The following is a 68,753-nucleotide window of genomic DNA, read 5'->3' as shown; positions in this document are numbered from 1 at the left end:
TGGGGGCTAGTGGTGTAGAGAAACAAACAAATTCAGTAAAGTTCGTCTATTTTTTCTTAAACTAAAAGCTCTAATTATCCAAAAATATTACATATTGTCCCCGACGAACCTTTTTTCCAGATTTCATCCTAACATCTGACTAACCAAGTCAACTCCTCTGACTACAGACAAGCTTACCTCTTTATACTTTGTTCCAAAGATTTTCAATTGAAAAAGTTTGTTCACATATATATCAGGTGCGAGTGCCTTGAGGGTGGCGAGGCCGAAGCGGCAGGAGACTGTGGAGAATACATGGAGGATGATAACAGAAGGGTGCCACATGCCACTCACGAGACACCAAAACCATCACAAGAAGCTTGACCCGCCAAAGTCTGATACATTTAAGAACCGTGCCAAGTTTGACCCATCAAGTTACAGGATCCGAAGAGAACCTTCCCTCAGCCGGGACGAGTTGAACTGTCGAGTCGAGGCGTTTATTAAAAAGTGTAACCAAGATATGAGGCTGCAAAGACAACAATCCTTGCAGCAGTACATGGAGATGATACGTCGTGGCGCTTAGAATTATACACCTTTTGGATTGATTATTTATTGTGAATAAATATATATTAGGGATTAATTTGTGGCAAACCGAATTATTTGCCACTTTCTTTACTTATTCCTCCTACATCAAATTTCCCCTCCCACTCCCCGTTAGCATACACGATAATGATGTATCCAATATTAGGCTTCAACTTCTAATTTAATCCGCCTTTATAAATTGAAGCTAAATATAAGTAAATTAACTCAAGCCCAATTAGTCTAACCGATTAGTCTTTAACTGTTTTTAAAACAAAGAACTATATTAAAATCAAAATCTTTAAAAAGAATTCTTTAAATATAATATAGCATTATTTTAAAAAAATATAGAAAATAAATAAATAAAATACTTATAAAAATAATAGAAAAAATATCTGTTTATACACAAATGTGTTCAATCAGTACTGATACATTAAGCAACGAGGTGTCTATCTAGTAATTCGGGCAATCCAAAATATGTCATTACCAATATACTAAGTATTTTGACTTATATCATTATCAATCGATATTTACTAAGTAAATTATCTGGCTTAACTGCAATTATATAGCAGATAAACTATTCTGAGCAATTCATTTGCTATAAATTCGCTCTATAAATTATTGGTAAGGGGAAAAAATCGTATAATTATTGTTTATCTGAGCAATTCATTTGCTATAAATTCGCTCTATAAATTGTTGGTAAGGGGAAAAAAATCGTATAATTATTGCTAAACGTTCATATGTTCCACCAACTCGAACAATTGCTGAGTTACATATTTCTTTCATTGATAGTATGTATAAGTTACATTTTGAAAAAAGATCATTCTCAAAATTGAAATTGAAATTGAAATTAGACGAACTCATTATGTGTTTTTACCATTAGAAGTTATTAAGATAAAGTTTTAACAAAAAAAGTTCCCAAACGCTTAACAAGTATAACCAGATCGATCGATCGATCTGACAAGTAATATATGGTTTTATTTCTAAAAAACTGAGATATGATGCGATTGTTTGTCACATGTTTTACTATTTATTATAAGATTTATTGAGATATTGGACACGACATTATCAAATATACATATATTGTAGCAGCTTATTCTTGAAGAAGAATTAAAACGTAATTATTAATTGAACCTCAAAAGCGTAACACAAATGCATATATTTTCACGCCAGAAACCACACAACAAACCACTATTGCTTCGTTTTCTCACTTGATAATTCCTATACAAAAGAAGTCCAACCAAACTGACGTAATAATCTTCTCCATGTGTATAAATTAATCGATACAACAAATCTGTCATTCCGACAAGAAGACATCGTTAATTAGGAGAAAATAATGTGGCTAATCCCTGATCGACTTTAATGATTATTTTGTCATAGCTCATTAGAGTTTCCTCATTGCACTTGTATGTTCCTTTCCCTCTGGCTAAAACCTCCCCGTCTACATCTATTATCCCGGCCTTGTCTGGGTTATCGGTTCGTGGCCCAGGTTGCAAAACGAAAGCCTTCACCTGCGGTTGTTGAAATTTAAAGAGTTTAGAATTACATAACGAAGTAAGTTATCTTTCAAACCATGTATATATTTGTGAAAATAAGCGAACAAGTGCTTTGGCCATCGATTCATGATTCGAGGGTCCAATATCTGTAAGTATTAGTCCTCGTTTCGAAATAATATTTTTAGGCTAAATATTGATTGACATAAAAAAAAAAATGAATGACGCAAAACAACATTCTAACAGAAAAAACTTTTACCCTTGATAAACAATCAACATACCATCTTAAACAATCTCACCAAGTGATTAATAACCAAATATTTTATACATGAGTAAAAATTTTGTCCTGGGGTTGAAATTCGACACATTTCAAATACGACAGTCGCTGCCATGATGACTATATATTCGTTATATGTCGGAATTAAGGTTGAACATAACAGATGTGTCATATGACATGCACGTAGGCATTGAATCAGTCTAGTACATCATATAGTACTAAGTTATTTAGAATGTATGCTCTGGTTTTAAAAGGGTGCACCTTGAGGTAAGATACAAACGGGGATTTGACATGGCCTCCGGAGTTCAATTCAGTCATTGACTTTAGCAAAGCAAATTTTGGTATGTCCTTTATCATGATCAAGTCCAAATAACCATCAGAAAACTGCAAACCATTATGAGGAAAACCGTGAAAACTGGAGGTTAGTAACATTGAATTATTCAATGAACAACTATATACTAGTAGTAGGGTACATTGACTCAATTCTCCCATTATCATGCAGAACGGAACAAACCTCAGCATTTGGGGCTGCCATTGCATCTTCACCTCCCCACGGTACGTTATGGAGCCATATTGAAACAAAAGGACCGTCAACCTTCTGCCAATTTAAACTTTTAACATCGAGTTCAGGACCATGATAGCCGTAATCAGATTTCATTTCAGCCTCACCGTCTACAATGATTTGATTTTCAAGATCCAACGGTTCTCCATAAGATTCATATCCAGGTGCTGGCACAAATATTACGCTGCCATTATACTTCCTAAGACCAAATATCCGTTGAACTGCCTGAACATTAAGAAAGTTAGCTGTTTGTTACATGCTATATAAGAATGAGAGCGAATCTGTAAACAAGAATAAAGGTGGAAAGATCAATGTTTCACGATAATTATGTTATTGTTGTCGATATCTAATTTCTTTGCATTCATACATCAAAACAATCTATTATGGCAATTCACACAACAATTTTTTCATTAAAAATAATGACTCTGCTCCTTCAAGGCAAAGCTTTTGAACCGATATTGGTGCACGACATTATATGGATACAGGATACGAAAATTTCAAAATTTTGGAAACATGGATTAATATGTATACTGGTATATTAATAAACACATAAGAAGTACACACAAATGCTATGTTGATGAATACCCATAAAGATGACATTTAACATATAAATAATTAAAATAAGCAAACCCATTAAAATTTTGTGTTTATTATAAAAACCAATCCAGTAATCCCAAGCAATAATTCGCCTTTATTAGTAACTTCAACTTATTATTTTTGTTTCTTAAAATTTTCATTATTTATAAAAAAAAATTATTAACAATTGTGAAAAGACCCGTACCAAAAGCTTAAAACATTATAAAATATAAGTATCATTTAGAAATTGCCAGACAGCCCTTGATGCATGTCCCCATACCCTCTGTGAGTCTGTTTCAGGTACCGTATCCAAATTTTTTTAAAGAGTTTTTTTTTTAAGATGTTCCCAGCGATATCCACATTGTATCTGTATTATAACCATATCCTACAAGTATCCGATACCATACGTGACAATTGTCTGAGTGTCCAAGAAACATAGCTTGTAATCCATGATTTATGTCAAATATGCTAGCATGTAGCTCGAGCAAACTCTACTACACTGTCTAACAGTCCCAGACTATACAGGTTAATAACTGAAAAAATTAACATAATTATTAGTTGCATAGAATTTCTAAACTCACGTAGACATCTAGCCGAGCACTTCCCATCCACCTATATTTCTCGGATTCGATATCAATGTCAGCCACAAGACCTGCATTGAAACTGCAAAAATAAGTAACTATATTCTATATATCAATACATAAACCGACTACTCACGTAGAAACATAATAAGATCACATACCCCATGCAAGCATCAACACGCTAAAAAATTTGGTGTTCCCTTGGGATAAAGTAGCTACATCCAATGACCGCTTATGACCTGCAATTTCAAGGCCACAAATTTGTTATCTAAACTAAAAATCAAGGGCTGTCAATATTTCAAGAAAAACAGACCAAGAAAAAATAAATAAATAAATAGGACTTCACATACCTCGAATGACAGCAAGTGTAGCATTAGAAGCTGCACAAGGTTCACCATTCGAATCTAGGAGTGATTTTGCCATGCCGTTTCCAGTTCCTAAATTCAACAACAAGCGTAGTTCGAGAAGGGTAAGAACAAAAATATTTACAATGTACAAAGGATATAAAGGAAAAACAAAAGCTGAGTTACTCTTTAAGTTGCTATCTTTCCTTTTCTGAAAATTAAGGAACGACTACATGAGAAAATATTCCTATTCATCAAGTTCAAAGATAGGATTGACCACCAACAATCCAAATTACCATACATCGCAGGATGTAAAAGCCCACAATTAAGCACCACATAGTTGAGTTAAGAAGTAACACATGGTGTAACGAATCAGCATCTCAGTCATACTCCAAACACAGCAGAAATAACAGTAATCCATGATCAAGAAATTTTTTTTTGAAATATTGCTTGGTAAAATCTTGAGATTCTTGTTCATTTTAAATATATATAGACTTTTCAAATATATGAATAATGGTTCATTCAAAGAGATGATTTTTACATTTTATATTTCCTAAAAAGTACAATGGCGTGAAAAGCTGACATACACGTGAAGAGATTACATAAGACGGCAGGGACTATGCAGTCCAGGTGCAGCACAGCACAGCCCTTGGATCCATGTGGGCCCCACATCTGATCCAAGAGCTGTTGCCCCACGTAGCATTAACTGGGTGAAAAAGGAAAGCTCTGACAAAATAATTGGGATGTCCTTTACTGATCCTGTAAATTCATGTCATGACAGCTCACACACGAGAAAACAGGTTCATAACATCACTATATTCTTATGCTGACAATAAGTATGCACTTGGAACAGTAAATAAAGATCGTGAATCAAGTACATTGTCAGAACTAATAATTAAATTTCAAGAAGTAAAATGAAAAGATAGCCAAACCTGCGGGAACCACTCCAATAGGCATTTTTATTGCATTTTCCCAGTCCTCCCTGTGAAGCAATCCGTTTATTACCTACTAAAAGCATAGTTAGGAGTTCATCATACTCAAAATCATAGAAGAGCATGTAATAAAAGTTACCGATAAAAAATAATAATAAAAGAACATGTACAAAATTTTCATATATTACAGCATTCAACAATCTAAGCAGTAAGCATAAAATCATACTGCAGTTCGAAAGTCCCAATAATAAACCGACCTCCACCAAGATTCCGTCTCCGCTAACACAAACAATTCCATCGTACTTTGAAAGATCCAACGACTGAACAACTTCCTTCGCGTGAAGTTGACGTTCAGTTTCTGAACAATTATGAAGTGAGAAAAAATCAATATGCATCAATAACAGTTTCCTTGAAAATCGAAAGACCACTAAGAAGGACAAAAATTCAGAACATTAAAAGGAAAAAAGGCACCACTGACCTTGCACCATATAGTGGACATTAGCATCGTCAAGAAAAGGCTTCACGTCATTCAAGAAAATCTTTGAAGCCGATTTCTTCCCTCCGTACGGATTCACCAATATGAATAACCTCTTTGGCCTACCTAAACTCACATACAAATCACCGAATTAAAAATAAAGGTAATCGGACTGCTATGATACAAGGATCGTGATAATAACAATGAGTGAGAACAAGCAGGATGACATTAAACTTTATATGAAGTAAAATTGCACCCAAGTTAAAAATTTCAACTCACTGGGGATATGTTTCGAAGCTCAATAGCAGAATAATTGGGTGAGCACTCGAAATGATAAAAAAAAATTACCCAGAGAATCGAGATATTCTTGGAACTTTTGCGTCCAAATGCGAAGAGCATCATCTGACAAGAGCCCGAAAGTGAAATTCTTCCTGATGAGTCTCGATGCGCCGCCGAAGCAGCAGATTCCCGCCTTGTTGGACACAACAGTTCTAATTTTGATTTCCAATCCCTCAACAGAAAACCCGAGGACTTCCCTATCAAAGTCCACCCGTTTGTCCGCCCAACATAATTGCCCGCTAGTCGAGAAAATAGCCTCCGTCACGGCGTCCTGAGCTCGAACCCGGTCGGACAACACGGGCTCCACAATTTCCATCTGATCAACGTGATTGTGCCCCTTTAATTTGGTCCAGCTCATACGAAATTTCGATCGATCCGGCCAGTGTAAGCCGGATTTGTCACAAAAATGGTGGCTCCCGATCAACTCAGTTCTTCGTGGACTTATGTTTTCAGGCTAATCGGAGATCTTCGCGCAAAACTCTCCGCACATGAGTGGTATAATTATACTGCGCTTTATGTTAAACAAAATAGGATTGTATTTAAAATTTATTTTATTTTATATAATTAATACATAAATAAATAAGATTCAATTGTTAATAATAAAATATATAATCGAAATCTAATTATTTCAAATGTATTCAATCAAACACAACTTAAATGAATTTCATAAAATAGATGATTTCATGGGTCAATTTTGCGATATCAATATTTTATTTAGGTTATTTATAAAAAATTATTAATTTTTCTGTCAAAATTATTACTTTTTATTTATAAATCGTTTCACGAATAAAAATCTGTAATATCGTCTCATAATATATCTACTCCAATAAACATTGTGCACTTAAAGTTGACTTTAACGTATTTCAAATTCATTTATTTCAAATATATATATATATATATATATATATATATATATATATATATATATATATATATAAATATAATATTTTATTTCAATCAATAAAACTAAAAGATTTTATTTTTTCATTAACTTATCAGCTAATCTTTCGATACAGCATTTTTTTATAAACATAGGAATTGCCTCCGTTATCACAAAGTAGTAAGTTGGCGTATTGTTTCACCATATTCATTTGGGCAAAAACTTATGGGAGACGGTCTCACGGATCGCATTTGTGAGACGGATCTCTTATTTAGGTCACCTATGAAAAAGTATTACTTTTTATGCTAATAGTATTACTTTTTATTGTGAATATGGATAGGGTTGACCCATCTCACAGCTTATGATCCGTGAGACGGTCTCACATAAGACTCACTCATTTGTTTGTAAGTATTTACCAATAATATTCAAACTTCAATTTCAATTATCATATAAATTAGCAAGATATTAAAAAACTAATTTTTTTTCAAATATTTATTTAATTGACTACTTAATGTCGCAACTGCTATCATATAATCAATCATTTTTCAAACTTTGGGGCAGAGAATTTTTAAAATGTGGGTGTTTACGTGAGAATTAAATATAATTATTTTTAATATATTTTTTAAAAATAATAAACTTTAATCTTTATACTTTTTATTTTCTATGACTCGAGACAGACTATGTAAATTAATAAAAAAAATATTTAAAAACAATTTCGTCTCAAAATCCTCAACAATGAAAGTAACAGAAAAGTGTATTAAATTGAAAGAAAGATTAAATATATGTTAAATATAAAAAAAATTGTTTAAAAATTTAACATTTTGGAAGTGACCATCGTAAGAAATTTCCTAGGTTGATATGAATTATAACATAATCACGTCGGAAAAAGTCGTGTTAATACAGTAATTATAGTTGTCGAATACATGAACCGCATTGTTATTCATGTACATTTTTATGCAATTATCTATACTTCTATACTATCATATTAAGTGTGAGGGCCTTAGAATAACTACCTTTGAGGACACTAAATTATCTAATTCCATAATTACCTTTCTTACTCTAAAAATCCTTCTCAAATCACTCCATATTTTAAATATAAAAAAATCAAAACAAAATTTCCTTTTAAATCGAACAATTTTTCTAAATCAAAAATAAATTCATGTTATTATTTATTATTATTTAATTAAATTAAAAATAATAATAACATATGCAATGTATGTGCATTTTTTACTAGTATTATATTATATTTGACACCTCAATTACACCAAAATACAAAAATGTTATCGGACCAACCAACCGCGTAAAACACTGCAGCCGCCTACTTTAAATCTTCCCCCACAATCCTCCACTTTTCGGTTTCCTTCCCTCTTCCCCATCCAATCCTAGCCGTCGATACAGACTTCTGAAACTTGTAATCATCTTAGATGGACTGTAACATAAAGGACGGATCCCCACTGTGTGAAGTTATCACGGACTCGAACCGACCACAACGCCTGTGCCTCATCCCACCACTCTTACTCCGACACGTGTCCGATTACAACGGCTAGTGTTTCGTGTCTCCTATTTACAAGCCATTCTCTCGTTATCGTATCGTGTACCTCAGTTCTTCACGGAATTTGAAAAACAATTATCGCGTAATTTGATTTTTATTTAAAAGGGAAAATTTTTTGTTTTTATTTTTAAGCGGGAGCATACACATAGCAGAACTGATGTCTCTGTGAAGATTGTTGGAGGGGCGGTTCTTGTTTCCTTCTTCGGTACAGACGTTACATCAATCTCCATTTACTTCCTGCCTCTGATTAGGGGTTTTGTTTTCTTTTGTTTTGAGGTCTGTTCCACTGTAGACACGCATATACATACATCTCTTTCACTCCAAATCTGAAATTTGTTGCATTCCGAGAGTTTTGCTGTTGATTATCGGATCTGGAGTTTGAAGTTGGGGAAATGGCACTCGGGATAAATTCCGGTGCATATTTAAATGATGGGCATGTGATTGGGATGGTGAGAAGTACTTCATTTGGGAGAAAAAGGGTTGCTTTGACAAATAATGGTTTGGAGCTTGGGGATGGTGACGATCATTTTTTCTGCATCTCTTCAAAAAGACATTGTTATCAAGATTCATTTCTTCCGGTTGAGAACTCTGCCCTTGAATCCTTGCCTCAGGACATTCTGGTTAGCTCACTCATTCGAGAATTTTTTTGAATTTGTTCATTTCATGAATTTTTGTGCTGCTGATTATTAATGTTAAAGTGGATCACATTTGGATATTAATCTGTTCATTTCATGAATTTTGAATTTGTTCATTTCATGAATTTTGAATTTGTTCATTTCATGAATTTTTGAATTTGTACACTTTGAATATTAATCTGGCTCTGTTTGCATTTTCCTTTTGAGCTCGACATTTAATATGTGGATAAGAATTGCTTCCGTGATGCAGATTATAATTTTGTGTGGCGTGGAGCATGATGATTTGAAGAGGCTGTTTTTTGTGTCAAAAACAATAAGAGAAACGGTAGGGTTTGATTACGAAATATTGTCCATCAATCTCGAGTTCCTTCAGTATCTAAAGGTTTTTTCTCAGTTTTAATATTGGTTCGGCTCTTGATGTGTAACAGACTGTAATTGCAATGCAAACACATTTCGGCTACAGTACACCAATGAAGACGGTGGGGTTTCAGAAAGTTGATATTTGTGGTAATTTTGATGAGGGTGAAGCTCCTAATGCTCCGAAACAATCGAGGGCTCGGCACTCAATATTGAACGAGAAGAAACTTGCTGGTATCTCTGTTGCTTTGTTTTTTTCTAACGAAGAAGATGGTTGGTCAAGGAAAGATTCATTTGTGGAAATGATGGAGACCGAGGAAACATGAAAGGTTTTGAACTTGTATTGGCAGTTTTGCTTTGGCTTTGTATAAAATTATAGTCTTGAGTTGGATTGGAAGATCTGATATTCACATCAGATTGTTGTTGTTTGTTTGTAAATGATGAAACAATATGTTCAAGCAAGTTTTTCTTCAACCCTCTTCGTTGAAGATTGATTGGCATGTTTGTACATGTAGAGTAGAACTGTGGAAGCAAGATTAAGGTGAGATTTGTCAAGTTGGTTTCCGATTTCTAAAGGTCTTGGGATGTGCAATAAGTACACAGACATATACACTTCCTGTTTGTTGAATAATAATTTGATTTTCTCCATAGTTTCACTTGGTTGTTTTTGTCATGTAATATGTTCCTTTTTCAAATTCTCGAATCCATCTGTAGTTGAATGATTTAGCATGTCACCGTTTATGGGTTGTGTCGTGTTTCGAATTCTTATCGGGTTTACATTATTTCTAATTCTTCTTTCGCTGAAGGAAAACTTTTCCTGCACTTTGTCATCTTCTTCTGCAACATAGTCTTTCAGAATTCTAAGCCTCATTTTAGTTTCTTTTGTTCACAGCCTTGGAGTATCCAGTTTTTCAATTTTTCGTGTGTTGTCTGAGATGATTACCGGACTGATTGCTAACAGCGTAGCACGGTATTGCCCTAATTTGAGTTTTAGTCCATAATGTCTTAGGTGTAATAATTTATTCATGGGCCCGTAGAAAGAAATTAGAAGTTCAGTTTTATAAAAATGCAAACACTCACTGGATACAGGCTGATGCATGCAGATAATGTTATCACATGAACATAGCTGACAATGCCTTTTTATGTATATGGAAAGTGTTACTTCTATATGATGTGATTTCTGCGAAGATCCACACAGATGTGAGACCTCATCATGGAAGACGACAAGATGAGAATTGATACTTATAGAAGAATAACACTAAGTTAGTTGCGGGACGTCCTCTCTCATGAATACAAAAAACTTGAAAGCATGTACCAATATCAGACATTTCATTTGTTACTCTGTCAACTGCATGCTATGATAGACATGGCGTCACCCATCTATTTTTTGAGGAAATAAATTGACAAATTAATAATAAACACTCGGAAGCCTGTCATAAAGCTAGCCCAAGAAATATATGGACTTTGCTCAGTTCCTTTTCTCCCATAGGAATTGGAACTAAATAAACATTTTCTCCAGTAGGCCATTGATGAATTCATTAATTTAGCATGACAATTCATCATTTCATTATGGATAAAAGTCGAAATTAAGTTCGATTCTAAAAGTGTAAGTTATTATTTTTTTAAACTGGAATATATTTTTATCCCATAAGGCAAGAGGGTCAATGATCAACGACTCATTAGAACTCATTGTAACGTGCATATCGCATGTCGGTGGTGGAGTTCTGGTTTTAAAATTTCGGAAGATGTCTTTTTGGTAGCGATATAAGTTTGACAATTATGTAGACATAAATTAAGATATTTTAAAATATGGTATATTTGATTAGTGTGGATATCATAATATTTGCTAATTTTGTCAGTGCAAACTATACATTTTGGTTTTATATGGAAAAATGATAGTAATAAAATGGAATTGTTACAGTGTTTCATCGGCCAATTAGTAATGTTTCGACGCGCAATTCCAAAATGAAATTACCACTTCATGATGAGCTTTTTTCAAGGGAAAAAGGTTGGCCGATGAAACATTCTGTTTACTTACAGCCATTGGAAATTTATGAGAGGAGATAGTGACAATTTTTATTGGTTTGATATAATCAATAATATTTGCATTTTTTATGAGTTTGAATTCATTAACCAATGAATTGTTTACTATTTTTTTAAAAAAATGTTAAAATAATCAAAATTGAAAATTGAAATGTCGATTTTAAAAATTATTAATTTTTTTTGTTTCATTACACATTTCATAATTATTATAAATATTTTTTGCTATATTATAATTATATATACATAATACACACAAAATCCAACTTTACGTATTCACTTCAAATCTTATCGAATTGTATTAATTAATATCGGGAAAGAAATAAATTCAATATTATCTAGTCAACTATAACTGGAAAAAATATTTATCTTAATTTTGCATTAGTTGAAAATATATCGTTATTATATTAACTTCTTGTTGACTCAGACAGCTATTTTGTTTATATATATATATGTATATAATTTAATGTATTCTTACTGATTTAGATAAGCCTTTCTTTCTCACGTAAATTTTAATCAGAACGTTTCTCTATATATACTCTCTCCATGTAGCGAGCCGATACGTTTCTTTTTTCGATTTTCCATATTCACACACACTTTATAGAACTATCTCCTCTCTATTCTCTCCAATTCTCTCCCTTCTCTTCTCCTCTCCCGTGATACTTCAAACGCGGTAACTGAGTTCTGCAGAGATAGGGAAAATGGCCGGTGGGTTTATCCCAGGTGCCGGAAACGGGAAAGAATATCCCGGGAACCTTACTCCTTACGTCCTAGTGACGTGTGTGATTGCTGCCATGGGTGGTCTTATTTTCGGTTACGATATTGGAATCTCAGGTACTTTTTTTGGTTTTGTTATTCGTAATATTTATGGTATTCATCCTTTTTTTGGGTGCGACTAAGGTTTTGCTTGTTTAATCTACAGGTGGGGTAACCTCCATGGATCCATTCTTGGAGGAATTTTTCCCATCCGTGTACAGGAAGCAGAAGGCGGACAAATCAGTTAACCAATACTGTAAATTTGACAGCGTGCCGCTGACTCTGTTTACGTCTTCTCTATACTTGGCTGCGCTGTGTTCGTCGCTGGTGGCGTCTACGGTGACCAGGACACTGGGGAGGAAGCTGTCGATGCTGTTCGGCGGAGTTTTGTTCTGCGTAGGAGCTCTGATTAATGGGTTAGCTCTGGCCGTTTGGATGCTTATTGTTGGGCGTATTTTACTTGGTTTTGGCATCGGATTTGCTAATCAGGTAGAAATTTGTTTCATAATTTGACCTTATTTATTTATTCATTATTATTTTCGGACAGAGGTTAATCATAATTTGAATTTGTGGGTCAAGGTTAATGCGTAGAGTCTTTTAGATCTGATTTATATAATAATATACAAGATTATTAAAATAACTTTTCCAAATAATATATTATATTAGCCCAAACGTAACAATTTTTACGAGTAAAAAAAGTTTTCATCATCTATATGAATTTTAATACAAAAGGTATTGATCAATAATAACATCATAATGTCTAAAGATTCAAACTACAATAAAAATATATATTATGTAGCCAACAACTGCTAAACTATTTTTCAGTGGACGCTTTTTTTTGGGGGAATTAATTAATTTCATGATTCATATTTAATCTTCTTACAATGTTTCTTAGATATACATATTTGTCATATATACACCATAAAAATCGTAACGGAAGATTGCTTCCAATATTTTGTCTGTTGCAGTTATTGCTGTGCATTAAGTACAAGAAACCAGAGAGAAATTTACAATTTTTTTATTGGTTACAAAACTTGTCCTTATTACGTATTTATTTTATTTCTGTGCCAGCATTAAAAACGCCGAAGGCTGACAGTAAAGTTGATAAATTGACTTGAAAGTGACCTATACGAGGTTATCTCATATCTAACTCAATTTCCAATCATCGTAAAAGTAAAAGATTATCCAAAAATATATATATATATATATATATATATTAACTTTAATATATTTATTAATCAAGTGAATGTGAGACATTTAATATATAAATTTTGTTTAGTTTGAGAATTAGACATAACTTAACGCTGATTCAAAAAGAAGATTGATCCGATGATGCTTCCTAATATGCTAATGATTTCTCTTTAACGAATTTAATACGAAGTACGCCTGAACATAAAAACTTCACCTTTTTATTTATTTTAGAGACCATTGACACTCCTAATTCCCAAGTTTCTCCGTGATTACTACGCATTAAAAAATTTGATTTGATTTCCTTTTCTTGATGCAGTCTGTACCACTCTACCTATCCGAAATGGCTCCTTACAAATATCGAGGTGCACTCAACATTGGCTTTCAACTCTCCATCACAATCGGTATCCTCGCAGCCAATGTCCTAAACTATGGTTTTGCCAAGATCAAGGGCGGCTGGGGGTGGCGCCTGAGTCTCGGTGGTGCGATGGTCCCGGCTTTGATAATCACTGTCGGATCTTTAATCCTCCCGGAAACACCCAACTCCATGATTGAACGAGGCAGAACTGATGAGGCACGGTCCAAATTGCAACGGATCCGAGGGGTGGCAAGTATAGACGAAGAGTTTAATGATCTTGTCGCGGCCAGTGAAGCATCTCGAAAAGTCGAGCATCCGTGGAGAAATCTTCTGCAAAGGAAGTATAGGCCTCATTTGACAATGGCTGTAGCCATTCCCTTCTTTCAGCAGCTTACGGGGATCAACGTGATCATGTTTTACGCACCTGTCCTGTTCAAGACTATCGGGTTCGGGGGCGAGGCTTCGTTGATGTCTGCTGTGATCACTGGTGCGGTGAATGTTGCGGCGACTGTGGTGTCCTATTTATGGTGTGGATAGGTGGGGGAGAAGATTTCTGTTTCTCGAAGGTGGTATACAGATGCTTGTGTGTCAGGTAAATTAATATTCCATTCGACTTAAATCATCTAGTTTCTATATGACATTTAATAGATAACAGATGTAGTCATGTAACGTATGTAGTAACTCAAAGTCGCACCGAGTTTGTCTTTTTGTTATCAGATCGTGGTAGCAGCTTGCATAGGTGCGAAATTTGGGGTAGATGGTAATCCTGGTGAATTGCCCAAATGGTATGCCATCGTTGTGGTACTGTTCATCTGCATATATGTGGCGGGGTTTGCTTGGTCGTGGGGTCCCCTCGGATGGCTAGTGCCTAGCGAAATCTTCCCACTGGAAATCCGGTCAGCTGCACAGAGTATCAACGTTTCAGTCAACATGTTTTTCACCTTCGTGATTGCTCAAGTCTTCTTGATGATGTTGTGTCACTTGAAATTCGGGCTGTTCTTGTTCTTCGCATTCTTTGTGGTGGTGATGACGATTTTCATGTACTACTTCTTGCCGGAGACGAAGAACATTCCGATAGAGGAGATGTTGGCTGTGTGGAAGGAGCATCGGTTCTGGTCAAGGTTCATGAGTGACGTGGATTATCCTAATGGTTCGATTGAAATGAAGAAGGGGGACGCAAATTACAGAGCATAACTGAAAGCATGCCTTAATTGATTGTATTGAAAATCCAGCGTGGGGGTTATTACATTTACTATTTAGGATTGGAAACTTCAAATGTATTTGTTGATGTTTTATCATGTTGCTGGTTTGATTTTTATTGATAATTTCTTAAATCATATTAATTGTATTTTTTCTTTTAAATAAATTAATGCGGTTGTTCTTATCTTGTTTTGATAAACTTAGTCACGGCCTTGGAAATGAGACAAAAAGGGCGTGACCCTAATTTGTGGACGAACATGGATCACGCTTTTCTGTCTCTAATAATGTCGGGATACCAAAATATAGTCATTAAGGTCACGGAAACTATAATTTTGCAACAACCATGAATCAAATCACATGATTCCACACACTTTCATTGAATTGGAAAGACCTCAGGCTGAGTACTCAGGGCAGTGGTCCAATGGTTCTCATTTGTATTCCCATGCAAATGGCATGGGTTCGATCTCCTACCCCTTAGTTTAGGAATTCAAAAAAGAAAGACCTCAGGCTTCGAAATTTCGGATAGGATTGAGATGCTTGGCTGGCTCACTCTTGGAGAAAGCTTCTGTGATATTGTAAAAAAAAAAATATTTTACATCTTATATCAAAATTCCGGGGCGATTTGGTCTTGCGATCGTATTACATAGATCGATTAAATATGCTAATTTTGGCATTAAAAACATTCGGCATTTAGCATAATTGAAGTTAATATTTTGACGCTTTGTTTGCTATTTAAAATTCAAATGTTTATTTAGTCATACATACACAATCGTATGCATCTCATTTATCCGTTCCTCTTTTTTCCACTTATTACATTACTTGATTTTGACAAAAGTTCTATTTTTTATTCTATTCTCATCGACCTCCCTTCTTCCTTGAGGATGGCAGTACCTTGTCTTGTTTTCTTTCAGGACAAAAACTTATGTGAGACGATCTCACGAATCGTATTTTGTGAAGCGTGTCTCTTATTTGGGTCATCCATCAAAATATTACTTTTTATGCTAAGAGTGTTACTTTTTATTGTGAATATCGGTATGATTGACTCGTCTCACAAATAAAGATTCGTGAGATCGTCTTACAAGAGATATACTCTTCTTTCAGTTCATTTTTATGCGACTCAAGAGTGTCTCATAAATGTCTTATGGACACAACTCTGATTTCATCCCTTCTAAATCTCTTACAACTTAAAAAATAAAAATATATTATACAATAAACATCAATAAAGCCAAAGATTAATTGAAAACTTAAAAACAAAAAAAGTACTCAAATCAATAAATCTAAAAATAACTATGAGACGCCCGATTTATACTTAGAGCAAAAAAATAATATATACTTTGACATAAAATGTAACTTTTTAAAACGAGTTTGCTCGGATATAGAATTCATCTTATAAAATTGATGTGTGAGACGGTCTTATGAAAGTTTTTGTTATATAAATATTAATTATATAACAAATTTATAAATAAATAAACACGATAATTGTTTCCGGTATACTGGGATAATTTGGACCTATTTAAATTGGGCCTTAATGTGAAATTGTTAAAAAGTCCAAGCCCATTAAAAAATGAAGAGCGTAGTTATGATTTTATTCGTCCATCAATCAGCACAAATAATAATTGTTTTCTAAATTCCACGCTGCGTCTTTACTTATTTTAGTCCAAGAAGATATATGAATTTCAAAGTTACACATGAAACCACGCATCTTATTCAATGGAATAGCAGTCTAGAATCCAGACCAGAGGACAGAATACAAAGAAACTCAACTTGATAAAGCCTTCAAATGTGTATTATATAATAATTAGGCTTCTTATTTTTGCCAGAAAATTTGAGTTGCATGCGTTAATTGGTAGAGGCATCAACGCACAGCCATTGACCAACAAAGAGTGCAGTGCAATTGAGGTTAGGGTTGATGGCACTAAAAGCCGTTGCTGTCAAGTGGTTGCTTTCTGCTATTCCAAAGCATGTGTCTCCACTCTCCACTCCAACCACACTCTCACATGCAAGCTTTGAACTTGCCTCCATTTTAGCTGCAAATTTCAAGTAATATATATACGATTGGAATGAAGATATCAGTTATTTTGTGAGGAAAAAGAAGAACTCACCCCTAAGTATTGCTCTGCTTTCTGCGGTAGTGATGATCATGAGTAGAAGTGAGAAAAGCAAAGCAAATTTGAAGAGAATGGAAACCTTGTTGCTTGCTTGGGCCATTTTTTCTCTTCTTCCCCTTCGCTGTGATTACTTCAACTCTCAATCTAGTTCTGGATTATAGGTTGTATATATGGAGACCAACCAACCAACCATTATGTGTTGGTAACTCAGACGTCCACATGCATGGCCGGCATGCGACAATGATAATTGGAGATGGCGAAATACACAAGAAAATCTAAAAAATAATTAAACAACTTTCTTAATTAATTTACTGTACATTGTATTTAAATTTTTTTTACAAGCTTTAATCCTAAGATTTCCTAACTTTTTCACACTTGCTCTCGATAGCACTTGATTAAAATCAATGTGAATTTTTATTACTCGAGAAATGTATTAAATAGCATGATACTGTATGATTTATTATAAGAATGAAAATGAAAGCTTCCCGATAACTGATAACTCTCGCATCGGAGAGTACTAAAGCAAAAATGTATATGGGTTTTTAAAATTATGTATTTATATATATGTGTATTATGTGATTTTTACCTCGCAGCATGAAATTTTCAAGGACATCCATAAATATTTCGTGGAATTTTTTCTCATTACAACTGGAATTTTATAAAAATTACACCAATCTCGTCTCTACTAATTAAAGTAAAAAGAAATACATTATACATCGGCATTGTTTACAAATATGTAACATGGAAAAAATGTCAATAGTCGATGAAATGTCTAAGCTAACAGTCAGAAATCTCAAAACTCGACCAGTTTCTTTTCCTCCATCTCATTCTTATCATATCAGAATATATTTCTATTTGTAATGAACTGTTTATTTCACTTATGCTTAACTAATATCAATAATCTATTATCAACTAGGTTATAAGATCAGAAAATCTGATGTAAGAGTCTGTTTCTAATGAGAAAAATGATCGGGAAAATTATATTTTGGTCATGTGTAGTTTATACATTTTTCATTGATCATATTATTGGTCATTTCACGATCTTAGTCCACTAATTTACACTTCTTTTCCAATTTTAAGTCAATATTATACCACTGGATTGCTGACGTGGTTTCTTGGGGAGACATAATCATTTCCTAGCACAATCTCAACACTCCGACTAAAAAACAAGGTAAAATTGAAAAAAAAATGATAAAAAAATTATAATTTTTCATGCAACTATTACGAACTATCACGTTACGGCCCAAAGTCAGAAACAAAATTCATAATATATCTTTACCATTTTGTTCCATAAATTTTCAGTGCCAAAACATTATAAATCATAAGGATCAGTTTCTTCAAGATACAAATTTTAAGACAACTCTTTCGAACAATAGAACAAAAAAGGAAATATGTGGATCAACAAAAAGATCGATATAGAAAAGCAAACCAGGGACTAAATTAACAGTTGGACAGGTGGAATAGCATTAAATTATTGAAAAGAATTTGGTAACTGGATAAAAAGGAAAGAAATTGTTGCGTAGGATAAATTTGTGTGGTCAAAACATTATCTTGAATGATCAATTAACATCACTAGCTCCTACTAAGCTACTAGTTTTAATAATATTAATTTTTTAAAAAAGCTACTAGTATTAGTAATCTACAAGCCGCATTATTAATCTATTTCCACGCACTTCTGACATTCTATATACTTCCCATATATTAACTAAAAGTGTTATAAATAAAATATTAATATATATATATATATATATTTGGTTTAGCATCATTTTTGTACATACATAAGATCACAGAATTGAATATGACACCAGAGTCTGAATGATTTAGCCATGCACCTATTATTATATATAAATCAAATTCTGTAGTTGAAAACGAAATTCTGGAAAAAATATCAGAATAATTATATTGAAATAAATGAATTGGATGGAGTTTTCAGTTAAACTTTAATTAATTTGTTATGCTGAGAAGATAATATTCAACGTTGTCGGATCGGAGGTGTAGGCTTATTTGCTGAGTTGAGGAACTGTCCAAAGTAGAGGGGACACGTCGCCTATGGCAATGGACGGCACCGAATCCTTTTGACTTCCATTCATTTCCTCAACATTAAATTGCTTCCCCGCTCCCACCCTTTTTATTTGCCACATTTTTTTTCTACATATACGACTCCGTTCCCATATTCCCGAATTATTCACACATAGATCAATATGATCTTTCCACTTCTCTCCTATCTTTCAAGCTAAATCATATTTCCAGCTTTACCTTAATTTCTGCTATGGGAAGAGCTCCATGCTGTGACAAGAATGGGCTAAAAAAGGGACCGTGGTCACAAGAAGAAGATCAGAAACTCCTTGATTATATTCAGAAACATGGCTATGGAAACTGGAGAACTCTTCCAACTACTGCTGGTTAGCTTCTCGATCTCTAGCTATACCCTTTTTTGAATTATAATGGAAGAGGATTCTTGAATTAATTAATAGCTAGGGTTTTGTTGTATGTTTGTTGCAGGGCTGCAACGATGTGGAAAGAGCTGCCGCTTGAGGTGGACTAATTATCTCCGGCCTGACATTAAAAGAGGGAGATTTTCATTTGAAGAAGAAGAGACCATTATTCATTTGCACAGCATACTTGGCAACAAGTACGTAGCGACGTATATATTTTCGTGAACTAGTTATATATACCAAGTCGCGTAAATTTCACGAGTCCTGATATTTGCTTGTGTGGGAATCGTTAAACAGATGGTCTTTGATTGCTGCTCGACTTCCTGGAAGAACCGACAATGAAATCAAGAACTACTGGAACACGAACATAAGAAAAAGGCTGCTACGGATGGGAATTGACCCCGTGACACACAACCCACGTCTTCAACTTCTTGATCTCTCAACAATCATAAACTCATCTATGTGCAACAATTCACCAACCCAGATGAATTTTCCAAGGTTATCAGGGTTGCAACCTCGTTGTAACCCCGATTTGCTAAGATTCGCTTCTTCTCTTTTCTCTTCCCACTGCCATACCCAAGATATTCCGATGCAAAACCAGATGATCAGCCATATTCAAACTCCACCACCTTTAATGGAAACTTCAGTTGATCAAGATGTTGCTGTGTTTCCTGATTTATTTGTTGATACTAACCTTGATACCTCATTCTCCGTTCATGACTTTCAACAAAATCCAGCTGGATATGGAATGCCTTCTGCTTTGACAGGAGGGTATGTGCCGGTGCTCAACGATGAGTATTATGTATCTGGTGAACCCCCATTTGTAGACCCGATTCTCTCATCAGCGACTTCAAATTTTCAACCTCATCGCAGTAACAGTCTCGGGACGTTCCAGTTCATTTTGTCAAATATGTCACCTCTTTCGCCGAGCCCGACTCCATATTGAATTGGAATTCTACAAATGTTAACAGCTGTAGCAGCACAGAAGATGAAACAGAGAGTTATTACAATAGCATGTTGAAGTTTGAAATTCCAGATAGTTTCGATGTTAATGATTACATGTAATTTCATGATCAATAACTCAAATAAACGAATATATGTATTTTTGTATGAATCATCTTGTTTCATGTATAACAATGAATAAGCCAGCCTCTACTATTTCTCTACTGTTTCATACATTACCATTAATGATGCATGTTCTTTTTAGTGTTTTTTGCTTCATTATACAAAATATTAATTTTTACATGCATGTTAAATTTATTATGCCGTCTTATTTCTGCGGATTCGACTCACATCATCAAATCATTAACCGATATAACATATATACCAAAAAAGGAATATTAAATATAAATTTGGTACGTAGCAGCAGATTTTACTATTATAAGTTGTGACCTTATCTTTGCAAAAGGTTATTAAGGTTTAATTTCTTTGATCCTCCCCGAAAGAGAAACCTGTGGCAGCGCGCCACCGTGAGTTGGCGGGGTTTGAAAAAAGGCGACACGTGTATAAGCCAACTGTAACCCGACTGTCAACACACGGACTAATAATAAAAGTAACGATTTGCATGGTGGTAGAAGTGCCTAGGGTTTGACTTAAGACGAAGCACGTGGCAAATCTGCAGGTGGACATGGATACCATGTATATATATATATATATATATATATATATACACACACACATGTAAACTTTGATTTTTTTAAATAACTACGTGAGCATGGACAAAGTGACGTCTGCATATAGGATGTGCAGTTTATCACATGAAATGTCTGTAATTTAGTACAAAGTTTAAAGATTTCATGAATAAAATATGTCATATAAAACAGTTATATTTCTAATTTAGTCCAAACGTTTATGATATATATATATATATATATATATATATATATATATATATATATATATATATATATATATATATATATATATATATATATATACTAGAAGATATGTACGTGCGTTGCACGTGTGAGACTTACAACAACCATAATTTTTGAATTTCTCATGATATATTTTGAATTTATAAAGATCTATACATAAATCATGTCATTGAAAAATTAACCACAAGTTATACAAGTATTCATCGAAAGAAATTTGATAGGGCATAAAGCATGAAGATAATTGTAATATTTTTAAAACTTTTTATTTTTCGAGCAAAAAAAATGTTTAAAAAACATCAGTAAAATATTACAAATCATTTTAAGTAATTATAGATGTAAGAATAATTTGCTTCACATAAAAATGATTTGAATTCATTCTTATTCCTCATTTTCGTTCACTTTGATGTATATAAGAGTAATTATTACACATAAAATCAATTTAAGCTCATTTCAATTCTTTTGAAGTGTTCTCTCATGGCACCAAATAACTATTTGGGTTTGTCATGCATAAAGTTTAACGGTTTGGCCCATTGACACTCACGTTAGTGCAATTTTCAATGGTATATCACAATTATAAGACATAAAAGTCTTGTCTTAGGTAACAAATATAACATTTGACCTGAAGATTAAGAAAATATTAATCTTTCATTGTTATTTAGTTTTGTTGGGTTAAGCATGCACGATTGAGAGTAGTACAGAGATGGATGAAGTCTTAGGAAGTTCTTGTGCGTACTGCTGACATTGTGTCGCTTACTTTAAATTTCATTAAAGATATAATTTTTTTTTTAAAAAAAGTGACTATAAATCTTATTCCAAAATAAAATTTCAGCTTTCTTTAATTTATTGTAAAATTAATCAATACCTATTAAACGAAAATAAGGACATACATGTAAATTCACAAAATTTACGTTATTCATTGATGTTAATTTGCTCAAATTAAAAATAAAATTGTCGCAGAAACTAATATGAAGCTGTTTCGTGGGTCAATTTTGTGAAACATGTCTCCAATCCGACCTGAATCATGAAGAAAAATATTGATATATTATGATATATATCAATGAAACTGTCTCACAGAAGACCTGCTCGAAAATTGGAGAATTAAAAAATTTTGAAGAATAGTGTAAACTTCATCTTTTTTCGATTTATTTTAAAATGCATTAACATTATTTAATAAAAAAAATGTCGACTCATAAAAAAAAACAAATAAAGTGACATGTATTAATGAATATTATTTAATGAACATAAAAACATAGATGTAAATTCACAATTTAAAGTCATATATTTTCAGTCGTAGTAATAATAATAATAATAGTAGTTAGGAAAAAACATACGAAAAAAATATTTTTATTATTGTTATCATTTTGAATTTCATTAAAGATATAATTTTTTTTTAAAAATGGATTATTACTATTATTTAAAATTTTATTAAAGATATAATTTAAAAAAAAAAATAGAGTGCAAATGTCGTTCCAAAAAATATAAGATAAATTTAAATGTCACTCTAAAAAATGGTAGATAAAGTTCATTTTTCTTCAATTTATTTTAGAAGTCAGTAATAACTATGAAAATACAAACTAAAACATATATTTATTATTTTTATCATTTTGAAATTCATTATATATATAAGTGTTTTTAAAAAACGGATTGAAAATTTCATTCAAAAAAAAAAAATGGATGTAAAATTTTGTTTTTCTTCAATTTAGTTTAGATTTCATTAATTGATAAATGAAAACATAATAACCAAAGAAATTAAATATATAAAATTTTTTTAAAAAATAATGGAGTGAAAATTTCATCGCAAAAAATGGAGGTTAAATTTTATTTTTTTCAATTTATTTTAGAAGTCATTAATAACTATGAAAACAAACTAAAACATATATTTATTATTTTTATCATTTTGAAATTCATTATATATATAAGCTTTTTTGAAAAACGGATTTGAAATTCATTATATATATAAGTTTCATTAAAAAAAAATGGATGCATGAAAAACAAACTAAAACATATATTTATTATTTTTATCATTTTGAAATATATATAAGCTTTTTTAAAAAACGGATTTGAAATTCATTATATATATAATTTTTTAAAAAAAACGGATTGCAAATTTCATAAAAAAAAATGGATGCAAAATTTTGTTTTTCTTCAATTTAGTTTAGATTTCATTAATTGATAAATGAAAACAAAATAACCAAAGAGACTTAAACGGATTGCAAATTTCATAAAAAGAAATGGATGCAAAATTTTATTTAGTTTAGATTTCATTAATTGATAAATGAAAACAAAATAACCAAAGAGACATATGTATTAATAGGTATTATTTAATGAAGATGAGGACATAGATGTAAATTCACAATTCAATTCATATATTTATAATAGTATAGATATAGATATAGATATAGATAGATATAGATATAGATTTTATATATATATATATATATATATATATATATATATATATATATATATATATATATATATATATATATATATATGATGCATCAGATATGTCGTGAGTGTACAATTTTTCTGCTCGTAATTATTTTGTGATTCCGAGCAATTAATGAGGCTAGCTAGAGTCAAACTTTGTGATGAATGCCCCTGCACGTAGTTCAAATATTGCCATCTAAACCGATCCCGATTTCGTGAGAACATGGTAGCTAGCCTCAGAATCGTATGTATATATATATATATAGGCATTACTAACTAAGAACTAATACTAGCTACGTCTTTATAAATTAACATTCGTAAACATAATATTTCATTTCCAAAAAAATTAATTTTAATTATTAACTTGGTTACACGTGATATGATCAAATTAAACTATTTTGTTTAATTATTTTAAGACAAGTCGAATACTAAGAATTATAATATAACTAAAGAATTATAACATAAGTACTGGAATAGTAATAAAAGCTAAATTCCGACGCATTAAATCATAGTTTAAAATTCTAGAAATTAAAATCAAAATAGTAAACTTTCTCGTGAGACTCATCACACACATATAATGATAATTGATAACTTATTCTGATAATTGTTTTTCGAAACGTTTGGAAATACATAAAAAAATGATCATGTCAATTTTGTGATACATATACATATAAAATTTAATATTTTTTATTATAAATATGAACAAAATTAACTTATTTACGGTAAAGATTCTTAAGATCATTGTTAGTTGAATGTTTTGTGTAAACTGCCTGAAAAGTCAACGAGCAATTGATGTCAGCGGAGCGGCAACATCACGATCATTCGATAGAGGAAAAAAAGGAAAGAAATTTAAAACACATCATTTTCTGGGCTCGACCGACCATAGAAAACGCAGTTGAAGAGTTTGGAATAGTGATAAATGTTGTGATTTTCGTCTTAAAAGTGCGTCTCCGATTTTGTCAACTTCCCTTTGATTTTTCGATTGTATACATTGCGGTCGTTGGAAATTATTATAAATTAAATCATCTTGTTGCAGTTCATTACAGGGAAATTAAACAAATCATTAAATTTAAATTGTTCCAAAGAGCAAATTTTTCGCGTGATATATAATCTTATATCATTTAAAAAAAATACAAAAATAACAATCCTTATAATTTATATTGTATTATAATATGTATATAAATAATATGTGTGGAATAAACATACGTAGCGTCATTAATATCATCAAGAAATAACGATATCAGTTCAAATTTGTTAAAAATCTATAAAAATTTAATTTTAATATGACCTCTAAATCTTGTAGACCACAAAAACTTATCCACAATCATTCGATATTTACTAGTAATTTTATCCTCGTCCCTAAAAGGGCATTTTGATGTATCACAAGACAAAAGGTCAAACACAGCGCAAGTCACAAGACTAAAAATTGAACCCGAAATTCCGAACCCGTAAAGGTCAGGGATCCGACCCGATTAGGATTCACTACATTCGTCGTCGTCCTTTCTTATTATTTTTTTTTTATCATTCTTCGCCGCCCACGCTTAGGTTTTGCCAAAGAGAGGATTTTATCTTAGTCTCAAAACAAATCTCATTCTCACCAATTATTCTTCGGTTACTCTTTCCTTTTCGCTTATCATAATTTACCATCGTGAATTTAATCGGATGCGGTGTTGTTACTGATGGTGGCAAAATTGCATGTGAATGGTTTTGATCCGTATGGTTGAATCTGCCAAATCTCCATTTATTTTTGGAAAATGCTCGTCGGTGATACATCACGCCTCCTGCGCAAGTTAGCCTCGACCCTTTTCTGTCGAGCCCTGCCTTCGCCATGTCAAGGTCTCTGAAAGCTCTCTCTCTCTCTCTCTCTCTGTGTATTATATATATCGTTCCTTCTTCCGCAAGCATGTAATTCTGGAATTTCCTGGGCTAGTGTATTCTATATCATTAGTAAAATCAAGCGGTATTTGTACTATTTTAGGTAATAAGCTCGTGAATTTCTGCCAAGAGTAGCTTGGATTAGGGTTTTTTATGGTTAAATGAGATTTGATGTTATTAAATTATGGATACGAAGGAATCACAATTTAGGCCAGCCATAAAATATCTTCCATGAATTGTCAAATAAATAAATAAATTCAAGCGTGTGCATTATGTATTTTATGGAACTCATGAATGAACAATTGTATGTTACTTTGTCTTTATGGCATTAAATTGCCACCTAGGCTCATTTAAATTCACTGCGCTGTGTTCATTGTTAAGTGTGGAAATGCTAGAATTGTGTCCTAATCCTAATAGGGGACTCTAATTTGTGAGTGCTGATTTATACAAGTCTTAATTATGATGTTAAAACAAAAACAATATCGATTTCTCTCCCACTTGGACTTGGAAGATTTTTGTAGATAGTTCTTTTAACTTACTTGAGGTGCTGCAGATCATTGACACTGATCAGGAGAATTTCACAAGCTTTACGAAGAAATCAGACTAGTATTTGTTCAGAGGAGTCCAAATATGAAGCCGTCCTTAGATCTGGGCAATGTTTTACTCAGTGCAGATTTTACTCTCTTCATTTGTTCCCTAGCAGAAGGCATGCTTGGAATGCAACACGTGAGTTCGAAAATAGATCCTATAATGGATACATCAGGAGCTATTCAGAGATTCCAAAGGGCAATACTGTAGCCCGTCATGTCCAAGCTTCTTGGAAGAGGTTGGCCCAAAGGCCCATACAGCTTCGCGAAAGTCGTCTGACCATAAATCTGGTTGCTCAGGCTTTCAGTTTGGCTTTGAGCCGTTCTTATGTGGTTATTCCCAGTACTTTTGCTCTGATGTGTGGAACTCAGTTAGCATGGGCACAAGCGGTGCCAGACACAGATATGTTTCAGCCAAGGAATACATTGTACACGCGCGCAGAAAACAGCCATCTTTTCTTGACCAGACTGATCCTTTCTGCATTTGAAAACATTTACTTGTTGTTGAGAGCCTTATATTTGGCTGTTCTGTTCTCACCAAGCATTGTCATGGCTCCATTTGCAGATAGTTTTGGACCTCAGTATAGGAAATTGTGGCTGCAGGTTGTTCATCAAACTCTAGAAAGAGCAGGTCCGGCCTTTATAAAATGGGGCCAATGGGCGGCCACTCGGCCTGATCTGTTCCCTAGAGACTTGTGCATGGAATTGTCAAAACTTCATACAAAAGCGCCTGAACATAGCTTTGCATACACGAAAAAGACTATTGAAAAGGCTTTTGGTCGCAAAATTTCTGAAATTTTTGATGACTTTGAGGAGGAACCTGTGGCATCTGGGAGCATTGCTCAGGTGCATCGAGCCTCATTGCGGTCTCGATATCGTGGTCGTGAGATCAAACCATTACTAGTTGCGGTTAAGGTGAGACATCCAGGGGTTGGGGAGTCCATTAGAAGGGACTTTGAGATTATAAATGTCGTGGCAAAAATTTCGAACTTTATTCCTGCTATAAATTGGTTGCGACTGGATGAAAGTGTACAGCAATTTGCAGTTTTCATGATGTCTCAAGTTGATCTTGCACGTGAAGCAGCTCATTTGAACCGTTTCATATACAATTTTCGTAGATGGAAGGACGTTTCTTTCCCAAAGCCTGTATATCCTCTTGTGCATCCAGCTGTATTGGTGGAAACTTTTGAGCATGGAGAAAGTGTTTCCCATTTTGTCGATGAGCTCGGGGGTAATGAACGCACTAAGAGTGCTCTTGCCCATATTGGAACCCATGCACTGTTGAAGATGCTTCTGGTAACATAATGATTCTGTTTACTTTTATCCTGCTATCAACCCTATGCATTATAAGTTCACGTGTTATAACAAGTCTCAACTCCTCATTGTTGATTAAGCCAACGCAGAAACACACATTTTCTTTCATCACGATAATGCATGCCGTTTTCTGAGACTGGTCATATTCTGTAGAAATAGCTGAGTTGTAGATGCTTGTGTATAGAATGTTGTTCGTGAGTCATGGAATTCAGTGAAATAACTGTGATGGCAACTTTTTTCTAAAACTGCCAAAAATGTGATATCAATTTGTTTTATGCTGCTTTTTCAAATTACTCTACCAATTAAGTTAGTGACATGCAGCGCATCAGGTGTTGATTTAGTGTCTGCTTGATGCTTTACTACAGTATGGTTTGGGAACTTAGTGACCGAGCATAAAAAAGATGTTACTTCCATTAATGTTATTGGAATACATGATCGATTTGACATGTTAGATTTTGTTTATCTTTAACGGGAGAGTAATAGTACCAAGAATTCTCTGAGAAAAGAGTCGAACTGTTACTGTGTGTGGTTAACTAGGGATGACTATTCTGAGATATATTCTTAACCTTGTCAGGTCGACAACTTTGTTCATGCTGACATGCATCCTGGAAACATCCTTGTCCGAGCAGCACAGAGCAGACCTTCCCGTAAAAAACTCTTCAAAACCAAGCCTCATGTAATATTCCTTGATGTTGGCATGACTGCTGAGCTCTCCAAGAATGATCGTGTAAATTTATTAGAATTCTTTAAAGCTGTTGCTCGGAGAGATGGCCGAACTGCAGCAGAGTGCACACTTCGATTATCAAAGAAACAAAACTGCCCGAAGCCAGAGGCCTTTATTCAGGTGAATTAAGAACTCGTTGGCATTTCCATTCATTCAGATGAATCTCACACAATGATGATGTTAGGCATGGCTCTTTTAAAGTTGCAATTCTGTATTAGGTGTTCGCATTACTCTTCATTGTAATACTTCTCTGTACATGACAATGAAATTTAGATTCTGTTAAAAAGATTATTTTTTCCGCTTAAACAGGTGGTGAAAGAATCGTTTGATTTCTGGGGTACTCCAGAAGGAGATTTGGTCCATCCCGCAGAATGCATGCAGATTTTACTCGAGCAAGTTCGTCGTCATAAAGTAAACATTGATGGCAATGTTTGCACTGTTATGGTCACACTTTTGGTCCTTGAGGTAGTTTCTTGGTTCATTCTGAAAGATTTCTATACTTAACACGCCTTTCTGTTTTGCTTGGTCTTCTTTCAAACTTGTGTTTGAGCTCGGTTCTTGAATGCAGCATAATAGCGTATGTACTTATTTTGGCGGTTTTACGTATAGGGTTGGCAGCGGAAGCTCGATCCAGTTTATGACGTGATGCATACACTGCAAACGTTGCTTCTGAAAGCTGATTGGGCAAAGTCCCTTTCTTATACAATTGAAGGGCTAATGGCCCCTTGAATAAACTCTTTTAACAGCTGTTGACGCCGTAACAATTTTTGATAGTGTAGAATAATACTCTCATATTTGGCCTGTGGCAATTTTGCGAGGGTGAATATAAATTATCTTTATTTATATAATTTGAGGTCTTTTTCTGAGGCTTCCCACGCCCAAAAGACATTTGACGTAACTCATTTATTTAAATATCATGTTTCACAACCGTGATCTATGTTTTTTTTTGTTATGAGCGGGGTTTGTTTTAATTGAGTTTTGAATCCGAGATATCATTGTACACCTGGAATTTGGTGCAGATAAGCCATCTGCTGTGTTCTATGGTTTCTGAATATGCATTAATTACGAGGGGAATGGTTTGCTCGTTCTCACTTTTCATGCTTTCTAAAAAAAAAAACGAAAATATTTCACTCACTTTCGTTTGTAGAATATATATTTTGTCGTCGCTGACTTGCTGTTATATTTCAAGTTCAAAATAGGAGATATGTTTTGCAATGAAATTTATAATTTATTCTGCAATTAATACGTACTGATAAAAATTTCATGCCGAAGTTAAGTTTATGCTTGTAAATGATTTACTACCAATGGGATATTTTTGATAAATTAATCGTAAGGCTTATTGCCATTACAATCATTTCTCCAATAAATCTGTAGATACAATTTTATAGTCCTTAAAAGTTCAGAATAAAAAGGGAGTACTTTAGAGTTTAGACGTTTAGAAGAAAAATAAGTGTTGACTTTTTTTGAAGAACTAGAATAGAGACAGAGTTTTAACAAATGACAACTTTTTGAATCCTGTTGATTTGAGTTAGAACATTATAAATCATTTGTGATCTAGTCATAATTTCGAGATAATCTTGGTTCAGAGATGCCATTTGTGGTGTTGCTTACAAATTAATGACAATATTGGCTGGATCTCAAACAAATCTCACTTATGTGGTGTATACATAAAAAAATTTGCCTCAATCGCTCCTCTCGTCTTTGGGTTCTAACCCCAACTCCTGCATCTGATGTTCGATCGAGACAAGGCCTGTCTCTGCAAGAAATCTGCGGAAAAATATAAGACAAACTTGGTAAGAAACGTATAAAAATGACCATGATCCTGCATTTCATATATCCCGCACAAAAAAAAAATATTATTTTGTATGTTTAGACAATGCTTATTCGTAGGAAATCTTCATCAACTAGCTTTGGGCATCATCATATCAACAACGTAAGCTACCAACAAGAGCAGAGCAAGACTCCCGGTTTTGCTGTTACATCACATATTACATGTGATTGAATCTGAGGTGAACTTGTGACCATAAACATGCAAATGCATAAGTTTCTTCAAGGACATTAATTTGCAAACCGAATACACGAGGTTCCAGATGAAACATCAACGGGAGAACTACAGCAAATTTGAGACGGATAAAGGTTCTCTCATAAGCTTAAAAACACAGCACAAAACTAAAAAAATAATAAATTCAGCCTTGCACAAAAAATTTAAAAAATGGCCCAGAAATAGAAGGAAAGAAAATGATTCATACAACAGATTGCCAGAAAACATGAAATGGAGATACCTGGTAAGGAGCAAGAAAAGGGTTCCCGCAATCAGAACAAGAAAAGTCACATGGAAAATTAGCATAGAGTCCCTGGACGAGAACGCCAATCCCAGCATCGCAGACAGACACAGACCCAACATCAAGAATGCGATTTTTACTGTATTCCAAGTGGGACCCTGAAATCATAGCAGCAAAAAGATTGAAACTTTGAAGGATATATTTGATCAATTCCGAATCTTTATTACCGTGAAATTGGAATCTTGATTAAAAAGGGATGGGAAAATTTATACGGACGTTGACTCCTGGAGCCAAAGCTCCGAGCATAACTGCTTTAGCAGGGGAAATATCTTCTGTGTTCGAGTGTCTAGCCTCCATTTGGAGATGTCAGATCGTGGAACAGATCTGTATTACAGGTATTGTGCAATTGCGTGCGTGTCTCTGTGTGTGGGTGTGAGAGCGAGACAGTGTGAGGGGGGCGACTGGGCCGCAAGAAAATAACATAGGCCTACGGGCCTGCAATTGTCCGTCAAAAATAATTGGCAAAACTGGTTGTAATACTCGATCTTGTTCATTAGAAATCTCCCTATTTACTCAACAGAAAAAAAAAAATGATACATAAATATATAACAAAATTTATTTATTTTATCCGAGATTCGTCGATGGCAGAAAAAGTACTGATTAAATTAAAACGAACCTACGGTGGGAAATGATGAAAGAAAATAACATTTACAATGGGTTATGTTAAATAACAGTTTCTGAAATGTTCCTTAGCAATAGGACATTCTTACCAGGTCAACAATAGTTTAAAACTTTAATTTCAAATATCTACAAATATACTCTATGGATATAAACATTATAGTAATCATTATCTTAGTAATATATCTGGCATGCACATGACAAATATAGCGTAATAAAAAGTTGTATAAACACGTCCCTATAACACACCAAGAGAGTTGCTTCCGACACATTGACACATTGAAAAAGGAATGAAGCCTACATATTTTGAGGTGGAGGCCAACCACATCCAAGAGTGGCCAATGAATTTGGAGCAACATAGCATGTACCCCCGACTTATATTCAGTTTCCAACAAAAGTATGACCCCTTAGCTGCAATTCTGATTGCAGCAGACACTCTCTCTCCTTAAGATACTGCAAAAGTGGCGGCTGTTCTTGTCTAATCTCCATGCCAACACCACATAAATAAGGAACTGGTCTTTGGTAACCTGTAAAAAAAGTTTCCCTTGGCTGTTTTTGATCTGCTGACCCATACACAGGAGATGTATTTGGATGTAATTGGGGGCTCCCCAGATAAACCATTGGATTTGGAACCAAATGGTTTCCCCGCTGATCACATAGATCAAGCCTGCAAACTTGGTTTGTTTGAAAATTCTCGAAGGCGGGGCGAGCATTGTAAACAAGTGGTGATATGTGATTGGAGGTATTCTCCACATTCTGACTGTTTCTGTAGTGATAAAGCCACTCTGAAGAACTCATTCCAAGAACTGGTGGGTAACCATCGACCAGAACTGAGACTCTGGGAGGAGTAGACCCGATTGGTGAACGATTTGAAACACCTTTCGTGTATGGTGCCGCACCAAGAATCCCATCTGATCCGTTCTTGTACTCAGGTGAGATTAATGGATTCCTTTTCAACCAAACGGTGTTTTCTGGCAACAAAGGGGCAGAAGGTAAAGGTGCAACATAAGGAGGTGAATCGTAGCTGATTGTTGAAATAGGCCCGTGGTCTATATCGAAATTCTTTTTTTCCAATATAGATAGATCGGATAAGGACATAGAGGCTATTTCCTCGATAGGATCGAGCTTCTTGTGTTCATTGAAGTCTTTGGTCCCATTTTCTGTTTCATACTTCGAAACTCCTCTATCGAGGACCCATGCACTTAGAGAGGGAGGTCCAGTGGAGTGGGTCGTCAAGTCCTTGAACAGCTTGTGTTGTCCTGAATCAGACACCGTGGAGCAGAAACTAAATGAATCACCATCTTCCGACTGCTGACTGGTGGAAAATGTCGTGGCACGGCATAAACATTCATCAAGAAGCGTTCTCAGTGTATCTGTGGCTTCAGGACTAACTGGATGGGTTGTAGACTGAGGGGTATAAATTGGTGCGGAGTTGTGCCTTGTGATTGGATTGAAGAGAATCACTTCTTCATCTTCAGCAATCATTAATCGTGTTTTCTTTAGAGTTGACGATGTCTCTGCATTTATCATCACTTCAAGGCTGGAACCAGACCCCGTGCCGGATGATTCTGCTTGGCTTGGACATTTTTCTTTCTCGAAACTGCAGAAATTTCTTCCCTCTTTGTCTTTGGAGATCCAATCTCGTGAACTTTTGGCTCGGTCCACAATTCTTGTTGCAGCATGAATTATACGCTGAGAACGCCTTCTATAAGAATCGCCCTCCCATTCCTGATTAGTAGTAGTGAAATCCAGCATTTCATGCACATGGGCTAACGGGTAAAAACCTCTCAACTCATGATCTTCCCAAAGAGCAGTATTATCCGTATCTACTACGCTCTCATTTTGATCGAGTCTGTTCAAGAACTCACATAAAACACCAAAAAAATAACACATGGCATTCAAAACTCTTTCATCAGCAACATGCAGTTCTGCGTCATCAAGTGCTCCGACTAACCACTCAACGAAAACCAACACCGCTGGTAAAAGTGGACATTTAGCCATACTACACTTCCAGCATCTCTCAGTGAGTCGACCCATGCAAATGAAAACAGTGGCCAACGCTAATGTTGTATATTCAGACTGCATATTCTCATCTATCCCTGTAGAATCTTTTAGTTTTGGGTTCTGGACCAATCTATGAAGCACGAAGATAAATGTGGAAACAAGTTGAATGGCACGATAAGGACCGTTTCTCAATGTATCCAAAAACTGATAAGACTCCATCGTTGCAGTAAGTTCTGCATCATTAACTACTAATAAAGCTTCTAAACTGCTCAAGGTATGGGCAAACGTGCGGGGAAATTCCTCCAAACTGCGTTAAAATCAACCATTTATTTATATATCATAGGTTGAAGTGATAGTAATATACAGATGCATGAAACAGTCGATAGCAAAGGCGCAAAGATTATGGCGACAAGTACCTGGATCTCATTATGAAGAAGCTTATAGTTCGGATTACTGCTGACCACAGGTCAAACATTTCAGCAGAAGCATGGTTCGTCTCAGCTATTTTGCTTTCTTTTGGAGAACCATTCTCTGCAGTAGATTTATTGTGCAAGAAATTTCTACGGGGTATATTGTAAAAGTCAAATTCCTCGCTAGAAAATGTCGGCGACTGAATAGGCTTTATCTGAAAATCCACCAAAAAATTATCACTTAATTTCCACAACGTAAGAAACAATCCATTTGATACAAGGGGAAAAAAGCAATCCATTTCAATCAGTTGCCAAGAAGTATGAAATCCAGTAGCCAAAAACTGCATTACCTCTTCAAAGAGTAGCACAAGGTTTCCCCAAGCATCAGGAAAAGGCTCTTTCACCTCTAAACTCCTCATCGAATGATACAATGCAAGAAAAGAATCTCCAACATATGTCGCAAGCAAAGCCAACTGCAGACGAGAAAAAATAACTACTTTTATTCCAAGATGTAAAATGAATTTGATATCGTTAGATCATCTACCTGATTGTGAGGATTTCCACTTCCTGGCCAAGTTTTGGTTGCTCTTAGGTAGTAGTTTGCTGCCACTGACCATTTTCGAGCATCGGGTTTTTTAAGAATTTCTGCATACCTAGACAAATCACCCAGACAAATTAAAAGGCGGTGGCATGTAAACTGATGTTTATGCAGCTTTGTTTGCTCAACGGAAAATGAACTAGCATTATTGTCCAGGAAAACTTCCCCTAGAAGCCCACAACTTCGTTTAAGTTTGAAAATCAAATCATTATAGAATGTAGATGCTTCTGATAAGAACGACATTGAATCCTTCCAAATGATGATCGAATTTGCTTGGAGAATCAACATTTTGAGGATGAGTCTCCTTAACATTATCCTTATCCAAAGATTGTATCCTAATTCTTTTGCGGAATTCGTTAATATGCTTGTAGTGCAACTTCCAAAGAAGATATTCGACATCTTGAATCTCTGCCATCTCATTAGTTGACAAAAGAATTTTCTCTAATCCTGTTCGGACTTCATGGTATACCTCAAGAACCTCACCATGTAAGATACCTCTGGAATACATTAAAGGTAGCAACCTTTTCTCGTTACTAACAACCTATAACAAAAGAAAAACATTAGATTCCTGTAATTTCTTTATTGATATCACAGAACCAAAATATGTTATAAACTATATTAGGTGATCACCTCAGCTAAAGACTTCTGTGCTTTGCTTTGATTCTCAAGAGAAGAAGACATCTCAAAGCTTATCCGGGGGAGCCAAATAAATTATCTGGTGAAATCAAAGCTTCTTGCTTTAGCTTAAATGCAAATCAGCAACTGCCAATTAACTTAATCCAAGCATTGGAAAATTGTAACGATAAATGTTTATATATTTGATATTACACACAAGCCTATACTATAATTGTGTCTCTGCTTGATAATAAGAAACCATTTATGCAGGGTGCATTAACAATACAAGCCTTGAATGTGAGTTTGACAATATATCAGTCCCTTTTGCGGTGGCCAACAAATTAATCAAGAATGAAGCTATCCGATTTCACACGGCATGGAACCAGGTTCCGTGCGTGTATCAGAAAAACATCCCCTTCGCAGCTTGGAGCTACAATCTCAACCCTCACCAGGATAAGATGAGGAAAACTATATATACTTGCAAATAATAATAATTAGCTTCATCAACAGAGAAGTACACTAGACATAGGTGATCTAAACAAGTATTAGTCAAAATTAATTAACCTTAAAACAAAGTAGAGAACAAGTTCAATAATCTACTATAAAAACATAATAATAAACAAAGTACACATATTAATAGCTTAATCAAAGACCAGAATTCTCAACCAAATTAAATTTACTCAAGCAAACACCAAAGACATTCAAGAAAAGCTTGATCTTTTAAGCAATAAAGAAGCACCAATGCGTGAGAGTACCTGCAGTCAATCGAGAGACCTATCGACGTTCAAAACAAAAATCCAATCAAAAATCCTAAAGATCACTGCAATGCTCCGTACAGTAAGAACAAAAACACTCTTTTTAGATAGAGGGAGAGAGAGAGAGTCCGGAATAGTCAAGAAAGAAAAGAGGGAACAGGATACTTGTGCGAGTCGTAGTTATGGAACAGACAAAGGAGAAGGTGGCTGATTGATGATTATTTGAGAAAATGAGATCGATATCCCATTGATATTTGTTTATATCCTAAACGAATATTTTCTCTATGGTGACTAGATTTTTCAAAGCGAAATACGTCCAAGTGGAGCTTTCATGATGACCATTGCATCCTAAATTCTTGAAAAAATTATTTTGAGAGTATCCCTTGTAATCCAAGTTAACCTCTCAAGATAAATTTAGCTCCCATTAAATATTGGTAAAAATTGTGTGAGATGGTAAAAATTGTGTGAGATAATCTCACGGATCATATACTTTTGTTTGGTTCATCTATGAAAAAAATATTACTTTTTATGCTAAGAGTAATACTTTTTATTGTGAATATCGATAGGATTGATCCATCTCACAGATAAAAATTCGTGAAACCGTCTTACAAGATAACTATTTTTAATTATTTATCAACATACAACACTATGAATACTTTATTTGTTTAGGTGGTCAGCCCCTTTTAATGATTTCGTTTGGTTAATCGCCTATCTAAATGGACCATTTTTTAGAGATCAAGGAACACATAGTTATTTATCAAACACCATATTGAATCGCAATATAATTTAAAATTTAGAGTTAATAATCATCGACTGTATATTTTTATAAATCGCGATGATAAAAAATTAATTGATTAATTAATTTTATTTATAAAAAAAAACATAACTATGGTCAACTATTGTAGTTGATTGGCAGTCGGTGTCACCATGAGTTATTTATTAGTCTGTGTAGATATGATGGTACTAAATGTGGAGTAGACACATGTTGTTCTATCTTGTCCTTCAGACCACAACTGACGCTGACACTTCTCGGCTCATTCGTTTAAATTAATAAAATTACATTTTCTTAAAACTACTTTTTCATACATTACTAATTAAATTGTCGCGTGATTTATTGGTGTGTGTTTGTTTGTAGCAAATACCAATAATTGCGTCGTAGACTTCTAAGCACGAAGACAAGGCTTTTCTATAACAAAACATTCACATTTTTATCGTCATGGCAAATGAGTCCACGAATTGATTATATTAATTAATTTATTGAAACTATATCAATTTATTTTGAATCCATATGCTGCCTAAAATATTTTAAAATCTTTCTCAAATATTTTTTTTAAAAATTATAGGGGTGGGATTGGGTGGAGAGTGAGACACGAACCCGAGTCGTCACTATATTATTTATATGTATAAATGAGACTATCTGCTGGGCCAAAGGCCTTGTCTCAAATCTCGCCCTAATGAAAAATTCGATGTTACACCGAGTGTGTTGCCCAAGTATATAAGATCAATAACTCATATTTAGTCCGTTGATGAAAATACAACCTGGCTAATTAAACATGATTCAAGATGAACAAACTTACACATCTATCCCACCTTTATGGGATTATTTCATCCTACCCCTGCAGGCAGTGCCTGCAAGGGTACATCCAAGGGCCAGAATTTTTTCTGGCCCAATTTTAATTTTTTTTAATTTTTTTTTTCACCATGAGGTAGAATCTCAACCATTCATATGGGGTGTGGGCACTGCCCACACACCCATAATCGAACTAACCACCTTTATGGTAGAGCTTTGCCAAACGGAAATTCTGGCTAACAACTCGCTTTCTCATGATAATCATAACGTCTCCTCGGAGTCAAAGGGACCTTTCGAGTGCTTCCCTACAACAAACTTTGCTTTGTTTGTTGTACTCAATTCATTTTTTGAGATCTAAATTCTGATTTTTTTTTTTAAAAAAAAAAATCTGCTGTATTTTTATGTCGTAGTTCAAGCACCAACAAACTTCAAAATACCATGTTAAATTATCGAGAAATTCATTGAACGAGAATTGGAACTATCTCCATAAGATCGCACTACAGACAGTCGTTTCTTCAGATAGAAAAATTCTCTAAAGAAGAAAAATGCAACACATGTAGGTCACCCCGTCACTAAATTTCCAAGGTTGTATCTATGATTAAGACTTAACAGATCAACACATTGACAAATAGGAAATGGAAACTAGAGCAGCTAATGTTGATTTGAACTATCGAACAAACTTTAGTGATCAATAATTATAAAATTTCTATCTTCAAACTACACTTTTCTTTTCCCTTCCCCACTTGTTCATCCAAAATTTCATGGACTAAGATTTAACCGAAAAAAGAAAAATTACTCGCCACGTGCCTAGAAAGTACAACCAATGACGGATGACTAACGGGTTACTTTGATGTTGAATTTTGAGATATCAGGGGCAACAGTCTCCTCCTTCCCAATAAAATAATATTTGATTTTGAAACAATTTTAATATTTTATTTCACCGCTACGCTCTCCATTACAGAACTTTCCTTGCAAAGAATAAATCGAATGATGCAGTCATAGTTTCATTTGATCAACACCTATAGCGTAGTCGTGTACTGTGTACAAGCCAACCAGACTAAATGGGAAAAAATTAAAAAAGTTAGTTTATTCATTAATTGATATGTAATCCCCGATCAATCTCTCTCACAGAAATATATACAAGTCTGTCATTCTTAAAAGCAATAGGATAGTATAATTTAGGCACATGGGAAACCTCGCGCCAGCCCCTCTCTTGGCATCTTCTTTTCACATGAAGATAAACAACAAAAGAGTCAAAGATTCCATTGTCCCTTGTTTTACTCCTCATTTGACAGCCAACCCCACTTAGCTTATGGTATGGTATACCTTTTCTATCAGCTCTTTGGACATTCACTTTTTTTTTTTACCACTACACCATACATATATATAATAATTAATATCTGCCCAATTACCGATTCTTGGACACTAAGTCATATCATATCATTTGCTTATTTTCCCACTGTATTCAAACTTAGGCGAAAAAGTAATAACCTTGGCATACTTCAAATCTTCCGTGGAGATTATATTTTAAAAAAAAAAAATTCAAGATTATTTTGACATGAAAAAATTAAAGATTTTGAGTGGAAGCATAATGAGAAAAAGATTCATCTTTACATCATAAACAAGTAAAACAAAGGAGATTAGAAATTCTTTCCTTTATCTAAATAAGATTCCAAATCATGTTTATGTTGATGCTTTCACATATAAAATGTTATACAAAAATACCCAATAAGGAATGATGAAAAGGAGAATCACTCAAGAATTAGAAGCATCACCAGAAGTCGCAACTCTAGGCGATGTTACCGGAAATAGAGGCAGAAGCCGGGGCTCCGAATCCCTGGGAGTATTAATCGGCGACTGATGCAAGTAGAAACTTTTCTCTTTAATGGCCTTTTCTTCTGCCTCCACGTCAATGTTATCGCTATTTACAACAGCCATTTGAACATTAATAGGTGACCGGTTGAAAGGGTCGGGTATCAGAGGCGTGACCGGACTGAGAACCAGTGAAGGGAGATCAAGAATACTGGGAGACAGAATTTCCGGCGTGCCGGTTCTGGGTGTACCCGAATTCCCGGCCAAAACCCCGGGCCGAGTGTTGGCTAGTCCAGGGCCCAAGGGGCTGATCTTAAAGTTTCTGAGGCTGCTTCGGCGTTCGTAGAGCTTCGAGGCGGACTTGTCTTTCTTTGCTGCGGTCTTGATGGGCGGGATCGGGCTTCTAACTGAGTCAGGTCTTGAGGCCATACGGGCGGTCTCGGATGATCCGGTGAGCATTTGGACGACTTTCTTGAAGGAGGTGGTGTCGGCTTGGACGAAGGTGGTAGGGTACGGGTTGTTTGGTTCAGATCTAGTGATTGGTTGCGGCGGGCGGGGGGAGTTCGGGGATGTGTAGTGGTGCAAGAAGCCATTGCTGCTGTTTGAGCTGTGGCTGTTTGGAGAAGGAAGAAGAGACGTCGGGTTTTCCATTTCCGGGTCGGGTTTTGCGAGAGCTTCTGGTCTCACAAGGGTGACGGGGGAAATTGCCGTTGCGTAGGAAATAAATATAGAGAGTTGTTCTCTCCTTTCATACTCTCTGTTTGACTCTCTCTTTCTCTCTCTTTTTGTTCTCACAATAAAAAAAAAATTTAAATCTTTATCGATACATATAATATATCATAAGATGCAACAAAAACAAAAAAAAAGTGTGTCAAAATGTTTGAAATGCGAAATTTTTTTTACTTGAATTCGACAAATATGGGATTAAATACCAACTACTTTCTTCAGTTTGGTTAGAAATATTTGAAGCATTTGGCAAAAGCCCTCCACACCTAGGAAGCGCGTGAGATGCACTTAAGAAATATAGGAGTCAGCTGGGCTCGTAATAACGTGTACCACGCGCATGGGGAGAGAGTGGAACGAGTAGCTGGGGATGGTTACTCGGCTAAAATAAGAATCGAAGAAATTACCAAACAAAGGTTCGATATTTGGCGGATTTTGACTTAAATGGGCCCATTAAGTTTGACTATGTAGTGATAATAATGGCCCATTGACTGCCTTCATATAAATATCTCTTCTTCTGTATATATTTTTATTATTTTATTATATAGATACAGATATGTTTTGAAAGCCATATATATATTAATTATGCTACCAAGATTCCAACTCGATAGAATAAAATTCTATATATAATTTCCCTTAAATTAAGATAATTAAAAAAATTGACATTTGATTAATTGTTTTCTTAAATCATGTTTGATTTTCGGGATAGTTTTTGATTAAAAGAAGAAAAACAAAATGCTGGGAATCTATTTATGAAATTGATGACCAAATCAACCTATGAATAAATCAAAATGAATAATGGAGTTCGATTTATTGATCAATTCGATACTTGGTACAATTTGGTTTACATGAGTATAAATAAAATAAAAAGTGGCCAAGACCTATGCCATAATAAGTCCATCGGCGAGAAGCCAATTTGTGGGCAGCATATGCTACCTGTACCTAAGGAGCCCTGAATTTTATCAAGTTAAGCTTTACCTAGTAATTTTCTTTTTTTTTTTACTTCCAAGAACAACATATACATTTTGTATTTAATAATAATTTTTATGTAAACAAAATTCACTTTGGATCCGAGTGGTGAGCAAAATCTTCAATTATTCCGTGGTCGGGTCAGCGACAGTCGGGTGGTCTAATTTTTTCTTAAAAAAAACTATATGTAAATTTTGGATTAATTTGATATTAGTCCGGATAAATCAATTTAAAATATTAAAAAATTATAGAGTTTAAAATTTTAGTCCGGATAAAACTATATTTCTGACTTCGCTACTGGTCAACGACTTAGAAATTGTCTGTCATACACATATAAACAAGTGTTAGGAGGCTTCGGAGGTGTTTTCAACGTGACATTTCGGCAGTGTATATAGTAAGTTTTTTTCATGATGTCTTGTTCTCCAGAATGAAGCAGCCACCCAAAGGAGGACAAAAATGGAAAGGAGAGGCAAAACATATAGAACGATTTTCATAAACTGAAAATGCGCCTTATAATATGCATTTTAAGGGATCGCTTCATCTATTTTTTGATCGGTAAAGTTCCACTCCTTCTTCTGATAAGATGAAGGCTAAAATTTTCCCCACTTACTCCTTTTGTATACTTGGTGTTGGGTCAAGCGGGAAGCGTGTTAGTGTGAGAGTAAAATCGAGATAGATGATTTTACATAAATTGACGTATAATCTATTAAGTTGGGTGAGTCATAAAAAATGATTGTCAAATCTTTAAGTAATACTGATATCTGGTGTACACAACATCAACAATAAGAAATAATAAAACTTAACTTTTCATGGGTCTAGCCGTCCAACTTATTGACACTCAAGTAAGTACATTCTTCATATATATTTATTGCTTAGCGTAATCGTGTGATATCATAATTATAAGAAAATAAAGTAGTATCTGACATCAAAGTTTGGAAATTATAATAATTTAATTCAAAGTGAACGCTAGGCGGAAGCATTGGATTACACTCTTAAACATCAAAATAAACACTTGAGGCGTCGCGTGCCACGATAAATTAGTGAGTAAAAAAACTAGAAATTTAAATAGAAATTAATCTAATATGATTTTATTTTATATAAAAATTTAAACATACTAAATTATAAATTCAAATATTAAATTTAAATAAAAATTAATCTAACAAGATTATATTTCATATAAAAATTTATATTTTTTAAATATTAAACTATATTTTAGATTAAAATTTTAATGGACACGAACTGTTGCTAGTTTTATTAAATTTAAAGTCCACATTTTTGTGTACGTTCTTCAACAAAGTTAATTACATCGATATCAAAACTCGTGAAAAATCTAAAAAACATAAAAAATTACCTATTAATGGATGGATTATATTGACAAAATGTATTTTTATAATTAGACATGATTTCACATTGATTTGACTAAAAAATTACACGATGGGAACATACTTTTTTTTTTTTTGGGATGTTTCCCGTGGTCCAACTATTAGAGACCAAAACAAGTAGCAAATTTAAAAATATAAATTGTTGCATGCATGAAAAGGGTAACTGGATCAAAAACAAATTAAAGCTGCAACAGAGAGCGCATTTTCATCGCTTAATACAGAAAAAAGTAGCATCATGGGCATAAGACAAATATAAATGCAGTCAAAGAAAACAGAGAATATATGCTTCAAATTATCATTTGCACGGCAGTTTCTTAAGGGGCTCGAAGGCGAAGGGTCCAACAGTGAAGAGTTTAAAGGGCAGCTTCTTGTCTGGGGTGGTGATTGGTAGTTTAGTGGGCTTTAAATTAGCGCCGGTGGCTCCGCTGTTGAGGTCAGTGGGGACTTGACATACGGAGAGGGCAGAAGAGACTAGGAACACCTTGCATTTGTGGGAACCATATGTCGTTACCTTGTGTGGCATGAAGAAGAAGAAGCCATTTTTGTCTGTTTTTGCTTGCTCCTCCAAGTGGTACTTTGTGTTGTTGCATTGCAGCTTCACCACCGCTCCTGTAAATGAGTAAAACACAACAATTTTTTTTGCAGTAATGAGAACATAAAGAAAATGAAAATGCATGATTGAAAAAGAGTTTATTTTGTGAAGACAAATAATTACCCGCAAGAGGGGCTGCGCCCATTAAAGTATCGACTCCAACGTACTTGCATGGCTTGCAGTACACAACACCTTGAACAGCCACGAAATTTCTTGCTGTTGGAGAAGGGTAGCTCGGTGGTTTCGCTGGTAGGGTGTTTGGTGGATGCGGCGGAGATTTAACGGTCGGCTGAGTGGGAGGTTGGACTGCAGGTGAGGGGCTTGGAGTAGGTGTAGGGACAGTAGGGTGATGGTAGGGAGAAAGCTGCGGAGGGGCAGCCGGCGGGAAGTGTGACTGTGCGCTGGAGTCTGCAGCAGCCAAGACTGTGGAGATAAGCAGCAGCACGGAAAGCTGAAGAAGAAGTGAAGCATTTAGGAGGGAAGCCATTGTTAGTGGTGGCGAGGCTGTAATTCTTAGAATTTCGGGAGTGTCTGGAGGTGGTGTGAATTTATAGGAAAGGAAGAGGCAATTAATATTTTTGGGGAGAGGAGAAATTGATTTGAGTTTTTAATTAATTCATCGTCCAAATATATAGATTTTATCTTTATTTAGTTTATTCAAAATAATATTGCACTATTTTCCAAAATTTAGTTAATTGGTATAATAGTAAAAAAAAAAGTGATATTAAATGTAAAAGTAAAATATATATCTGAGATAATTAACTAAAACATAAATAAAAATTTATGAGTAGATTTCTTATGAGACAGTCTCACGAGTCTTTATTTGTGAGACATGTCAACTCTATCGATATTTAAAAATAATAATACTTTTTAATAGATTATCCAAATAAGATATCCGTCACACAAAATAGGATCCGTGAAACTGTCTCACACAAGTTTTTGTCAAAGTTTATATAATTAGAAAGAAAGGAATATGAAAATATTTAAAAATCCATTTGATGGGAGAATTAAATATAAGTAATTAAATTGGTAAATAGAGTTTATATATTAAATATATCCTTGAAGAAATAACTTCAAATGATTCATGGAAGGTTTTTGAGATCCATTAGCCTAAAAGTTTTAGAATATACACAGTCGATGCTTTTGTGCAAAATAAATTAAAGATGCTTTTAAAACCAAAAACTTTATAATATGGTATTTTTATAAATTTTAATGATTAATTTTAACAATTTTATTATTATTTCCAAGGGTACATTGTGGAATAATCGAACTTGTAAGCACGTGTCTACCTGATTTTCAATAGATTTTATTAGGTTATATAATAAAGAGCATTGAATGTTATTTATTAGGATAAATGATTTGATTTTGATAATCAAATATGATTAATAGAGCTCGGGTCTGTATATTGACCCATTTTCAGTTTCGATATCTATATATTTTTTTACTACATTATATTATATATATCGACTAATATATAGTATCTATTTTTCGGTAGTGTCGATGCTACTTGTGGAGGCAGTGTCTCCACAAGATCTGGACCGTTGATTTTAATAAAATTGGTGGACTATGTGTGGTTAAAATTAAATCTTTGATCTTTTCATGAGACAGTATCCCACGGTGAAATATTCCCTATTTTTCGAAGGCACGATTTGAGCTATCCGTCGGAATTGAACCCTAAAGTCTAGTCAATATACACTTTCCCCGACAAAATGAATAAATTACGTTTGCTTTAAAATGATTTCAAATATTCGACCCCTATCATCATGTATTCTAAATTAAATTTTATCCAATTTTGAATAATCTAAATAAATCAAATAGATTTAAAATCAATAATTCGAATACCTCAATCCAAATTCCAACGCATGGGGATCTTGTTTCTGCTTCTTAAGAAATAAAAAATGCGTAAACTTATTATTCATTACTAATTTCAAAATTAGTTCATACTAATACTACTTATTGTTTCTATCCAAATTTTAAACTTGGCATGAAAATCCTCTTGTCACAACTATTTTCTCGTCAATAATTTTATAAACGATACATTAACTTTTTCGCGGATTTTTATTCGTGAGACAGTCAACTATATTCATATTTACAATAAAAAATAATATTTTGTGATAAAAATAATACGCTTTCATAGATGACTCAAATAAAATATATTTATCAAAAAATTGATCCGTGCAAGTATCTCACATCAACTTTTGTGCAACCTTACCTTAGAAAAAAGTAAATAAACTCTCTTTTCAACTTCTAAGGATGGCTTTGCTTGTCGAATTCATACTTTGGAAAATAAACTTTCACCAGAAAATTTGCTAATAAGTTTGGGAAATAGACTTAATGTCCTGACAGAGAAGCCTACTCTTTAAAGTTGTAGCCTGAATATTTTATTTTATGGCCATAAATGCGGGGTGTTAAAGTTGCCGTATCTCAGCATCTTTATCTGTATTTTCAACACCTAATACCTGTACAAAAGAATGGTCCTTGGTGTATAATTTACTTCATGCCAGAAAAGCAATATAAATAAATTATCCAACGAAGATTGCGCCACATTGCACTTTTATACTTTTTCAGGGCTGATTACTAGTTGTCTTTGCTAACCTAAAAACCAAGCAGCAAAATTTTGATTTTCGTGCAATTTAAAATATTACAATGACTCGACTCTATAGCAACATCAAATTATATAACCCATCATGGGTAAAATTTCCTCGTTTCAAAAACTTAATAGAGTGGACGCCTATATAGTTAGTAAACGAAGAATAATCTTACTATATCATCAATGGAGGTCACTCCAGCAGCTGCACAAGTCGAAGTTTTCTCAAAGAAAATCTTTTCTTCTCTACCAGCCTCGAAAACTAAAAGAAGGCAGATGAAATGTTTAGTCTGTCACGCAACTGGGGGGCGGAGAGAATGATCCTCTGAAGTATCGAAAGCAGTGGGTGGCATAAGCTGCCACGTGGGAATCCCATGGTATCCAAGAAACGGCACCAATTTGCTACCGATAACCTGTGGGGGAGGAATAGGAGGGAGATGAGGTAGAAAGCCAGGTGGATGGTTCAATGCTTTCAGTTGCTGCTCAAGTTTCTCTTTCTCTGCTTTAAGCTTCGTTTTCTCTTCTCTTATTTCATTTTTCTCCACCTACAAGTTAGAATTACATACCATCAGCCATAGCATAAACAAAATTACAGTACCAGGGAGATAAAATATGAAAGTCCAGCATGCACCTTGATTTCTTTAACATTTTCCTGTAATTTATTGCATGATTCTTGTAGCCTCCGGGCTTCTTTCCTCAGTTGAATAACCATGTTAACAGCATCATTCAATATAACACCTTTATCTGGTTTAGGTGGCTTCCCAGGTTCTATGATGGAACATAATTCTTGGAATCTTGAGATTAAACAAAATCCAATATTAAAGTGTGTTTGTATCCAAGAACGCACATATAGATGTGACAAAAAAAGAGCTTGCCTGTCATTCAGCTTATCTCGTCGGATTTTCTCCTTGTAGGCTTTGGAATCAGGTGCAACACATGCTCCCAACTTCATCCTATATGAAAATCGATTGCATTTTTACGGAGAGGAACACAACAAATCATTGAAGATGTGAGCGAGAATAAGTTATCATCAGACAGTAAAATTTCATTAATTGCTGTGAGAATCAAATGCCAATAGACAAAAAATAAACTTTCCAATGGATTGCGCTCGAGGAATGCAGACATTGAAACATGAGTTCAAGCATTAAACAAAAAAATTCAAGTATGCTATGTGCACCTCTTTCTAGAGCTTGGCTCCTTTGTGCCATCCAGATTTCCGAAGCCAAAGTCAAATTCCACACTGAAACAAGCGGGTAAGTTTTCTTAGAAAATGTTAAAGTAATGATATCTGCAATCATGTTATACCGAGCAATCAACAACAAACAAAATGATAAAATAACATCGTTCCAAAAATAAAGATTTTGTTTTACTTCATAACTCATAAGCCACGGGCTTCCATTCAATAGAACCTTCATTAACAATATTTCAAAAGGGAACCATGCGAAATTAGTCCACAAATATGGCCAGAATACAAATTCAATGCGATGCTCCTCGTAGGACTTTTCAAAGATCAGCAGAACCCTGGGATCGAATTCAAAACTAATATACTTGGCAGAAGAGAGATTCCCACAATACCGGTTTATTCCCCGCCCTTTAATCTAATCTACGATATGATCACAGGATATCTCGTCTGATGCTTTCATACTGCATGACATGGTCAGGAAATACGCTAACAGTAGAACACAAACTCAAAAGACTAATTCATCATCCTTATATAGTGAGACTATATAAACCATATACATTAACTAATTGCGTCCCGCAATGCAGAAGCTGTACCAGGAGATCAGATTATAGAACAGGAAATAAGTAGCAGCATTTCATCAACCTATGAATAAATATACCTGGCCTTGAAAACAAAATTCAACATCACAGTGAATAAAAACTAGAGACTTGCCTGAGAGATGTTGGAGGGGGCACGACATCAAGTGATTGGGCCCACTGGAAATTTGAGTCAAAAGAAGGCAGACCGCCACCGGGGACTGGAATATCTTCCAGTAAGGAGTAATCAAACACCCAATTCGAGGGGTTTTCCTCCAGCGGACACGCCATCAACCCGAGGAAAGAGAGACGCGAACGAACTGAATTTAGGGTTCTCAACGAAAAAATGGCAAATCTTGGTGGATTTTTGAGGCAGATAATGGTAGAAAGCGGAAAAAGCAAGAAGGAAACGAGCGGTGGAGAAGGAAATATGTGGCGGGCTGTGTTGGGAATCAAATGGTTTATGTGGGGTAGGTGGCGCCGCAACTTGTGTGTTTTTTTTTATTACCTCGTTTTATGTATAAAGATACTACTAACTCACATTGATCCAAACTATTTAATTTTAATTTGATTATATGGAGTGTATTTATTTTTATTGACTTCACATATTCAAATCAATTTTTAGATTGAGTACATGTATTTTTATGAGGTGCACTTATTGCGGAAGAAGATTGAGAACTCAGGCCTGAAGCCTTTTTCCATTGAACCGTGAAAACACTTATGAATTACAACTTGCGCTAAGTAAAATGTATCTGATTTTCTTATATACAATTAGCTATTCAACTATATTCTAACTACTTCTAACTTCCTAACTGATTTAAGTGTCTAATACCCCCCGTCAAGATGGAGTGTATATATTCTTTACGGACATCTTGGAGAGTAGATTAGATAACATGGTGGAGGATAATGGCTTGGTGAACATATCCGCAAGCTGGAGGTGTGACCGCACATGGAGCAATTTGATTGAACCTTCAGATATTTTGTTTCTAATAAAATGGCAATCGACTTCTATATGTTTTGTACGCTCGTGAAAGATAGGATTATGAGCAATGTGTATAGCGGACTGATTGTCACAAAATATTGTTGTTGGGGCAGTAGTTGTCATGCCGAAGTCATGTAGAAGTTGTTTGAGCCAAATAACTTCACTGGTTGTACTGGCTAAAGCCCGGTACTCTGCTTCGGTTGAGGAACGTGAAATGGTGGCTTTCTTTTTAGCTTTCCAAGAAACTAGCGCATCACCGAGAAAAACGCAATAGCCGGTTACTGATTTTCTTGTGTCAACACATGAAGCCCAATCAGCGTCGGAAAATGCTCGTAATTGAAGAGATGATGATGCTGGAAAGAAAATGCCTTGACCAGGAGCTGCTTTGAGATACTGTAAGAGATGCTGAACAGCTTGTAAATGTGGTGTACGAGGCTTGGAGACAAATTGACTGAGTTTGTGTACTGCAAACACAATGTCAGACCGTGATAATGTTAGATATAGTAGTCTTCCAATGAGACGACGATACTGCGAGATGTCTTCAAGAGGCTGACCATCACTAATGTTAAGGTTCGAGCGAGGTTCCATTGGTGTATGAAGTGGTTTGCTAGCCAAGAAGCCAGCATCCTCAAGAAGTTGCAGGGTGTAATGACGCTGGGAGAGGCAAATTCCTTGCTGTGTGCGGGCAATTTCCAGACCAAGAAAATACTTGAGCGATCCTAAGTCTTTGAGCTTGAAGTGGCTTTGAAGGAAAGACTTTAAAGATTGTATGACATGCTGCGATGGTCCAGCAATTATGATATCATCTACGTACACAAGTAAAGCGACAAAGGAAGCTCCTGACCCCTTTGTAAACAACGTGTTGTCCGAATGAGATTGGGAGAATCCATGTTGTAGTAAAGCTTGAGAGAATTTAGAGTACCACTGTCTAGAGGCTTGACGTAAACCATAGATTGACTTACGCAGCTTACAAACAAGTTTGGGGATCTCGGTGCCTTGGGGAACTCGTTTAGCATATCCAAGAGGCACATCCATGTACACCTCTTCCAAGAGGTCGCCATGAAGAAATGCATTATTGACATCTAGTTGGGCAAGATTCCAATGTTGGCTAGCAGCAAGTGCGAGGAGGACTTTGACAGTTGTTAACTTGGCCACTGGTGAAAATGTATCAAAAAAATCAACTCCCTCCTGTTGGGTGTAACCTTTGGCAACAAGGCGGGCCTTGTGTCGGTCCACGGAGCCATTTGATGCATATTTTATCTTGTATACCCATCGACATCCTATAGAGTGCTTACCCGGAGGTAAAGGAACCAATGTCCATGTGTTGTTGACTTCCATAGCTTCGAGTTCAGCTGTCATAGCATCTCGCCATTGAGGTAACTTCACAGCTTGATGGTAGAATTGAGGCTCAAATTGTGAGGAAACATTGAGCACCAGATTTCTATATGAGTGAGATAAAATATCATAAGAGACATGATCACTTAGGGGATATGAACACTTGGAGATATCAGGTGCTCTTGAATGCAATAAATTGCAATGATAATCACGAAGGTATGATGGTGGATTTGTGACTCTTGAGGAGGTCCTAGTACTGATGGTTGTTTGAGGATCAGTAGACGAAGTATGCATCTGGTCAAACTGTGAAGGAGGAGCTGCTAAGTGAGTGGAGTCAATACATGAAGAACCACTCTCTGTATATGATGTGTCTAAAGGTTTCGGCAGGACTACAGTTGGAAAGGGGTCAACACTTGTGTTTGTTGTGCCCAAGTAGCAAGGGAAGGTGGACTCATGAAAGACAACATCCCTTGAAATGAAAACTTCTTGAGTCTGGATGTCCAACAACTTGTAGCCTTTGACACCTGAGGGATAACCCAGAAATATGCAAGGGCGTGCTCGGGGCGAGAATTTATCACGATGGGCGGCTAATGTAGACGCAAAAGCAAGGCACCCAAAGCTACGAAGATCTTGATAGCTGAAATTCTTTTGATACAGAAGCTCATATGGAGCTTTGTTATGAGTCCGGGGTGAAGGCACCCGATTGATTAAAAATGTGGCAGCTAAAACACACTCTCCCCAGAATTTGGTAGGCACTCGTGATTGGAATAAAAGAGATCGAGCCACATTAAGAAGATGCTGGTGTTTCCTCTCAATAACTGAGTTTTGTTGAGGTGTTTGTACACATGAGAACTGATGCAGAATCCCCTTGTCATGGCAAAGTTCAGTTAATGCAAGTTCTTTCGCATTAGCGGTGCGCAAAACTTTGATTTTCTTATGAAATTGATTTTCAATCATGTTGTAAAATCGGGTAACAACCTGTGGAGCATCTGACTTTTTGTGTAGCAGGAATATCCAGGTAAAGCGGGTGCAATCATCCACCAGTGTCAAGAAGTAAAGATGATCATTATATGTGGGAATATGGTGTGGTCCCCAAACATCACAATGTACAAGATCAAATGAATGTGAAGACATATGTTGATTAGAAACGAATGACAAACGTCGTTGTTTAGCTAATGGACAAATGTAACAAGATTTATATTGATCAATTTTCGATGAGCTGTATCCTAAATGTTCTTTCAGTAAGTCCATTACTTGAACAGAGGGATGACCAAGGCGCATGTGCCAAGTATTCACTGATATTTGATTTACAGCAGCAGCTTGAGCGTCATTCCAATTCTCAATAACATATAACCCTTCAATTTTTCTACCCTTGCCAATCATCCTCTTTGTCAGGGATTCCTGGATAATGAATGAATCATGACAGAATTGTATCATAGACTTGTTGTCATCTAGAAGAGAACTCACTGATAATAAGTTGAATTTGAATTCTGGAACAAATAGTACTTCTTTAAGTGTCAAGTAGCTATTTATCTGCACATCACCACAATATCTAACCCTGATTTGAACATGGTTTGGCAGTGTGACCACTGAATTATGTACTGGTTTATGTGTTTGAAACAGAGAGAAATTCGAGCATATGTGTCTGGACGCTCCAGAATCAACAACCCAACTGACAGGAGAGCATAATTTGCTGGAATCAGATATGGAGAGACAAATACCTGTAGCGTGGGCATTGGCTTGATTATGTGGAGGTTCCATTGTTGATAGGTGTTGAGAAAACAACGTCATCAGCTGCTCAACCTGGGATTTGTCAAATTTCTGAAGTACAGTCTGTGAAGGATTAACATCAGAATTTAATGACATATGATTTTCAGATAGTTGATTAGCAACTGCAGGTGAAGGTTTGCTAATAAACTTCCCTTTGAGTTTGTATCCCGGAGGATATCCATGGATCTTGTAGCAGGTATCAATCGTATGACCATGGAAATTACATTTGGTACAGAAAGGCCTTTCTCGCTGTGAATTCGTGTATCCTCTGTTGTTAGTATGCCTATGTTGTTGTTCCTCTTTGACTGCAAATGCCATACTCCCTACAGAAGTATTGCCAACAGATTGATAACCAATGGCCCTTTGACGTTCTTCTTGCACAATCAAAGCGAAAACCCGATTGATAGGGGGAAGGGGATCTATCAGTAATATTTGACTCCTGATTTGAGCCAAGGAATCATTGAGACCCATAAGAAAAGCCATTGTATAATCCGTCTGAAAATACTCTTCGATTTTCTTTATCCCTTGACAGTTGCATTGGCCGCAATGACACATGGGACGAAAGTTTGTTAATTCTTCCCATAGAGCTTTAAGCTTGGTGAAGTAAACACTGACCGGATCTTGTTCTTGACGCAGGTTAACCAGCTCACGTCGCAATTGAAAAACTCTTGGCCCATTGCTCTGTTGAAATCGCTCTTGGAGATCTTGCCATATTGCCGCGGCTGAATCAGCGAAAATAATGCTGGCTGAAATCTCTTTCGAAACCGAATTCAAGATCCAAGATATAACAATATTGTTGTTGCGTGTCCAGTAATTAAGAAGAATCAACTCATTGGCTGCTGGTTTAGTGATCGATCCATCAACGAAACCCAATTTGTTTTTGACAGAAAGTGCTATCTTCATCGATCGACTCCAAGAGATGTAATTATCTCCTGTAAGTGCTTGAGATACTAACATGAGCCCCGGATTGTCTGCGTGATGCAGAAAGTAAGGGCTCAATGGGTCTTCAATGGCGGAATGACCACTGGAGGAAGAACCAGGCGGATTTGCTGGAGCCATGGACGGTTTGTTCCAAATTGAAAAAGAGAGGAACAAAAAAATTAGCGAAAGAAATGTTCACGATTCCGGAATGAGTTCACAATTCAGAACTCCGATGTACAAAGAATTCTGATCGTCGTTGCGGAATGAATGTTTTGCTCTGATACCATATTGCGGAAGAAGATTGAGAACTCAGGCCTGAAGCCTTTTTCCATTGAACCGTGAAAACACTTATGAATTACAACTTGTGCTAAGTAAAATGTATCTGATTTTCTTATATACAATTAGCTATTCAACTATATTCTAACTACTTCTAACTTCCTAACTGATTTAAGTGTCTAATAGCACTTGTTCAAATCGGATGTTGATGAAAGTGTCCTTGAGCTAGTATGAACTGTGTTCTAAACCCACAAACTCAGTCCAACTAAATAAGGCTGTAAAAATAAAATAATTATACTTTTTTAAGATTGAAATGGTATTTTTTTTTTAAGTTGTGTTTTTAATTATTTAGAATTTAGCGGATTTGGAAAAAAAATATCCCATCGAAGTATTGAATTGAATGGTCCTTGTACATACAAATTTCATTGGAGTTCATAAATGGTATGGGGCATGACGTTGGGCTTTTATACATGAAACATGCTTTAGGCTTGCATGTGCTATTATTATTTTTAATTTGATTAAATAATATTAAATAATTAATACGAAATTATTTTCGATTTAGAAAAGTCGTTCGATTTAAAAGGGAAATTTTGTTTTGATTTTTCATATTTAAAATATGGAGTGACTTGAAATGGTTTTTAGTAGAGTAAGAAGGGTAATTATAGAATTATGTATTTTGGTGTCCTCAAAAGTAGTTATTCTAAGACCCTCACACTTAATATAATAGTATAGATGTGCGATCAGGTATTGGGCTTTGAACTTTGTGCCCAATTTTCAAATTAAACGCAACAGGTTTTGGGTTGTTCATGTATTGTTGGATTTGTAAAAATCGAGTGAAAATAAAATTAATACTACTAAAGTGGTTGTTATATACTAATTTTCATCGAGAATTGTTATTACTACTATAGCGGTTGCAGACAATCCATTTTATGTATAAAATTTATTAATAAAATGGTGTGTGTACAACAACACATGGAGTGCAAACAATTCTCATTTTCTTTTGTCTCGTTTTAGTCGATTTCACGATCAATTTACTTCAATTATACAGTACATCTCTGCTTGATAATTAATTTCTACATACATTCTAATTTGTCCTAAATACATAACCTACATTACTTATTTAAGTTATTTCAAATATATATATCTTTTTTTCTTGTTTTTTTTTTTTACTGAATAAACAACTATGTCTAATAATGTATAAACCACGATAAGATGTTTGAAAAGATGAACAAAAATATATTTATAGGTCCTTCAAAATGAAAGAAATTTATTAAGAAACCAACTCCGAAGCGGAATGAGACTAAGCAAACCCCGATTCCACGACGGCAAAAACTTGTGTGAGACGGTCTCACGGGTCGTATTTGTGAGACGGATCTCTTATTTGGGTCATCCATGAAAAAGTATCACTTTTTATGCTAAGAGTATTACTTTTTATTGTGAATATGGGTAGAGTTGACCCGTCTCACAGATTATGATCCGTGAGACGGTCTCATATGAGATCCACTCAATAAGGCAAAAACTTATGTGAGACGATCTCACGGGTCAGATTTTGTGAGACGGATCTTTATATGGGTAATCCATGAAATAGTATTGCTTTTTATGCTAAGAGTACTACTTTTTATGGTAAATATGAGTAGGGTTGACCCGTCTCACAGATTGAGATCCGTGAGACGGTCTCACATGAGACCTACTCATAAAATAATAGGCTGAGACTTTTAAATATATAATTCAATTTCAAAATTTATAAAACATAGGTCTCTTTTACATTTATTATTAGAATAAAAAAAATTCTTAATTTTTTTTTGTGCCTAGTAAATTATATTTAATTTTTTGGTGTTATGTACGCTTTTTTATTATTGTAGTTTTTACTTTTAAGTTTTAACTCCAAGCATCACTTTTATTTAATTATTATTTATATGTACGACCTCAAAACTATTTCTTTTTTTACTAGTTTTTTGGATTTTGTCATCAACTATAAATTTACTTGATGTGTAAGATTGTCGTTTTTCAATATGTTAAATTGTTTTATTTTTTGTGGACATACTTATTGATTGTGTCTTGAAAAGCAATATTCAGAGAAATGTACCGATTTAAGGATAATTATATTATATATTTTAAATAATTTTAGTTTTATCCTAAAAAGTAAAATTATATGCTATATATTTCTATTTTTTATTTTATGTTTAATTTTGAATAAAATTTTGCAACCAGGTTAAAATTTTCTTGCTACGCAATGTCTCTTATTTTTTAAAATATGATATTATTTTAAACTATAAAATTTAAATATGATTTACGTAAATTTAACTAAATAAGTAAAAAAAACAATTAAATCTATTTAAATAAATTAATAAAATCTAATCGTAACAATCCAAATGACTTGAAACCTGAGTACTCAAACTAACCTTTCGTCAGACCTGTCGCCATGTCTATTATCAATTGTACATTGGTCCTCCTCCTTTCCGACTATAAACCCTAGTTCCTAATCACTGTCCTGCCCCATTTTCTCTCTCGCAAAAATGGCCAAAAATCGGGAGCCCGTCGCGTCCGAAACTGAATCCGGAGAAGAAGCTTCGTCTGAAGAAGTTGGATCCTCCGAATCCGACTCTGAACCCGAACAGGGAAAGTCTCAATTTCTCAAGAAGCCCTTGCCCGCGCCTACTGCACCCAAGAAAGCCCCACCTCTGACCACTTCAATTCCCCAGCAGCCTGCATCTTCTTCCGATGATGATGAATCTGGATCCGAATCGGACTCCGAGGGACCGAATCGCGAAGTCAAACCCCTCGCCTCCAAACCCATGGACAGCCCGGAGAAATCTGCGGCCGTCGGAAAGCTGAGATCTAAAACCAACGTTACTGGTTCCTCCACTCCTGCTAAATCCACCGGCGCAAAACGTCCTGCGGAAGGGAAAGAGATGGAGGCGAAGGAGAGCAAGAGGTCGAAGAAGAAACCGGAACCTCAACCTGAGAGTTCGGTTAAGAAATCCGCTTTCGCTGGCGATGACTCAAAGAAACTGCTATTTCAGAGGTTGTGGAGCGAGGACGATGAGATTGCCATTCTTGAAGGTATGGCTGAATATGCGGAGAAGAAGAGGTCTGATCCGGTTGCTGATTTGAATGCTTTTCACGATTTCATTAAGAAAAATCTGCATGTGGACGTGACTAGAGTTCAGTTACAGGATAAAATCAGGAGGCTGAAAAAGAAGTACGAGAATAACAAGAGCAAAGAGATAGAGGGTAAAGATAAGACTTTCTCAAAGGCCCACGAGCAAAAAGCTTACGATTTGTCAAAGATTGTGTGGGGAAGTGAGAAGGGCAAAGAAACTGGGGTCGAAAAAGTAGTGGGGAGTCCAAAGGCTAACGGGAGTGCTGCAAGAAAGAATTCGAGCAGAAAGGTTAATGTGGTTGAAGATGGGCATTCTAAGGAAGTGAAGAGTTTGGAGAATGAGAATGTTGAATTGGCCAGTTTGGGATCTAAGAGATTGATTTCCAATAGTGAGACTGTAGAGGAGAGGATTTTGAGGGCTGGGGCAGAATTTTTTGAGGGAGACAAAAAACTGGAGGGTGCGAGAGAGTGGAGAAAGCTGAGACAGGAGGAGGTGGAGCTCCATCTGAAGAAGCTGGACTTGTTGCGTGCACAGACGAAGCTCGTGTTGGATGTTTTGAAGTCTACCTATTAGTGAAGTTGTGAATGACTTTTTGGTTGATCTCTGCGTTGTCTTAGTGGTTATATTGTCAGGCTAATGGTGGAATCCTTGTTTAAATTTCTAGTTTACTATCATTAGTGTTTTATTACCTGTCAACTGTGATGAGACTCTGCAGACTATTCTATTTAAGTGGTAAGCTTCGTAAGTCATGGGTTTAAGTTTTAAGTGTTTATGCTATTTTTTATTTGGTTTGATTTTGTCTGATTTTTCTTTTTGATGGTTTCCAGTTTATTCTTCTGTTGTGGTAAGTTTCATTCTGATAGTTCTGTTGTTTGGCTTTTGTTGTCGGTTTGTTCATGGTGCATGCACCATTTGACTTACACTAAGCCAACAAAATTACTCTTTTCTTACCCAATGAACTAACTTAAACAATTTACTTTCCTTATGATACATCCAGATTCAAAGCTTGTATAGTTCCGCAATTTTTTTCTGTTGGTCCACTAGGCCTTTTAATTCAAGTAATGTTGATGAAAGCATTTCGGAGAAGAGAATCGAACCGAATGGTGTGGGATTATTGGTGGAATTTTGTGCAAGTGAAACTGAGAGCCAATATTTGACTGTCCTCTGGAGAAATAGGGCAAAAACCAATTAAGTTTTCTTTATTCATTTTTTGTTGTTTTCACTTGTAATGTCACGCTATCAGTTAGTTACTTGTAAAAAAAACACTTTACCAGTTCTAAAGAGATCTGGGCAGTGCAATTTCAACTAAAATATCGACCATGGAGCTACCCTTTTTGATAATAACGTTGGTTGTGTTAGGCAGAGGGCTAATATAGCGTGTTTTAAGAAAATGCATCAACATGATATCTTTTCTTTTACACGGTGATTATAATGATGATCCATAAATAGTTTCTCTATTTTGTGTACGGGTATTTTGCATAGTATGATGTTTGAGGAAATACTTGCTATGCTAATTACTGAATGCTTAATCCTTTCAAGAATTGTCAAAACTGGAGCTGCAGCAGGTTCTAGCTGAATTCAGAATTGGCACATTCCTCCAAATAGGGTGATATTTGCGTCTTAATATCATTTTTTTCTTTTTCTCATGATAATAGTTGTGAAAAATTGTGGATGAACTTGACTGTTTAACCTTTTTTTCCTCAATGATTTCATTGTTATTATTCTTTTAGCTTTTGTAAATTGCTGCTCGATGCTTGTTATTGTAAAGGCAATCTTGATTGTTTCTGCTTCATCTTCATCTTTTCTAGAAGCCGGATGCTATCTTGTCTGTATTGTATGTGGCAATGCATAAAATTGAGATCCTTCCATGAAGAATCATAGCATTTATTCCCCTTCATAATGAAACGCTTATGAAAATGTGTGTAATTGATTAAATGGTCAAATACAGATTGCTGATGGATTCGATCATGTTAGCATTTTGAATTTCAGTCCACCCTTTATTGTCAATAATGCTATATATATTGTAGGTGGGTATCGGTTGTTTTTTATGGTTAGATCAAACACACACCCATGCACGTATCAGCTCTCCTGACTCTATAACAAGTATCAACGTGTCTGCTAGTACATGGTTAAATTAGCTTGAGATACAATTTTTTACATTCCTGGAAAAAATTGTTTTATGTTTTTACTAATAATATTCAAAATTTGTTTGATGTGAGTCAAAGATTTCCAATCTCCGTTGTGCTCGGTTTCTTTCTTCATTTTGTATTACAGCTATGCAGCAAGCACAAACTAAGCCCCTAGGGCAGTGGCCAATGCTAGGATATAAGTTACAACTCAGGTTTTGTTGGCTTTGTTTTTAATACTGCTAGCCAATGCAACACCCGACATCGAGGACCTGAGTTTGAAAAGATTTACCTACTCAAATCCGGAAAAAATTATTGAATTAGAGTCATTATACCATTTCAACTAAAATCCTGGAAATGACCCTGCAGCGTGTTTTTTGACTCAGCAACACGACTCGTTTCCCGCAAAGGAAAAAACTTTCAAATTCATGTTTACTTTAAAGAAAACAAATTTAAAATTTTCTTCAAACATATATATTGTTATCCCCCTTCGTTCTATCTCGCTTCCACTCACAATTTCTTAGATCCAATCCTTCCTCGAACAAGTCTAAAATCTTGACATCACAAATCCCAACATCGGAAAAAAACGAACTATAGTGTCAGTAGATACATAATAGCAAACCTTTTGATTTTGTTTAGCAGTATTAAATGGGCAGGAATCTGAACTGGGGCATGTGGCTAATTAATGCTTTGCATGAACAGTGGCAGATAAAGGCAAGAAGCGGTTGAATGTCACATTAATGAATGTATCTAACATTCATGCCTTGTATTGATAACACCTACATTAACGCCAGGGTTTCAAAACTCTTAATAAAATACAGAATAATTAGAAAGAAACAAAATTTCAAATGCAAAGTATCAGAAACTAATTGGCTGCTTTGATAGTGTTGGCTTTGGCCCTTCTCTCGAGTGGTCTCTCTCTGTTAACTAGGACGTCTACTTAAAAAAGACAGTGTCTATTCTTCAATTTAAGATTTGATGCAAAGGGGGCCGTGTTTGGTTTGGTTAGTCCTTTTCCGTTTAGATATCAGTTATCAGTAATGTATTCTTCATATCGTAATAATGCACCAAAGAAACCAAAAATAGTGATTCTCGAAAGTTTGTATTTTTGACAGAGAACAAAGTGAGGATGCCTGCTGTTTGGTTTGCTGTAAAGAGGTCTCTGCACTGCAAATCAGAGCCCAAAAACGTACATGATCCAAATGGTAATGGAAGCCAAAATCTACGCAAGATTGTGACCAAGAAAAATAGCGGGAACCGTTCGGGCTGTTCCAGGTCTATTGCAAATCTAAAGGATGTGGTGATTCATGGAAGCAAGAGGCATACAGAAAAGCCACCAGTGTGCAGCCCGAGATCCATCGGCAGCAGTGAACTCCTGAATCCGATAACTCATGAAGTTATGCTGAATAATTCAACTTGTGAACTCAAGATTAGTAGTACAAGTTACGATTTTCAAGGAGGACGGAGTGGTGGAGGTGGAGATGAGGATGTTTCGGATTTTGTGGGAATCTTGAAGCCTGGAACTCCTGGCCCTGGGCGACTGCACCTCGGCACCGGACAGAAGCCAGGTGGCTTTGGAAGCCCAGTTCGGAGGACGTCTAGTAGCCTTTCCAGGCGGGCTTCTGGATTCGGTGCAATTGTCACAAGGCCAAGGTGTTCTTTGGGGGGAGATTTTCAATTGTTTTGTCATAAATGCGGTGAGAAATTTGTCAAGTGGGAAGCTGTGGAGGAACATCACCTCTCCAAACATGCCGGTAAGATGTGAAGTTTTGATTTTAAGCCGTTATTTTTCATCAATTTCAAATTTCTTCCGCGTAATCTCATTTAGATTTTGATACAAAGGTTCATCCTTTTACGCTTGGCCTTGCATATGCAGTGCTTTTATTTTAATGCACTTTTCGCATGTTTCGTCATCAACGGCAGATGTCAGCTAAGAAATTTTGGTTTTGAGGGACTTTCTTTTTGAATTTCACATTTCATCATGATAGCACCGGCACGCAAAAGTTCGACACAATGAAACTAACTGGCTAGACCGGATTAGTTTGGTAATTTGGTTTCTTTATTTCGGTAAATCAGCTAGAATTATCATAATATCAGTCAGTCTGATTCTATTTCAGTTTTTTTTTTTTTTTTTTTTTCAAATTTGAACATGAACTTTTTCATGAATGGATTCGGTTATTTTTTGGTTTGGTCAATGATGGAACCGTCACCTCTAGTGATGGTGGCTTTTCAGTTCCTGGTGTTTGTCTCCACTGGATTATGTAAGCACCGTCTCAAAATACATCAGCTCAATTCCAGCCTCCCACCAGACAACTTAATTTCTTTGCACATTTATGTTTTAGTTACTGAACTAGTTGAAGGAGACTCCTCGAGAAAAATCGTGGAAATAATCTGCCGAGGCAGCTGCAACAAGCCGGACAACTCCTCCAGAGGCATCGAAAGAATCTTGAAAGTCCACAACATGCAGAAAACAATAGCACAGTTTGAGGAATACCGTGAGCTGGTGAAAATCAAAGCCAACAAACTGCCCAAGAAGCATCCACGCTGCATGGCTGATGGGAACGAGCTTCTACGATTCCATGGCTCCACCCTCGAATGCTCATTAGGCATGAAAAACACCCCCGCCCTCTGCACATCAGACACATGCATTGTATGCCGGATTTTGAGACAGGGGTTTTCGACCAAGAAAGAATCAAGTAGTAACAGCATTGGTGTATTCACGGCTTCTACCAGCAGCCGAGCATTCCAATCAATCCAGATCAACGAAGAAAGAGTCCCATCCATGAAGAAAGCTCTTGTTGTGTGCAGAGTCATAGCAGGAAGAGTGCACAGGCCTCTTGAAAATGTAGAAGAGATTGCAGGCCAATCGGGTTTTGATTCGTTGGCTGGAAAAGTAGGGCTTCACTCGAATATCGAAGAACTTTATTTGCTCAGCCCCAAAGCTCTGCTTCCTTGCTTTGTGGTGATTTACAAGCATTAGAGGCGATATAAGGAATGAACAGGGGCACTCACTCCACAGATGAACGATTCTGTCGCTGCATTATTACATCATACTATCCTAATAGTTTCGTAATGCAGATTCTGTTTACCTTCTCCTGGATTACGTGTAGATTCCTTGAACTTTGTTACAGTACATTTTTTCCACAGTTTAAACCTTGGGGTTTATATGTGATAGACAGTGTAAATCTCTTCTTTTTCCCCCCTAAAAAAAGATGCGAAGGTTGTGACAAGTTTAGAATCACGAGCAGTTATTATATCATGTGTTTTATTTCATTATGTTGACAATATTGGTCAAATTTGTGGTAACCTGGTTCCTTGCAAGCAGTGTCGGTTCCCTTTGTATCTGTCTGTCTGAAGTATGAGGTAAAACTTAAAGCAAATGGGTATCTAATTTCTTTGAAGTAGTGAGGTATCATCATATCAAAGGAAGAGAGAATTTATCCTGCAAATAAAATGCTTGTTTTTCTTGCAGTTTACACACTTTACGGAAGCAGAAAAGTTCCGAGTCCTGTTCGCGGTTTGTGCATTTTCAATCAATGTTTTTGCTTCAAGTAACTGTGGGTACTCTTGACAAAGCTAGTGTGCTTCGAGCTCATTCATTTTCGAACTTCTTTCGATGGATATTCATCTCCAAGAATAGCATAAGCACTCAAAGTTCCATCAGAAAGCTTAAGAATTCGAACCAGTTATGCATACGAAAATCTAAACTATTTCCCCAACTTTCTTCTTGTTTATTTCATTCTAATTCAACAGAAGGAAAGCACAATGTAAAATTCAAGTCTCGAGCAACTCAGAAGTGTTTCAGAAATCCCAATACCATAAAATATTAATCCCTCAACAATTTTTTTTAAAACTTGTGGAGTTACATGATTCCTGAACATACAAGATCTTTTTGGGTGCGTTTCTTTAACATAATTATCCCTATTACAGACAGTTCATATTAACGGGCCTAAAGATTTGATGTAGGTGGATTAATTTCAAATAAAAAAACAATGGATTTAGATTAATTAGCTCATTTATAATCACGTCAATTAAACATGTTTGAAAATATCCAAAATTAAAGTATGCATACTCCAAGTGTTAAGTGTACGTATGCACAAGAGAGGTTAGGTTAACTTGTGTCGATCACTTGTAACTCTTAATATATTAATGTCTCAAATTTGAGACGAGACATCGAGTTTGAGACCAAATTTTAACTATTTTATCCCTAAGTTTAAAAAATGGTTAACTTACACATTTATGACAAGAAATTTAACTTATTCAGTTTTGGTCTATCCAACATTTTGCTTGGGTCGACCAAAATAACATGTTACCAAATTTTGGTCTACCCATGAGTCGACCTACGCATATTTTGGTTCTATTTTGGGCTACCCAAAATAGCTTGGTCGACCAAGCATGACTCACCATGACCAAGCATGTTGGGTTGATCGACCCAAGCAAAATGTTGGGTAAACCCAACATCGACCAAGTTTGGGTCGACTCATTGTTTGTTTTTGAATTTGAGTTCAGATACTTTTTAACTTGTAATATGTTTGATAATCATTTGACATTGTATTGATCTTTTAATTATTGAACATTGTATTGATTTTTTAAATTTCGATTTAAGTATTTAAGATGGAATTTTGTTGTCAGTCAGTTTTTGGGTCGACCCTAGTGATTTCTGGGTCAACCATGTTGCTTCTGGGCCGACCTTGTTGATCTTTGGGTCGACCCTTTGATCCCTGGGTCGACCATTTTTCTAACACATGATTATAAGATGTGTTAATCATTTTACGGGTATTCTTCTCGATCGTTCACGGTATTCAATTATTAATTCAGCCAAGGACAAGCCCTTACGAAAAGAATTGGATGTAAAAATAATCATTTTTAGTTTGAAAATGATTGTAAGATGATATCATAATTATAGGCTCGATTCTAATGAACTGAATATATTGGTGGCAATTGTACCGTCACGGTTGCCCATTTAACCAAAAATCATGATGTCCAGCTCGACTTTGGGATTACCTTTCAGCTCTTATGCAGTCGAGCACAGTTCTGACTAATTAATGATTCTATTCAAATATTGAGGGCATGACCCAAATGTCTTTCTTTTGTGAAAAATTATTATTGGGATTAAATGTTTAGCAACTTTTGCATTTGCGTATGTGTCCCTCATATCCATTCGTGTCCCTGATAAGAGCATTTACGTGCAATATGCATTTCGCAATTTCAACTTGCCGGATTCGAAGTACTTGTTGAGTTTAGTACGTTGAAGAATATACAACATTCAAACGATGGCAACATCAAGGGTAAAACCAAAAACTAACTTCTACCAGATGAATGACGGCTTAATTGTAGAAAGATTGGCCTCGTTTCAAAGGGGCATCCGTGTGCAACTCACATGATTTTTTCTAGCTAAACAAAAGATGCAAATGAAACTACTAATCACCTGCAGGCAATGAGTTCCCATTGGGTAATCTACCCTTCGAGTCCTTCAACTTCAAGATTTCCTTTGCCTTTTTCAGCTTCTGATTGCTCAAACAAAGCATCAGCTACTTTCTGCATCAACCCATTCGAAACGGGCTTTTACATGTCAACAGATTTTATGCACAACTCGTGTGCAAAATCAACATCATTCTTGGAACAAGCAAATGGAATAAGCGTCGCATGTGTGAAAAAATCTGGCATGAAACCATTGCCTATCATGGAAGCGTACCACTTCTTTGCTTCCTTCAAATTCCCTTCATCCACAAACCCTTTGATCATGACATTGTACGAGTAATGGTTCGGCTGCAGCCCCCTTTCCTCCATCTCTTTGAGCACATTTAAGGCTTCTGACACCCGCTTCTGCCTCATCATTCCATGTAATCGTGAGTTATAGCTCCTTACATCAAGAACGACTTCCTTCTCTTGCATCAAACTCCAAAAAGTTTCAGCTTTGGAAAAATTGTCAACATCACCCTTATAGAATGAGCCGAAGAGAATGTGGAAAGTAATCAAATTTGGCTTAATACCATTTTTCTCCATCTCGTCCAACAATGAAACAGCCGCATCCATAGATCCCACTTCGCAAAAAGCTTTGATCATGGTGTTGTAAGATATTATATCAGGCTCTATCGATAATTTTCTAGGAATTTCTCGGAAAAGCTCGCTGAATTTGTCAAACTCCTTTGAAGCAATGCAGGCTGCCAAAAGGGCATTAAAGGACAGAACGCTTCTCGGACAATTTAGGTCCGGCATTTCATCAAACAACTGAAGGGCGTGATCGAACATTCTGGATTCACCATAAAGAGATATGAGACGAGCAGCGAAGTGTTCGTCAGTGATGTCAGGATACTGTTTCTGATGATTGAGTATGTCATGAATGGAAGAGAACCGTTGTACTTTGGCGAGGCGGTTGACAGTAATCTTGTATGCTAAGCGATTACGGCGAAAGTTGGTGGAATTCGACTTTTTCTGGAATCGGTCAACGAGGTATTCGAGATGATCGTTGCCAGAGAGAGTCGGTGAGTTGGTGCCAGTGGGTCTCCGCTGAAAAATCTGGCGGAGGCGGCAGCAGAGATTCGAAGACATCGGGCATTTAGAGCATTACTGATAGATCCTGATGAACTCGGAGTTCGTTAAACTAGAGGTACGTGATTACGTTGTTTTGCTGTCCGTATAACAAAATTCGATCGTGAGACCGTCTCACACAAGTTTTTATCAAAAATAAAACAAACACAGAAGAATTCCAACTGAGATTATTAAGAACACGGACAGCTATTTTGGCGTCAAATTCCACAATCACATTTCTAGAATTGTTAGTCTTTGATCCAAGCAAGCGCTTCTCTTATTCCCAAAGCTTCTGGGTTAGTTGAAGAATGATAACCCGAGATACGTTCATGAAACGCAGCTACCCACATCTTACCCTCCATTTTTATGATTTAATTAAATACTACACAAATATGACAAAGATGAAGTGCGAAAATAAATTTTTAGAATGTCAATAAGAATTCCCTATGTAATACTGAAATAATATATATAATTTTATAAAAATACAAAATCATATGTTAACGTATGCTATATGGCTTCATATCTCATTCACCGACGAATTCTCAATTATTTCTACTTTATTATTTATATGACGATAACCAATAAAATCATAAAAAATTGTATTTTTGATCTTGTTTGTTTGTGATTTCGGTAATTTTTATTATCAAATTTCAGTTTTAAATCTTGCATCTTCTGATTTTTTACAATTTAGTAATTTTTCATTGAGAATGTTGATGTAATTAACGTCAAATTAAAAAATGACTAAAATCATCGTAAATACATTAACATACCAAATCGAAGCACAATTTTCCCTAAAATTATAACAAAAACTCGTTCTATTAAATTCACCGCCGCCCTTAACATCCCCCACATTCTCAAACTTTTGATCATGATCGATAATTAAAAAACTTTAAAAATAATTAATTAACCATATAAAAAGCAATGACTGCATTCACTGCTGGGGTCGGTATGTGTGTGTATATATGTACGTAGCTATGTAAGTATTGATATATAAAGGCACTCTATATTCTCAAATCTGACTACCCCAAACAAGGCTCCCCCAAGCAAAACCTCACCTATATAACAGCAAATGCAAAATTCTGACACATTTCACCAAGAATTTTATTCAACGGTCAGTATGACAGTATCCAATAATTTGGTTTTAAGTTAGACGAGTTAATGAATTTTTAATGCTGGGAAATTTAAATTTTTAATATATGATATGTCATTCTTTTTTTTAAAAAACCATTTACGTAAACTACTTCACTTGCATTAGTATATCCCATTCGGCCAATATTCTTAATTTATTCACTTCTCCCCGAATGTGTTCCACTGGGAAACCTCGCAAATTACCAACTTTTTTGTTTTTAAAAATTGCCGATTTGTCTCTTAAAATATTGGAGTAATAAAAATGGCCTCATTTTCCACTAAAGACTCTTCCTCCTTCACTTAATGTAAACCACCACCATTTACCATTTGTACGTGAAAAATTGTAGATTAGAATTCATATATTTCCACAGATACATGCATCCACATTTATTTTCAGGGTCGGGTGTATAACTTAATGGCGGGATTCTTTCTTTATTGCCTATTAATTCTTGCCGAGATTTTCACTTTTCTTGGAAGAAGCAGTGAATCCAGGATCTTAACAGAGCCCTTATTGTTCCAGGCTATGGCGCCTGCTATTCTTAATGCAGATGCATTATTGGGTCCAAATCCAGGCCTGGATCCAACGAATGGTGGGACGAATACAGGAGGAGCTCCGGAGATCACTCATAAGTTGGTGCATCATTCAGTTTACAGGTCTGAAGCTGGTGGAGAAGTAATTCTTGTGGGATTTGCTACAGCTTTGGTTGTTGCTGTTGTCTGCTACATTCGGGTGACGAGAATTAGAAAAGATACGTATGAGTCCTGAGCAGTACTCAGTCATACATAATCTACGAGGAAAAGATTTTTTGATTCGCTCAGGATTCGGATGTTGTTTCGTATTGTATACAAGATAGATGTGTATTCCCTGAACTCCTCCGTTCTCTTCTTGGATTTTCTTTTAAATGGCATTGTGTAACATATATAATCAACATCTTTACTTGCAAGTTATAACTTGCTCTTCTTGTTTTGTTTTTTTTTTTTTTTTTATGTTACAGATAAATGTTTGATGAGAGAATATTCTTGAGACAAGCTAATCTATGAAATGTCAAAGAGTAAGGAGTGGGACTCATGTGAGACTGTCTCACGGATCCTAATATGTGAGACGGATCAACCTTACTGATATTCACAATAAAAAGTAATACTTTTAGCATAAAAAATAATATAATTTCATGGATGACCCAAATAAGAGATCCGTCTCACAAATATGACTCGTGAGACCGTCTCACACAAGTTTTTGCCAATAGTAAATGTATTATGATATGATCTCACAAGTCTGTATTTATGAAACGAGTCGATGTGATCTATATTTTTCAAGAAAATAACATCTTTGATATAAATAATTATATATATTTTAATTTGGGTATGATCGAATATCCGTTTTATAAAATTGACTTTAGAAAGGATCTCGCGACAATGTTGTGAATATTAAATATTCAATATTAATAATGTCAAATTTGTGTTTCAACATAATAATTTAGGTGTATTGTAGAAAAAATGTGTTTCACGTTTTACAAACATTATAAATATCGAAGTCCAAGAATGTTACATCATTGTTGAGGTTTGCAATCTGAAAAAGCAAACATGTAGAAAATCACCGTAAAATGTGTAAATACTTATTTCATCACAAATAATAGATCATCATGATTTTCCCCACACGCAACTATAATTAATTTTAGAAATGGATTTGAATTATAATAAGATAAATTTAAATATTTATAATTTCATCACAAATATGACATCATCATCACATAATAATTTTCTGCTTATTCTTTTCCTGCTCAATTTCTCATATTGAAGTATCCCCGTTGTAACTGTCAAATATAATTATTAAAAAATTATATTCGATGGTATTTTTAAGTCTATAGACAGAAATATTTTTAACATTTTTAATTTAAAAATTATACAACAAAAATCAATAATGATAAATTATTTGCATTTGTTCATTTATCTAATAAATATTGTCACATACTGTATTCCTAATTTATTTTTCCTCTCCAAATTCACTATTATATACGAATTAATATTAAAAAGTCTTAACGAATTAATTTGCGCGGTTGTTTAAATTGATTTAATAATTATTTACTAAACAATCTTGTAATATATTGTTTAAAAATATAATTTTTTATGCACACAACAGTTGTTTTTATAATAAGTTACTAAATAATTATTTAATAAAAAATATAAATTAAATTTTATTATTTATTTTACAGGCATGCTACGTTTAGTCTTGTTCGCTAGTATTATATAAAGTAACAAGATTATCAATGGAATTACAGAAATGCAATAATATTCTCGAACAATTGCAAAGGTAATACAATTTTAGTGCATTCCTGAAGTAAAATACAATTAATTAAAGTAAAAGGCGTTGCGTCAATTTATTAATCAAACGTCAGAGAGGCACGAATTACTTACGCATTTAACTCTCATACTGATTTTCTTGATGATGATGCTGAAGATGAAGATAGTTTTCATTTTCATAAATCAATGGACTTCCAAAAAGATAATCTGCAGCAAGTTGCCATGGATCCCTTCTGCTTTCTTGATCACGAATTTCTCGAAAATTATCCCTTTCCTGCCGTTCGATCTTGTCTAAACAAGGCCAATAACCAAATATACTTTCACACAGATCCATAGATTCCAGGCCAGAACCATATGAAGTTTGCCATCCAATTTTATCATCATAATCTCCAGTTCTTCCATTCTCAAATCTCTCATCATCATGTTTTTTATGAGAGTTGTCACTCGGGGTAGACTGTACTGGCTCGCCGATTTCACCATGTTCACCAGTACCTGTAACCTCATCTCCATTTCCAAAATCATCTGTTTCTTGATCAGCTTCTTCGATTATAATTGGAAGCTTTGTTGAGAGGTTATCTAGATCATTTTTTCTATAAGGTGAAGGTATGGACCCATAATCAAAATCATCAAACGAAACAACGCTGGGACGAGGGGTAGACCGTGGATAACAGATTTCATCAGAAGGAGGCAGAGGGCGGCCGTAGGTTGTAATGGGATCATACCCGCCTCTGTATGGTTCCGGTGAGTATTCTTTGTATTCGGTTTCATTGAGTTCTTCTGTAGAGATAGAATAAGAGATCCTGGATTTTTTCTCTGAAGAAAGTGATGGATCATACTGGAGCAGTTTAAGCTCAGTGCAGTGGTAAACAGAGTAATTTATTCCTGATTGATTCACATACCCGCTATAATTTTCATTATCAGAAGAATGATTTTCAACAGGCGAGTACTGCATCAGTTTGGGCTCGGTGTAGACCATGTAATTAGATACAGATGGAATGATGACATAATTATATTCACTAACCTTAGGCTCGTTGAATTCGTACCAAGAAGAAGGCGAAAACGAGGCCTGAAATGGAGTTGGAACCATGTTGTATTCA

The 68,753-nt window shown here is 35.2% G+C and overlaps 14 protein-coding genes and 1 pseudogene across 16 annotated transcripts in view; 7 read left to right on the top strand and 8 right to left on the bottom strand.

Annotated features, from left to right (window-relative positions):
- The window catches only part of LOC140820577 (uncharacterized), a 6,662-nt gene extending 5,998 nt beyond the window's left edge, over window positions 1-664 (top strand). The window contains exon 2 of the mRNA XM_073180873.1: window positions 237-664. Within this exon, the coding sequence (XP_073036974.1) occupies window positions 237-559 (323 nt within the window). The 3' untranslated portion in view covers window positions 560-664. The remainder of the gene's footprint in view (window positions 1-236) is intronic.
- A 995-nt stretch (window positions 665-1,659) lies between these two features.
- Window positions 1,660-6,643, bottom strand: LOC140820565 (sphingosine kinase 2-like). Of its 3 annotated transcripts, none has more exons than XM_073180856.1 (10): window positions 6,144-6,643; window positions 5,799-5,921; window positions 5,578-5,678; window positions 5,321-5,393; window positions 4,395-4,481; window positions 4,206-4,283; window positions 4,045-4,115; window positions 2,840-3,112; window positions 2,587-2,709; window positions 1,660-2,066 (listed from the first exon to the last, which is right to left on the bottom strand). In XM_073180856.1, exons 1-10 carry the CDS (start codon window positions 6,490-6,492, stop codon window positions 1,875-1,877), a joined length of 1,470 nt encoding a protein of 489 aa, XP_073036957.1. In that variant the 5' UTR covers window positions 6,493-6,643; the 3' UTR covers window positions 1,660-1,874. The 3 variants fall into 3 exon arrangements, with proteins under 3 accessions (XP_073036957.1, XP_073036958.1, XP_073036959.1); XM_073180857.1 differs by having other exon boundaries at window positions 5,547-5,678; window positions 6,144-6,356; XM_073180858.1 differs by lacking the exon at window positions 6,144-6,643 and having other exon boundaries at window positions 5,321-5,396; window positions 5,799-5,814.
- Window positions 6,644-8,503: 1,860 nt separating this feature from the next.
- Window positions 8,504-9,966, top strand: LOC140820567 (F-box protein At1g61340-like). Its single transcript, XM_073180859.1, has 3 exons — window positions 8,504-9,186; window positions 9,452-9,526; window positions 9,630-9,966. Exons 1-3 carry the CDS (start codon window positions 8,959-8,961, stop codon window positions 9,882-9,884), a joined length of 558 nt encoding a protein of 185 aa, XP_073036960.1. The 5' UTR covers window positions 8,504-8,958; the 3' UTR covers window positions 9,885-9,966.
- Window positions 9,967-12,149: 2,183 nt separating this feature from the next.
- On the top strand, window positions 12,150-15,218 carry LOC140820570 (sugar carrier protein C-like; annotated as a pseudogene).
- A 4,149-nt stretch (window positions 15,219-19,367) lies between these two features.
- Window positions 19,368-20,755, top strand: LOC140820562 (transcription factor MYB41-like). Its single transcript, XM_073180852.1, has 3 exons — window positions 19,368-19,610; window positions 19,711-19,840; window positions 19,941-20,755. Exons 1-3 carry the CDS (start codon window positions 19,478-19,480, stop codon window positions 20,587-20,589), a joined length of 912 nt encoding a protein of 303 aa, XP_073036953.1. The 5' UTR covers window positions 19,368-19,477; the 3' UTR covers window positions 20,590-20,755.
- A 4,711-nt stretch (window positions 20,756-25,466) lies between these two features.
- On the top strand, window positions 25,467-29,445 carry LOC140820564 (uncharacterized). The gene is made up of 5 exons (XM_073180854.1): window positions 25,467-25,786; window positions 26,379-27,708; window positions 28,301-28,570; window positions 28,760-28,915; window positions 29,060-29,445. Exons 1-5 carry the CDS (start codon window positions 25,779-25,781, stop codon window positions 29,177-29,179), a joined length of 1,884 nt encoding a protein of 627 aa, XP_073036955.1. The 5' UTR covers window positions 25,467-25,778; the 3' UTR covers window positions 29,180-29,445.
- A 493-nt stretch (window positions 29,446-29,938) lies between these two features.
- LOC140820563 (uncharacterized) lies at window positions 29,939-31,220 on the bottom strand. Its single transcript, XM_073180853.1, has 3 exons — window positions 31,009-31,220; window positions 30,733-30,890; window positions 29,939-30,217 (listed from the first exon to the last, which is right to left on the bottom strand). Exons 1-3 carry the CDS (start codon window positions 31,087-31,089, stop codon window positions 30,133-30,135), a joined length of 324 nt encoding a protein of 107 aa, XP_073036954.1. The 5' UTR covers window positions 31,090-31,220; the 3' UTR covers window positions 29,939-30,132.
- A 293-nt stretch (window positions 31,221-31,513) lies between these two features.
- Window positions 31,514-36,054, bottom strand: LOC140820560 (nonsense-mediated mRNA decay factor SMG7-like). Its single transcript, XM_073180851.1, is given in 7 exon segments — window positions 31,514-33,721; window positions 33,831-34,039; window positions 34,175-34,297; window positions 34,369-34,671; window positions 34,673-34,963; window positions 35,053-35,137; window positions 35,793-36,054. Coding segments are annotated over 6 exon segments (2,907 nt in total). The 5' UTR covers window positions 35,104-35,137; window positions 35,793-36,054; the 3' UTR covers window positions 31,514-31,791.
- Window positions 36,055-39,000: 2,946 nt separating this feature from the next.
- On the bottom strand, window positions 39,001-40,061 carry LOC140820576 (VQ motif-containing protein 4-like). The gene has a single exon (XM_073180872.1). It carries the CDS (start codon window positions 39,823-39,825, stop codon window positions 39,118-39,120), a length of 708 nt encoding a protein of 235 aa, XP_073036973.1. The 5' UTR covers window positions 39,826-40,061; the 3' UTR covers window positions 39,001-39,117.
- Window positions 40,062-42,385: 2,324 nt separating this feature from the next.
- On the bottom strand, window positions 42,386-43,367 carry LOC140820571 (non-classical arabinogalactan protein 30-like). Its single transcript, XM_073180868.1, has 2 exons — window positions 42,964-43,367; window positions 42,386-42,857 (listed from the first exon to the last, which is right to left on the bottom strand). Exons 1-2 carry the CDS (start codon window positions 43,325-43,327, stop codon window positions 42,544-42,546), a joined length of 678 nt encoding a protein of 225 aa, XP_073036969.1. The 5' UTR covers window positions 43,328-43,367; the 3' UTR covers window positions 42,386-42,543.
- Window positions 43,368-45,432: 2,065 nt separating this feature from the next.
- Window positions 45,433-47,653, bottom strand: LOC140820572 (transcription factor bHLH115-like). Its single transcript, XM_073180869.1, has 5 exons — window positions 47,322-47,653; window positions 46,605-46,667; window positions 46,303-46,380; window positions 46,059-46,221; window positions 45,433-45,972 (listed from the first exon to the last, which is right to left on the bottom strand). Exons 1-5 carry the CDS (start codon window positions 47,474-47,476, stop codon window positions 45,721-45,723), a joined length of 711 nt encoding a protein of 236 aa, XP_073036970.1. The 5' UTR covers window positions 47,477-47,653; the 3' UTR covers window positions 45,433-45,720.
- A 7,202-nt stretch (window positions 47,654-54,855) lies between these two features.
- LOC140820558 (GLABROUS1 enhancer-binding protein-like) lies at window positions 54,856-56,318 on the top strand. The gene has a single exon (XM_073180849.1). It carries the CDS (start codon window positions 54,986-54,988, stop codon window positions 56,144-56,146), a length of 1,161 nt encoding a protein of 386 aa, XP_073036950.1. The 5' UTR covers window positions 54,856-54,985; the 3' UTR covers window positions 56,147-56,318.
- A 149-nt stretch (window positions 56,319-56,467) lies between these two features.
- On the top strand, window positions 56,468-61,427 carry LOC140820557 (uncharacterized). The gene is made up of 2 exons (XM_073180848.1): window positions 56,468-59,453; window positions 60,042-61,427. Exons 1-2 carry the CDS (start codon window positions 58,829-58,831, stop codon window positions 60,677-60,679), a joined length of 1,263 nt encoding a protein of 420 aa, XP_073036949.1. The 5' UTR covers window positions 56,468-58,828; the 3' UTR covers window positions 60,680-61,427.
- A 1,083-nt stretch (window positions 61,428-62,510) lies between these two features.
- Window positions 62,511-64,562, bottom strand: LOC140820574 (small ribosomal subunit protein mS78 (rPPR3a)-like). Its single transcript, XM_073180871.1, has 2 exons — window positions 63,128-64,562; window positions 62,511-62,530 (listed from the first exon to the last, which is right to left on the bottom strand). The coding sequence occupies exon 1, from the start codon at window positions 64,249-64,251 to the stop codon at window positions 63,265-63,267; it is 987 nt and encodes a 328-aa protein (XP_073036972.1). The 5' UTR covers window positions 64,252-64,562; the 3' UTR covers window positions 62,511-62,530; window positions 63,128-63,264.
- Window positions 64,563-67,598: 3,036 nt separating this feature from the next.
- Window positions 67,599-68,747, bottom strand: LOC140820573 (uncharacterized). Its single transcript, XM_073180870.1, has one exon. The coding sequence runs from the start codon at window positions 68,741-68,743 to the stop codon at window positions 67,775-67,777; it is 969 nt and encodes a 322-aa protein (XP_073036971.1). The 5' UTR covers window positions 68,744-68,747; the 3' UTR covers window positions 67,599-67,774.
- Between the last annotated feature and the right edge of the window lie 6 nt (window positions 68,748-68,753).

Source organism: Primulina eburnea, unplaced genomic scaffold, assembly GCF_022965805.1.
Source record: "Primulina eburnea isolate SZY01 unplaced genomic scaffold, ASM2296580v1 ctg1224_ERROPOS3294427, whole genome shotgun sequence".
Taxonomy (NCBI): domain Eukaryota; kingdom Viridiplantae; phylum Streptophyta; class Magnoliopsida; order Lamiales; family Gesneriaceae; genus Primulina; species Primulina eburnea.
Note: the sequence above shows the minus strand (reverse complement) of the source record. Positions and strands in the feature narration are given on the sequence as shown.

Coding starts and splice junctions, on each gene's coding strand:
- LOC140820565 (XM_073180856.1), bottom strand. CDS start 6,492: ATGAGCTGGACCAAATTAAAGGGGCACAATCACGTTGATCAGATGGAA. Junction 5,679..5,798: donor TGTCCACTATATGGTGCAAG/GTCAGTGGTGCC, acceptor ATAATTGTTCAG/AAACTGAACGTCAACTTCAC. Junction 2,710..2,839: donor TGGCAGCCCCAAATGCTGAG/GTTTGTTCCGTT, acceptor AATGGTTTGCAG/TTTTCTGATGGTTATTTGGA.
- LOC140820563 (XM_073180853.1), bottom strand. CDS start 31,089: ATGGAGGCTAGACACTCGAACACAGAAGATATTTCCCCTGCTAAAGCA. Junction 30,891..31,008: donor CTTTGGCTCCAGGAGTCAAC/GTCCGTATAAAT, acceptor CTATGATTTCAG/GGTCCCACTTGGAATACAGT. Junction 30,218..30,732: donor CTTTTCTTGCTCCTTACCAG/GTATCTCCATTT, acceptor ATTTTTCCGCAG/ATTTCTTGCAGAGACAGGCC.
- LOC140820557 (XM_073180848.1), top strand. CDS start 58,829: ATGCCTGCTGTTTGGTTTGCTGTAAAGAGGTCTCTGCACTGCAAATCA. Junction 59,454..60,041: donor TCACCTCTCCAAACATGCCG/GTAAGATGTGAA, acceptor TTTATGTTTTAG/TTACTGAACTAGTTGAAGGA.
- LOC140820564 (XM_073180854.1), top strand. Junction 28,571..28,759: donor AGCCAGAGGCCTTTATTCAG/GTGAATTAAGAA, acceptor CCGCTTAAACAG/GTGGTGAAAGAATCGTTTGA. Junction 28,916..29,059: donor TCACACTTTTGGTCCTTGAG/GTAGTTTCTTGG, acceptor TTTTACGTATAG/GGTTGGCAGCGGAAGCTCGA.
- LOC140820576 (XM_073180872.1), bottom strand. CDS start 39,825: ATGGAAAACCCGACGTCTCTTCTTCCTTCTCCAAACAGCCACAGCTCA.
- LOC140820571 (XM_073180868.1), bottom strand. CDS start 43,327: ATGGCTTCCCTCCTAAATGCTTCACTTCTTCTTCAGCTTTCCGTGCTG. Junction 42,858..42,963: donor GGGCGCAGCCCCTCTTGCGG/GTAATTATTTGT, acceptor ACTCATTTACAG/GAGCGGTGGTGAAGCTGCAA.
- LOC140820574 (XM_073180871.1), bottom strand. CDS start 64,251: ATGTCTTCGAATCTCTGCTGCCGCCTCCGCCAGATTTTTCAGCGGAGA.
- LOC140820562 (XM_073180852.1), top strand. CDS start 19,478: ATGGGAAGAGCTCCATGCTGTGACAAGAATGGGCTAAAAAAGGGACCG. Junction 19,611..19,710: donor AACTCTTCCAACTACTGCTG/GTTAGCTTCTCG, acceptor TGTTTGTTGCAG/GGCTGCAACGATGTGGAAAG. Junction 19,841..19,940: donor CACAGCATACTTGGCAACAA/GTACGTAGCGAC, acceptor ATCGTTAAACAG/ATGGTCTTTGATTGCTGCTC.
- LOC140820573 (XM_073180870.1), bottom strand. CDS start 68,743: ATGGTTCCAACTCCATTTCAGGCCTCGTTTTCGCCTTCTTCTTGGTAC.
- LOC140820572 (XM_073180869.1), bottom strand. CDS start 47,476: ATGGCGTGTCCGCTGGAGGAAAACCCCTCGAATTGGGTGTTTGATTAC. Junction 46,668..47,321: donor CCCCCTCCAACATCTCTCAG/GCAAGTCTCTAG, acceptor CGCTTGTTTCAG/TGTGGAATTTGACTTTGGCT. Junction 46,222..46,302: donor CGAGATAAGCTGAATGACAG/GCAAGCTCTTTT, acceptor TTTAATCTCAAG/ATTCCAAGAATTATGTTCCA.
- LOC140820558 (XM_073180849.1), top strand. CDS start 54,986: ATGGCCAAAAATCGGGAGCCCGTCGCGTCCGAAACTGAATCCGGAGAA.
- LOC140820567 (XM_073180859.1), top strand. CDS start 8,959: ATGGCACTCGGGATAAATTCCGGTGCATATTTAAATGATGGGCATGTG. Junction 9,187..9,451: donor CCTTGCCTCAGGACATTCTG/GTTAGCTCACTC, acceptor TCCGTGATGCAG/ATTATAATTTTGTGTGGCGT. Junction 9,527..9,629: donor CAAAAACAATAAGAGAAACG/GTAGGGTTTGAT, acceptor GATGTGTAACAG/ACTGTAATTGCAATGCAAAC.